The sequence below is a fragment of the Schistocerca nitens genome, chromosome 1, assembly GCF_023898315.1.
Source record: "Schistocerca nitens isolate TAMUIC-IGC-003100 chromosome 1, iqSchNite1.1, whole genome shotgun sequence".
In the NCBI taxonomy this organism is placed as follows: domain Eukaryota; kingdom Metazoa; phylum Arthropoda; class Insecta; order Orthoptera; family Acrididae; genus Schistocerca; species Schistocerca nitens.
The window spans coordinates 979,023,282-979,095,370 of NC_064614.1; positions in this window are offsets into that span (position 1 = coordinate 979,023,282).

Below are 72,089 nucleotides of genomic sequence, written 5' to 3' on the forward strand. Positions count from 1 at the left end.
GGTGAGCAAGATGTATGAAACAGGCGAAATACCCTCAGACTTCAAGAAGAATATAATAATTCCAATCCCAAAGAAAGCAGGTGTTGACAGATTTGAAAATTACCGAACCATCAGTTTAATAAGTCACAGCTGCAAAATACTAACACGAATTCTTTACAGACGAATGGAAAAACTAATAGAAGCCAACCTCGGGGAAGATCAGTTTGGATTCCGTAGAAACACTGGAACACGTGAGGCAATATTGACCTTACGACTTATCTTAGAAGAAAGATTAAGGAAAGGCAAACCTACGTTTCTAGCATTTGTGGACTTAGAGAAAGCTTGTGACAATGATGACTGGAATACTCTCTTTCAAATTCTAAAGGTGGCAGGGGTAAAATACAGGGAGCGAAAGGCTATTTACAATTTGTACAGAAACCAGATGGCAGTTACAAGAGTCGAGGGACATGAAAGGGAAGCAATGGTTGGGAAGGGAGTAAGACAGGGTTGTAGCCTCTCCCCGATGTTATTCAATCTCTATATTGAGCAAGCAGTAAAGGAAACAAAAGAAAAATTCGGAGTAGGTATTAAAATCCATGGAGAAGAAATAAAAACTTTGAGGTTCGCCGATGACATTGTAATTCTGTCAGAGACAGCAAAGGACTTGGAAGAGCAGTTGAACGGAATGGATGGTGTCTTGAAGGGAGGATATAAGATGAACATCAACAAAAGCAAAACGAGGATAATGGAATGTAGTCGAATTAAGTCGGGTGATGTTGAGGGTATTAGATTAGGAAATGAGACACTTAAAGTAGTAAATGAGTTTTGCTATTTGGGGAGCAAAATAACTTATGATGGTCGAAGTAGAGAGGATATAAAATGTAGACTGGCAATGGCAAGGAAAGCGTTTCTGAAGAAGAGAAATTTGTTAACATCGAGTATAGATTTAAGTGTCAGGAAGTCATTTCTGACAGTATTTGTATGGAGTGTAGCCATGTATGGAAGTGAAACATGGACGGTAAATAGTTTGGACGAGAAGAGAATAGAAGCTTTCGAAATGTGGTGCTACAGAAGAATGCTGAAGATTAGATGGGTAGATCACATAACTAATGAGGAGGTACTGAATATGATTGGGGAGAGGAGGAGTTTGTTGCACAACTTGACCAGAAGAAGGGATCGGTTGGTAGGACATGTTCTGAGGCATCAAGGGATCACCAATTTAGTATTGGAGGGCAGCGTGGAGGGTAAAAATCGTAGGGGGAGACCAAGAGATGAATACACTAAGCAGATTCAGAAGGATGTAGGTTGCAGTAGGTACTGGGAGATGAAGAAGCTTGCACAGGATAGAGTGGCATGGAGAGCTGCATCAAACCAGTCTCAGGACTGAAGACCACAACAACAACAACAATAATGGTCTGAAAAATTACTTGTAAGGCCATTAAAATTTTAAATATCTTGGTGCGATTATTACCTGGAATGCTAATGAAAGAGCATGAATAGGTAGTAGAGCATTAAAACTACCGCGTGCGCAGAAAACCACATGGCCAACCTACAAAAGACGATCATTACTCCTCCGTCGTTAAACCGGAAGGAACATATGCAAGTGAAACACGATTCAAAGTAAATACTCAAGAAACAACTGACAAATTGCAGAAAGTTGATAGAAGAATACTCCGAACAATTATCTGTAAAAAACATCAAGTTAGTGGGCAATGGAGACTTTTACCCAATTCGGTAGTATATAAAGAAAGTGAATCCATTATTGAGACAATGCGGAAAAGAAGGATTGCAAGTTTCTCAGAGTTTTTGATAAAATATGGTCTGTATGTATTTGTCTTTTGCACATATCTTCAGATCTCTGAGCAAAGTGGTGCAATGAGTGGCACTCTGGATTCGTATAGCGGAGGGAGACAGTTGAAATCGCCGTCCAGTCACACAGGTTTCCATGAATCTCGAAAGACAAAAGCCGACATCGTTTTGTTGAAAGGACAGATTTCCATTCGTGTTCCTTTACATTGTAATTCGGAATACCGCAGGCACTGCAATACCGTATTTATACGCCGACATCGGACAAGCGACCTTACCTTCAAGTAAATTGTCTTCCCTGTACGGGAATATACATAATGGATATACAAGCACAGGATATTGACACATGGTTGAAGACATGTGGAAGTTTGGGTGTGGGCGTGAATAATGCTCGGGTAGCCAGAAGGAAAGGCGACCACTCGCGATAAGCGGTACATGCAGGTTCGAGTCCCGGTTTGACACAAACTTTCACTGTCGTCATTCCATTATACAGCTGACGATAGTCCGTCTTCGCCACTGCGAACACATTTCATGTATTTCATGACGACTGTAGCAGCAACTGCGAATACATTTTAAGTATTTCACGACGGCTGAAGTCGCCGCGGTGCCTGTTCTTCGGACATGCATGCGTCTCCGAAGGAATTTCACATCATAATTCGAAATAATACAGGCATTGCAATACCGTACAACGTAAAATGTCGCATCGCTCGCAATAACGCAGCGAATTCCCTTTCGTTGTTTCATTGCGAATCAATAAAAATTTGTAAGAACAAAACAACAGCCAATAGATTATAGATGTACTAGATTTTCAAGTTTACTGCCTTGGGGTAATGCTCTTTGTTTCTACATAGTGATAAGAAGAAATAAGCACCTCCATTCCAGGGAGAAATATATCTTGTGAAACTATTGCTCAGTACAATCAAATCTGAACGTCTTATTATTTCCCCTCATAAATTCCGCTCTATTTCCCGTTTTATTGCCCTCCAAACTTTTCTTCTTCTTCTTCTTCTTGTTCCACTTCATCCTTCCCGTCTTCATCATCATCTTCTTCTTCTTCTTCTTCTTGTTCCACTTCATCCTTCCCGTCTTCATCATCATCTTCTTCTTCTTCTTCTTCTTGTTCCACTTTATCCTTCCCGCTTCCGCTTCCAATTTTGTTTTGTTTTTCCTTATTTTTATAGCCTGCCAAAGAACTGTGCCCCCAAGGAATGGCTGCCACATCATGCGCCTCAGTTGCCGTACCTTGTCATGCCACTGCATAAAACCTTAGTCAGTCTTCTTTTTTACGTCTTCATACTCACTGCGTCAAAGTGGTTGCTCCAGACTAATTTGTTTCAACTTAGTGTATTCGAAATTAACTCTGCACTCACGACGACGGTCGCTGTCAGAAGTTGCCCAATAACATCGGACAACAGCTTGATCCAGTGCATCGGACGCCCTTCCCCAATTTATGGCGGAATGGGTGCCACAACGCTTTCGCTCTTAGAGATGAATCCTGAATTGCTGCTTTTGCTATTAAACTGATGCCGAATACAAGTGAATGACGTCTGTCTTTTTAGAGAAGAATGTGGCGGCTGTCATACTATCTTTCATCAGTGACTACAACAACCACACAAATTTTGCGATCGAGCGAGGTGCCACAGTGGTTAGCACAATGAACACACTTTCGGCAGGGCGACGGTTCAAATCGCCGTGCGGCCATGCAGATCAGGTTTTCCGTGATTTCCCTAAAGCACTTGAGGCAAATGCAGGAATTGTTCGTTAAAAGGGCACGGCCTGTTTCCTTCCCCATATTTGTAATAGTCCGAGTTTGCGCTATGTCTCTTACGATTCCAATGTCGAGTGGACGTTAAACTGTAATCTTCCAAGTTTCACGAATATGTGAGAGTGAAGAGCGAAACGTTTTATTACACGTTTACATACTCGAAATGATTCGTGGTGACACTGAAAAATAACCCAATTTCACTGGAAGAGAAGCTAATCATACGACATTTTTTTTATTCCATTCTGCTAAATATCTAGCTCAAGAAACTGACTGCACTGTTGAATCCAATTCTAATGGAGCACTACTCAGCAGAGAATTATACACAAAGCCTGTTGAAGTATTATCATGAAAAGGATATAATTACGAACTGAGTTTGCTCGCAAATTGTCTGCATCCTTGCATTCATGTCTTCAGTCGCATACGGTTAAGACATATCATATATTATTATCTTATTTATGTAAAGTTATAGATTTGGAATGGCAATGGAATGTAAACAATTTTAGCACACAGACATCTGATTACATCTTAGAAATCATTTCACACTTGTGCTTTCCAATAAAGCAGTGATTTCCAATAAAGTCCCGATTTCAGACCACATACTCTAAGATGTACTCCTGTTGTGATATTTGTCATCCTCAGAATGCAGAAAACGTCTTACTTCTTTTACTGCCCGTATAAGGTGCTCTCAATCCATATTCTGCTTATGGGAACGTCGCTCTATTCGACCGAAGAAAACAAACTGTTCTGCATTCTGCAGACCGTCGTTCGATGTCTGTACGTTCGGCTGTTGGCATCCATTGAGACCGCACACGTATTTGCGTACAGATTTGAAAATAGATAACTAAATACATCGAAAACGACGCATTGTATGAGAAAAATGTTCGAGTTGAAAAATTAATATTGGTGAAGAGCACGTCTGTCTGCGGTACAATTGGTCACCTCCTAACCAGCCCTCCTATGTGGGGGGGGTGTCAACTTTGTATTTTCCTATGAGAACCCTCTGCTTTAATATGTATTCGGATTCTACGGCAAAAAAACACGTACGGTTTCCTCAGATCATTGTTTTCCATTCGTGGTGGATAGCGCGTCGAGAAGTATCAAGTGTGTCTGTTTTTGAAAAAAAAATTTTTTGTTTATTTATACATGCAATCACATGTTTATGACACAGTCATAGCCGGTTTCGGACATAGAGTGACCATCTTCAGATTCTAAAGGCGGCATACACTGAACACAGGTTCAACGCATGAACCTGTGTTCAATGTATGTCGCCTTTAGAATCTGAAGATGGTCATTGTATGGCCGAAACCGGTTATGACTGTGTCATAAACATGTGATTGCGTCTATAAATAAACAAAAAAAATGTTTACAAAAGAATCAATCCCGCACTCCATAGACAAAATGTCGTTTCTTCCAGTGTCTGTTTTTGCAAGTAACAACCGACGCATTTCAGTCTACATTTAATTTACGATGTAAATGCAAAGCTTTTATGTTCTAGTGGTTGATATTTATTTTCAAAATTTACCTTAATGTTTTACATTTGATTGTACAGTACAATATATTTAGGCTTTTCAATGTTTGGTTAGAAACTACGTTTAGCATGATCCAAGAACAACGATGTGAATGTAATAGCTTTATGTTCCCACTGAAATGCTTGATATCGGTGGTTCCCCTTGCCACTCACCATTGAGATACCTGATTTCGCTGAGTCCTCTTGCCTATCAACATTGGAGTGCTTCTTGCAGCGTCGCCGCAAATTAAAATTATTTCGATCTTCTGTGCAACAGACCCAACATCTATTACGCCAGCTGTGCCGCAACAAGATCCAGAGAGTTGTGGTGGCGAGATGTTCGTTCACAAAAGAAGACGAAGTAAATATTACACAGTTCGAATCGAGAACAGCTACCAATATAACGTAGAAGTAAATATCCTCGGAGTAGTGAAGCAACTTAAATCACTTAATAAAAGCAAGTCTTCTGGTCCAGACTGTATACCAATTAGGTTCCTTTCGGAGTATGCTGATGTATTAGCTCCATACTTACAATCATACACAACCGTTCGCACGACGAAATATCCGTACCCAAAGACTGAAAAGTTGCACAGATCACAGATATTCAAGAAAGGTAGTAGGAGTAATCCACTAAACTACAGGTCAATATCGTTAACGTCGATATGCAGCAGGATTTTGGAATATATATTGTCTTCGAACATTATGAATTACCTTGAAGAAAACGGTCTATTGACACACAGTCAACATGGTTTTAGAAAACATCGTTCGTGTGAAACACAAGTAGCTCTTTATCCACATCAAGTGTTGAGGGCTACTGACAAGGGATTTCAGATCGATTCCGTATTTCTGGATTTCAAAATGGCTCTGAGCATTATGCGACTTAGTGATTTCCCTAAATCGCTCCAGGCAAATGCCGGGATGGTTCCTTTGAAAGGGCACGGCCGACTTCCTTCCCCATCCTCCCCTACTCCGATGAGACCGATGACCTCGCTGTCTGGTCTCCTTCCCCAAAACCAACCAACCAACCATTATGCGACTTAACTTCTGAGGTCATCAGTCGCCTAGAACTTAAAACTAATTAAACCTAACTAACCTAAGGATATCACACACATCCATGCCCGAGGCAGGATTCGAACCTGCGACCGTAGCGGTCAGGCGGTTCCAGACTGACGCGCCTAGAACGGCACGGCCACACCGGCCGGCATTTCTGGATTTCCGGAAGGCTTTTGACACGGTACCACACAAGCGGCTCGTAGTGAAATTGCGTGCTTATGGAATATCGTCTCAGTTAAGTGACTGGATTTGTGATTTCCTGTCAGAGAGGTCACAGTTCGTAGTAACTGACGGAAAGTCATCGAGTAAAACAGAAGTGATTTTTGGCGTTCCCCAAGATAGAGTTATAGGCCCTTTGCTGTTCCTTACCTATATAAACGATTTGGGAGACAATCTGAGCAGCCATCTTCGGTTGTTTGCAGAGGACGCTGTCGTTTATCGACTAATAAAGTCATCAGAAGATCAAAATAAACTGCAAAACGATTCAGAAAAGATATCTGAATGGTGAAAAAAGTGGTAGTTGACCGTAAATAACGAAAAGTGTGAGGTCATCCACATGAGTGCCAAAAGGAACTCGTTGAACTTCGGTTACACGATAAATCAGTCTAATCTTAAAGGCGTAAATTAAACTAAATACCTAGAAATTACAATTACGAACAACTTAAATTGGAAGGAAACATAGAAAATGTTGTGGGGAAGGCTAAACAAAGACTGCGTTTTATTGGCAGGACACTGAGAAAAGGTAACAGATCTACTAAGGAGACTGTCTACATTATGCTTGTCCGTCCTCTTTTAGAATACTGCTGCGCGGTGTTGGATCCTTACCAGATACGACTGACAGAGTACATCGAAAAAGTTCAATGAAAGGCAGTACGTTTTGTATTATCGCGAAATATGGGAGAGAGTGTCACAGAAATGATACAGGATTTGGGCTGGACATCATGAAAAGAAAGGCATTTTTCGTTGTGACGGAATCTTCTCACGAAATTCCAATCACCAACTTTCTCCTCCGAATGCGAAAATGTTTTGTTGACACCGATCTACATAGGGAGGAACGATCACCACAATAAAATAAGGGAAATCAGAGCTCGTACGGAAAGATACAGGTGTTCATTCTTTCCGCGCGCTATACGAGATTGGAATAATAGAGAATTGTGAAGATGGTTCCATGAACCCCCTGCCAGACACTTAAATGTGATTTGCAGAGTATCCATGTAGATGTAGACGTAGATGTTCGTGGTTGCAAAAGCCCAGTCGCTGCAGTGGAGCGTGCCGCGTGCTGGCGCGCTGAACGATGGGGAGAGCGTGTGAGTGCTTACAGTACATGTTTTGTATCTCCATGGCCTCTGCACTATCACTTCTTCGACATTTTACCTTATTACAATGGTTGTGGTTAGTAATCCACCGGAAGTCGCGTGGCGGCTGTAGAGAGAGAGTTACTGCGGTCGGATGTAAACACACACCGAAATAAGTCACCCTGATGGCGGGGTTCGAGGGCGGCCACCGAAATCAAGCATTCCACTGGTTTGGATACTCACAACAATAAACCATGTAAGGAAGAGAATAACGTTACCATACAAGTACTTCATTTTCCGGAAATGTCAACGTCTAGCCATATAATTTGTTTCGTACAGTCACATTTGCAACACGCAAGTAATTTTCGAACGTTAACTGATAGAAGATAGAGGCTTACATCGTAAATGAAATGTAGAATCAAATGCTTCGGTTCTTAGCCCTAGAACGCTGTACCATCCTAAAGTTTACTTCTCCACATTTTGTTCAAAGGAAGTCGTAAGTTATAAATTTGCATTAGTTAGTTAGGATTGTTGCATTTCCAATGGTACTCAATGTGATCAAAAGTACCCGGACACCCCCCGCGCCCCCCCCCCACCAAAAAAAGAACAAAAAAAAAAAACGTTTTCCATTTAGATGCATTGTGCTGCCACATACTGCCAGGTACGCCATATCAGCGACCTCAGTAGTCATTAGACATTGTGAGAGAGCAGAATGGGACACTCCGCGGAACTCACAGACTTCGAACGTGGTCAGGTGGTTGGGGGTCACTTGTGTCACACGTCTGTACGCGAGATTTCCACACTCCTAAACATTCCTAGGTCAACTGTTTCCGATGTGATAGTGAAGTGGAAACGTGAAGGGACACGTACAGCACAAAAGCATACAAGCCAGCTGGTCTGTTGACTGACAGAGACCGCCGACTGTTGAAGAGTTTCAAAATGGTTCAAATGGCTCTAAACATTATGGGACTTAACATCTGTGGTCATCAGTCCCCTAGACTTAGAACTACTTAAACCTAACTAACCTAAGGACATCACACACATCCATGCCCGAAGCAGGATTCGTACCTGCGACCGTAGCAGCAGCGCGGTTCCGGACTGAAGCGCCTAGAACCGCTCGGTCACAGCGGCCGGCTGTTGAAGAGGGTCGTAATGTGTAATAGGCAGACAACTATCCAGACCATCACACAGGAATTCCAAACTGCAACAGGATCCACTGCAAGTACTATGACAGTTAGGCGGGAGGTGAGAAAACTTGGCTTTCATGGTCGAGCGGCTGCTCATACGCAGCACATCACGCCGGTAAATGCCAAACGACGCCTCTCTTGGTGTAAGGATCGTAAACATTCGACGATTGAACAGTGGAAAAACGTTGTATGGAGTGACGAATCACGGTACACAATGTGGTGATCCAACGGCAGAGTGTGGGTATGGCGAATGCTCGGTGAAAGTTATCTGCCAGCGTGCGTAGTGCCAACAGTAAAATTCGGAGGTGGTGGTGTTATGGTGTAGTCGTGTTTTTCAAGTAGGGGGCTTGCACCCCTCGTTGTTTTGCATGGCACTATCACAACAAGGGACTACATTGGTGTTTTAAGCACCTTCTTGCTTCTCACAGCTGAAGAGCAATTCGGGGATGGCGACTGCATCTTTCAACACGATCGAGCACCCGTTCGTAATGCACAGCCTGTGGCCGAGTTGTTATACGACAATAACATCCCTGTAATGGACTGGCCTGCACGGAGTCCTGACCTGAGTCTTATAGAACGCCTTGGGATGTTTTGAAACGCCGAATACGTGCCAGGCCTCACCGACTGAATCGATACCTCTCCTCAGTGCAGCATTACGTGAAGAATGGGCTGCCACTCCCCAAGAAACCTTCCAGCATCTGATTGAACGTATGCCTGCGAGAATGGAACCTGTCATCAAGGCTAAGGGTGGGCCAACACCATATTGAGTTCCAGTATTACCGATGCACGATGCCACGAACTTGTAAGTCATTTTCAGCCAGGTGTCCGGATACGTATGATCACATAGTGTATATTAGGTACTAAAATAAATAGAAATTGTCCTCTTTTACAGCGTAGTGTAACACAAAATTTTATGAGGCTTCAGTAATGTAGGGTTAATGGTAAAAAGAAGGAACGGTTGATATTTGTCGATTACAGCGGCATCTAGCATGAATGGAAGACAATGGCTTGACTAAACCCTGTGTACTTTTTGGTGTCGAATCCGAATGTGCAATAAAAATGAGGGATTCCCATTTGAAACTACAAAGTTAACGCAGGAAGGGTGATTAGGAAGTGGTCATTTGTAGCACAGACAGAAGTTCCCTTTACCCGCTGCTCTCGGTCGTCAAGTGAAGCCCGGCGGCCAGTGTGTTGCCCGCGGCGAGAGTTAATGCCTGAAATGTGACATTCTCATCACACTGAATACGTTGTGGGTGTCTGACTATTGTATTGCCTAACGATTTCCGAAATGGAGTGTCCCATGCTTCGAGATCTAACTACTATCCTGCGTTCAAACTCTGTTAATTCGCGTCGTGCCTCCATAATCACGTCGGAGTGCTTTCAATTTGAATCACCTGACTATAAATGAGAGTTCCGCCAATGCACTGCCCTTTTATACTGTGTGCACGCGATACTACCGCCATTTGTATGTAACACTAGGAGCTCGTAAAATACACTACTGGCCGTTAAAATTGCTACACCACGAAGATGACGTGCTACAGACGCGAAATTTAACCGACAGGAAGAAGATGCTGTGATATGCAAATGATTAGCTTTTCAGAGCATTCGCACAAGGTTGGCGCCAGTGGCGACTCCAACAACGTGCTGACATGAGGAAAGTTTCCAACCGATTTCTCATACACAAACAACAGTTGACCGGCGTTGCCTGGTGAAACGTTGTTGTGATGCCTCGTGTAAGGAGAAATGCGTACCATTATGTTTCCGACTTTGGTAAAGGTCGGATTGTAGCCTATCGTGATTTCGGTTTATCGTATCGCGACACTGCTGCTCGCGTTGGTCGAGATCCAATGACTGTTAGCAGAATATGATAACGGTGGGTTCGAGAGGGTAATACGGAACGCCGTGCTGGATCCCAACGGCCTCGTATCACTACCAGTCGAGATGACAGGTATCTTATCCGCATGGCTGTAACGGATCGTGCAGCCACGTCTCGAGATCTGAGTCAAGAGATGGGGACGTTTGCAAGACAACAACCATCTGCACGAACAGTTCGACGACGTTTGCAGCAGCATGGACTATCAGCTCGGAGACCACGACTGCGGTTACCCTTGACGCTGCATCACAGACAGGAGCGCCTGCGATGGTGTACTCAACGACGAACCTGGGTGCACGAATGGCAAAACGTCCACATCTTTTCGGATAAATCCATGTTCTGTTTACAGCATCATGATGGTCGCATCCGTGTTTGGCGACATCGCGGTGAACGCACATTGGAAGCATGTATTCGTCATCGGCATACTGGCGTATCACCCGGCATGATGGTATGGGGTGCTATTGATTACACGTCTCGGTCACCTCTTGTATGCATTGACGGCACATTCAACAGTGGACGTTAGATTTCAGATGTGTTACGACCCGTGGCTCTACCCTTCATTCCATCCCTGCGAAACCGTACATTTCAGCAGGATAATGCACGACCGTATGTTGCAGGTCCTGTACGGGCCTTTCTGGATACAGAAAATGTTCTACTGCTGCCCTGGCCAGCACATTTTCCAGATCTCTCACCAACTGAAAATGTCTGGTCAATGGTGGCCGAGCAACTGGCTCGTCACGATACGCCAGTCACTACTCTTTGGTATCGTGTTGAAGCTGCATGGGCAGCTGTACCTGTACACTCCATCCAAGCTCTGTTTGACTCAATGCCCAGGAGTATCAAGGCCGTTATTACGGCCAGAGGCGGTTGATCTGGGTACTGATTTCTCAGGATCTATGCACCCACACTGCGTGAAAATGTAATCACATATCAGTTCTAGTATAGTATATTTGTCCGATGAATACCCATTTATCATCTGCATTTCTTCTTGGTGTAGCAATTTTAATGGGCAGTAGTGTACGTTCTGCCGGTCACGTTGTCTTAATTATGAGCGGCAGTAGACGAGCAGCCGAGCTGGCAGAGGAGGCGGCGCGTCCTTGGCGCGCGTCCCGCCCCGCGGCTCCGAATGTCGGCCAGTGTTTTCACCCCGGGCCCGGCTGAGCCCAGCGTCCACGGCCAGCCGGCAGCCAGCAGCGTGGCGTGGCGCCGCGTGCCAGTGACCCGCTTGCGCCGGACAGTTCCGGCCGCTCTACGCCTAGTGCAGCCTCCGCTACCCAGCTGGAGCCCTCCGCTCATTACAGAACGGAAGCGGCACAATCTTCCTGTCACCTGCCCGTACCCAGCTGCTTATTTCAGGGACCGCGCTGCCAGGCCAGTCCTGACGCGGTAGCTGTTTGTGAGTACGTCCCCACCACCTGCCGCGGCGGCGTTGTTGCTACGAGACATTTATTCTGGAAGTCTTTTTTTTACAGGGTGTTTATAAATGAATAACGGGGTTTTAACGCTTTATAATATTTATTACATTAAACTTACAGTTACAAATGATAAGTCAAATGAAAGAGCAACTAAAACAGTTGTCCAGAATGAGATTTTCACTCTGCAGCGGAGTGTGCGCTGATATGAAACTTCCTAAAAGATTAAAACTGTGTGCCGGACCGAGACACGAACTGGGGACCTTTGCCTTTCGCGGGCAAGTGCTCTACCAACGGAGCTACGCAAGCACGACTCACGCCCCGTCCTCACAGCTTTACTTCTGTCAGTAGCTCGTCTCCTACCTTCCAAATTTTACAGAAGCTCCCCTGCGAACCTTGCAGAACTAGCACTCCTGAAAGAAAGGATATTGCGGAGACGTGGCTTAGCCACAGCCTGGTGGATGTTTCTAGAATGAGATGAAGGTCCCGAGTTCGTGTCTCCATCCGGCACACAGTTTTAATCTGCCAGGAAGTTTCATATCAGCGCACACTTCGCTGCAGAGTGAAAAACTCATTCTCGAAGCATCCCCCAGGCTGTGTCTGAGTCATTCTCCGCAATATCCTTTCTTTCAGAACTGCTAGTTCTGCAAGGTTCGCAGGAGAGCTTCTGTAAAGTTTGGAAGGTAGGAGACGAGGTACTGGCAGAAGTAAAGCTGTGAGGACGGGGCGTGAGTCGTGCTTGGGTAGCTCAGTTGGTAGAGCACTTGCCCACGAAAGGCAAAGCTCCCGAGTTCAAGTCTCGGTCCTACACACAGTTTTAATCGGCCAGGAAGTTTTAAAACAGTTGTGTTTGGCAGCATTGCGCATGCGCAGCGCAACAATGTTCCCGCCGCAATCCGTTAGACAGCGATGGTGAACCTACCAGCAGTGGTGAACCAACTGTAACTGGCACTTCTTACCTTGATACACTAAAGCAATGGCTGTTCCCTCAGCTGGACGAAGATGAGCCAGAGAATTTCATTTTCCAGCAAGATGGTGCGCCACCTCACTGGCATGGCGAAGTACGCGATTGGTTGAACTTCACTGTACCCAAGCGCTGGATAGGCTGCAAGGGACCCAATGACAGGACTTGCTTTGCATGGCCTCCACGTTCACCCGATCTAACGCCATGCGATTTTTTTCTTTGCGGCTTCATGAAGGATCGTTTGTACATGCCTCCGCTACCAGCAGACCTCCCTGAATTAAGAAACCGGACTGAAGCAGCTGTTGCTACAGTCAGTGAAGACACATTTATCAACATTTGGGAAGAACTCGGCTATAGACTTGATGTGTGCCATGTGACAAATGATGCTCACATTGAACATCTATAATGTTCTTGGTGAAACAGTTTGAGTTGCTCTTTCATTTGATATATCATTTATAACTGTAAGTTTAATATAATAAATATTGTAAAGCGTTAAAACCCCGATATTCATTTATAAACACCCTGTACTACACTGACGGATGTGAAGCGCGGTCAACACCTTGACCGAACGTTAACAATCTGACACTTTGCTTTTTCAGTGCCAGCTGGATACACTAATTAAAATTTCGTACTTATTTTCAGTTCAGGAGAAAACCATTGCTGCAGATGAAGAGTGGTGTCAGTAAACGATAGTAGGTTATCAGTAACGGTTCTAGCCGAGATAACGATTTCGAGGCCAGCGGTGTCAGGTTATACCTGAGGCAATTGGGCGAGTTATATTCAAAGTCAACCAGGAGAGCCCACGACCTACTCACGCACCTGAGCACTATGGGACTAAACAGCTATGGTCATCAGTCCCCTACCTGAGACAATTGTGCGTGGTACATTGAACGTCATGACGTAGCCCCATACCCCATCCATACATCTGGGGCAACAAAATTGGCGGGAATCCTCTCCACACTCTCTATCGCCATCGGCCAATGGGAACATATTAAATTGGTGGGAAACAAAAAAAAATAGTTCAAATGGCTCTGAGCACTGTGGGATTTAACTGCTGAGGTCATCAGTCCCCTAGAATTTAGAACTACTTAAACCTAACTAACCTAAGGACATCACACACATCCATGCCCGAGGCAGGATTCGAACCGGCGACCGTAGCGGTCGCGCAGTTCCAGACTGTAGCGCCTAGAACCGTTCGGCCACTCACGCCGGCTTGGTGGGAAACACCTTCCCATATTTTATAACTGCGTTGGCTATTCAATAAGTAATCCAACACTTGTTTTCTGAAAGCAGGTTGGTTTTATTTAGGCTTCCAATACGCCATATTGTTCCACATTTTTTTGGCTACAAAACCCTATTTTTCAACATAGTCTCCGTGCAGTGCGATGGCCTCACCGGTCCTCACTGGGACGGCCTGTACGCCCGCATGGTACCACTTCACTGGTCGACGTCGGAGGCAATGTCTTGCTGCATCAATAACCTCCCCATCACCCTCGCACTGCTTGCCTCGAATTAGAGCTTTCATGGATGGAAATCGGAAGGTGTGAGATTCCAGCTGCAGGGTGGATGAGGAAGAACAGTCCAATGACATTTTGTCTGCGCGTTCCAATACTGTAGGAGTCACAGGTATGTATGGCTGGCCGGCACGCGGGAGATCGAACAACTTTGCGCGACCTTGTTGCGATGTCGGCAGACGTCTCACCCAACGACTCACTGTGCTTCTGTTCACTGCCAGGTCTCCGTAGACATTCCGCAAGCGCCTGTGAATGTATGTGACGCACTGGTTTCCCGCCAAAAGAAACTCAATGACAGCTCTCTGCTTGCAACACACTTCCGTTGCAGACGCCGTTTCGAAAGCTGCGTGTAGTACCGCTACCTATAGGAACTTCATGAAACTATATTAGCTGAAGCGAGAATATTCCACGACGTCCTGCAACAAATTCCACATTTTCTCAACCGAAATTGGCCGAGAAAAAAAAATGTGTTGCTTTACGTATTGTACGCCCCTCGTAGAACAGAGTTGCGAGCCTCTTCATTCCAGGTCTGTACACTGTAGAGTGAGGATCTGGTTTGTTGTAAACTAATTATTATTAACAATAAATTTCACTATAGTTCAGTTATACTCTGTAGTGAAAGGGTCAAGAAATAATACTAGTGATATAACAAACTGACAACTTTTTGCAACAATTTTTTGTGGTTTATTCGTGATAACTTTTGGGTGTGTCTAACGCTGTTGGAACTTTTCAGATGTACACTCCTGGAAATGGAAAAAAGAACACATTGACACCGGTGTGTCAGACCCACCATACTTGCTCCGGACACTGCGAGAGGGCTGTACAAGCAATGATCACACGCACGGCACAGCGGACACACCAGGACCCGCGGTGTTGGCCGTCGAATGGCGCTAGCTGCGCAGCATTTGTGCACCGCCGCCGTCAGTGTCAGCCAGTTTGCCGTGGCATACGGAGCTCCATCGCGGTCTTTAACACTGGTAGCATGCCGCGACAGCGTGGACGTGAACCGTATGTACAGTTGACGGACTTTGAGCGAGGGCGTATAGTGGGCATGCGGGAGGCCGGGTGGACGTACCGCCGAATTGCTCAACACGTGGGGCGTGAGGTCTCCACAGTACATCGATGTTGTCGCCAGTGGTCGGCGGAAGGTGCACGTGCCCGTCGACCTGGGACCGGACCGCAGCGACGCACGGATGCACGCCAAGACCGTAGGATCCTACGCAGTGCCGTAGGGGACCGCACCGCCACTTCCCAGCAAATTAGGGACACTGTTGCTCCTGGGGTATCGGCGAGGACCATTCGCAACCGTCTCCATGAAGCTGGGCTACGGTCCCGCACACCGTTAGGCCGTCTTCCGCTCACTCCCCAACATCGTGCAGCCCGCCTCCAGTGGTGTCGCGACAGGCGTGAATGGAGGGACGAATGGAGACGTGTCGTCTTCAGCGATGAGAGTCGCTTCTGCCTTGGTGCCAATGATGGTCGTATGCGTGTTTGGCGCCGTGCAGGTGAGCGCCACAATCAGGACTGCATACGACCGAGGCACACAGGGCCAACACCCGGCATCATGGTGTGGGGAGCGATCTCCTGGCCGTACACCACTGGTGATCGTCGAGGGGACACTGAATAGTGCACGGTACATCCAAACCGTCATCGAACCCATCGTTCTACCATTCCTAGACCGGCAAGGTAACTTGCTGTTCCAACAGGACAATGCACGTCCGCATGTATCCCGTGCCACCCAACGTGCTCTAGAAGGTGTAAGTCAACTACCCTGGCCAGCAAGATCTCCGGATCTGTCCCCCATTGAGCATGTTTGGGACTGGATGAAGCGTCGTCTCACGCGGTCTGCACGTCCAGCACGAACGCTGGTCCAACTGAGGCGCCAGGTGGAAATGGCATGGCAAGCCGTTCCACAGGACTACATCCAGCATCTCTACGATCGTCTCCATGGGAGAATAGCAGCCTGCATTGCTGCGAAAGGTGGATATACACTGTACTAGTGCCGACATTGTGCATGCTCTGTTGCCTGTGTCTATGTGCCTGTGGTTCTGTCAGTGTGATCATGTGATGTATCTGACCCCAGGAATGTGTCAATAAAGTTTCCCCTTCCTGGGACAATGAATTCACGGTGTTCTTATTTCAATTTCCAGGAGTGTATATTGAAACACATCATGCTCAGAGAATATGCAGTGCAGCTTTTTCAGACTTTCAGAAAGGTCGATTCATTCGCAGAAACGCATGTAAGCAGCATACCGGCAGATCGCACAGACAGTGAAGTGTAGTGAAACGACTGCAGGACGAGTGGTGACAAGATGGGCTCTGGACAGCAGTGCCACAAGAAGCGTACGCAGTAAACTGTCAGTACTGAATGGCTGGCCAAGCAGCTGATGGGCAGGTAAACATCACAGAATACCTTACTGAGCTTATCTTTCTCGCCATGAAAACATCTAATTTCGTTGTTCATAAGAACTTTGGCACATTTCAGCAGAGATTTGTCCACGGTTTGGTTCTTACGAATTCCAAGAATTATTTGTATGTATTTTTTTAGGGACAAAGTTTTCAGTAATATACTGCTTATAAATGTGTCAAAGTTCTCACGAACAACTAAGTTATCCGTTTTCACAGCGATAAAGATGAGCTCAGTAAGGCAGTCTATGAAGTTTATAGCTATGTTTATTACTAGTTTGCTCAGCCACTCAATTAGACAATTTAATGACAGAGTTGACCATATTATTTGGGAAAGCAGTTGCCCAATTATATTAAGGCATTACTATAAGATCAAGAAATTACAAAGTCGACTGAAAACCCATTTTCAGGAGTAGTCATGATAAGAGTCATTTCTTTCTCTTTGCTGAATGCATGCTCAATTTAACATCTATTGTTTAAATTCTCGGCAGGTAGAGTTCTTAAACAAAGCGGCCGGCCGGTGTGGCCAAGCGGTTAAAGGCGCTACAGTCTGGAACCGCGTGGCCGCTACGGTCGCAGGTTCGAATCCTGCCTCGGGCATGGATGTGTGTGATGTCCTTAGGTTAGTTAGGTTTAATTAGTTCTAAGTTCTAGGGGACTGATGACCTTAGAAGTTAAGTCCCATAGTGCTCAGAGCCAATCTTAAACAAAGCAAATCTGCAACTCCATTTACACTACAAAACGCTTCCTAATATTGTAGCTGACTTTAAAATGAAACTTGATAACGTGGTTAACAATAAGACAGATGAACATAAGTTGGCTTGTAAAGGCAGTGACCGTGTAGAGAATGCGGTTCAAACTACGACGTCAAATAGAGATCTTTGTGCGACTGATTCAATTAATAAAAAAATGGCTCTGAGCACTATGGGACTTAACTGCTGAGGTCACCAGTCCCCTAGAACGTAGAACTACTTAAACCTAACTAACCTAAGGACATCACACACATCCATGCCCGAGGCAGACTGTAGCGCCTAGAACCGCCCGCCCGGCCGGTTGATTCAATTAATAAAAAGAACTTGAAGATAACGAAGCTTTGATAGTCAGGGCAGCCAAAGGTAGCACGGTTGTTGTCATCTATAAGAAGGAATATGTTACTAAGACAGAAAAGTTTTCTGCAAAGAACAGCATCACGCATATTGATAATGATCTGACTAATGCTTACGGTAAGGACCTCAGCATGTCTCCTCTTGAGTGCAGCAATAGTGTCAGTCCCGGGAATTTATATATAGAATAAAAGTAACGAAACCAAGAGCTCCAACACTTCGCCCACAAATTGACACCCGTAGACAGGATCTTTCAATCTGCCTGACTGTGAATGGAGTAGGGAATCCGGGTGAATCATTGCGAATCTTTTTCTGCAAATAATGCGCAAAGTCTTTCTGTACCGAACAAAGTTTCCTATCTCGAATAGGAAAGAATTAGTTTAACATTTGCAAGGACAGGTATTTACATCAATCTGTTGTCTAGCTTTTCTCGATATAAAGAATTTGCACACTAACATTCGTGTTGATGAGACGATCTTTTAACAGTCAATTTAGAACAGATGAGATTAGACAATTAACTTCGCTTCTTAAACTGGTAACTTCTTGTAATTACTTTTCTTTCAATAATTGCTCATACAAGCAAGCTGACTTCTAGCTATGCACTGGCTGACATTTCGTGAACAGTTTATAATGTAAATACCTTCTGCAAGCTTCTGAACTCCGCAACAAATTGTATTCTCTAGTCGTTATGTCAACGATATTTCCATTGTATTTGATGGCATTTTGGATGACGTATCATTAGTGAAAGGTGAATTTAACGCTTTGCATTCTAATGTTTTTCACTTACGAACTCAAAATTCAGCTCGCCAATAATTAAATTAATTTTGACATCTTTCGCAAGCCAACTATCGGCGACTCAGTAATACACTCGTCGTCGTGCCGGCCATATTAACACAAATTGAGGTTCTTCAGAGTCATGATAGATATCGCCTGTACGAACTTCCTGTAACTCCACCCACTGTCGATCGCGTATTAGCTAATTCACAGTTCGTTGCGAGTATTAATGGATACAACCCGAACAGTGCCGATAAGTTTTACAAACAAACAGTGGGAGAAAGGTAGTAGTTTTTAACAAAAGCTAATTTTGTAACTCCAAAAGTAAAGTTTGTTGTCTTAGCGTTCCTGGATAGCATTTCGTCTCATCTCGCTAAACTGTTTAAGAACTATAGTTTTAAGGTAGCTTAAACCGCCCATGACAAGATCCATTATCGCCTTATACAGTACATAATAAGCAGCCATGTATAGACAAATTCTCTCAGTATGCCGTTTACAAATAAAGATGCTATCAACGTCATACATCTTACATCGGATAGACCGGCCATACCGTATGTTCAGAGCAAGATTTCAGGAGTCCAATTAAAAAAAATTTCTAGTTCGCCGATCATTTAAGATCTAGCACACACATAAAACCCGTATTAGAATCGCTCCAAAATTTGCAGCGTGTACCCAAAAGAAAAAAACTGACTTTACTGGAGGAATTGAACATTGAGAAACATTCTCGTGTAGCTAAAGAGGTAAGTCATAATGACCAACTGATTCCAAGGAACCAGACGTTTTATGATTCAATGATGATAATTTTTCAAAGAGTATAGCTCAGCACTGGCGTAACACTTCAGGACGTTAACTTATTTCTGTGCCTTATATTTTACATTTGACTTATGAAAAAATTATATAGTTTATGTCTATTTTGCATGGAAGCCGTAATGCCTATGTATTTCTTACGTAAATCTCGTCTTTAGTCTTGATGTCAACAGATGATGACATGTGTTAGATATTTTACTCCTTCTTTAACTATTTTCACAGATATTTCACTTATGTCATCTATTTTTCATTTGAATTGACTCTACATACACCACTACATGTTTTCCTTTATTCTTATTTATTGTAATCTCAAAAATGTAAACGCTGTCCACTGTGTCGGCAGCCTCCTGCCTGCCAGTCTGATCAAAATGTGAGAAGCCTCCCTAACAAAACAGACCAATTGCTTATCAACATTAATGAGAAAGACTGTATAAATAATGCCCAGATAGTGTGCTTCACTGAGCACCATGTTACTAGCAACTGCATCATGCCCTTTTTACTAAGTTACAACTTAGCAACCCAATACTGTAGAGTAAATAAAGAAATGGGGGGAGTGGCAATATATGTTAAGGAAAATTTTGATTACAAAGTAATTGACATTACAAAATACTGTATGGACCAACATTTTGAAGCATGTGCTACTGAAATAAAAACTAGTCTCAATTCATTAATAGTCCGGGCTGTTTACAGGGCACCATCAGGAAATATAAAAATGTTTTAGTCTCATGGACCACGTATTGTCAGTTTTATTTTCAAAAACAAAGAATATTGTAGCCTTAGGTGATTTTAATGTAGACTGTCTGACAATAGAAGTAACTTCCAAAAATGTGATGTCCACTTATAATCTGAATTCAGTAATCAATTTTCCCACTAGAATCACACCAGATTCCCAAACTATGATAGACAATGTATTTTTAAATGTAAGTAGATACCAGAACATTAATGTAAACCAGGTTATAAATGGTCTCACAGACCATGATGGTCAATTAATCACTCTTTACAGTGTTAACCCTCTTGTTACACTATCTCCCCAGTGCAAATGTATAAGAATAATGAACAAAGAGGCAAAGAATCCTTCAACTATAAGTAGAAGCTAATGGACTGGTCCTTTATTTACAATCTTGATAATGCTAATGACAAATTTAACTATTTTATAAATGATTTTTCTGCCCTTTTCGAAGAATCTTTTCCAAAGAAATGGGTCAAAAATATTAATCCAAACTTCGTAAGTAAGCTTTGGATCACAGAAGGTATTAAACAGTCATGCAGATCTAAGAGAGAAATTTATGCTAAAATCAGAACAACTAATGATACACAAAAATGGAATCATTATAGATTGTACTGCAAAATTTTAAAGAAAGTAATACAGAAGTCAAAAGCCCTTTTCTATAAGGAGAAAATAGATAAATGTAGTAATAATATGAAAACAATGTGGAACATTATAAAAAGTGAGACAAAGACAAAAACAAGCGACACAGATGACCTAAAAATCAGGCATGAGGGTAACTTAATAGAAAATCAAAAAAGTGTGGCTGAAATTTTTAACAAACATTTCCTGTCAGTAACCCAACAAATTGGCTGTAGGCCCTCTGTTGAGGAAGCTATGACTTTGTGTCAGGATGCATACTCCAACATAATACCAGAAATGTACATTAATCCTATCACTGTAGAGGAAATTCAGACAGTCATCTGGTCTTTAAAGTGCAAGAACTCTGCAGGAGTAGATAATGTATCCAATAATTTATTGAAATTTTCATGTATATGGATTAGTGATATTCTGTGCCATATTTTTGATGCTTCATTTCAACAAGGAATTTTTCCTGAAAGACTCAAGTATGCCATTGTGAAGCCCCTACACAAGAAGGGTGATAGAGCTGAGCTCACTAACTACCGCCCTATTTCACTGTTAACAGCCTTCTCTAAAATTCTAGAAAAATTAATGCACAATAAAATTACTGAACACCTCATAATGAACAGACTTATCAACAAGAACCAGTTTGGCTTTCAAAGGGGCTGCTCAACTGAGGATGCAGTGTATGCACTTACAAATGAAGTACTTGAATGTCTGAATCAAAAAATTATAGGAATTAGTGTATGCTGAGACTTATCAAAGGCATTTGATTGTGTAGGTCGCCACATTCTCATGCAGAAAGCCAAACTACTTGGAATAAGGACTGTCGCAGGTAACTGGCTGCAATCTTATCTTCAGTAAAGAAAACAGAAAGTAATTTTAAACAGCTCAGAGGAGTCAAGGGATACCTCCGCTCAGTCTGAATGGACTTCTATTAGTTGTGGTGTGCCTCAAGGCTCAATTCTGGGCCACTGTTGTTTTTGATGTTTATAAATGATTTACCATTGTGTCCAAGCCTGCCTTGCAAATTTACTCTTTTTGCTGAGATACCACCATCTTCATGAGTGGAAAATCAGATGTTAATTTCAAGGAGTCAGTTAACAACATACTCTCTGAAGTGATTAACTGGTTCAGTGTTAATGGTCTCTCTCTAGACTCAAGTAAGACAAATTTTATCCAGTTCCATACAAAAACAAAAAAGTGAGAGAAATAAATGTAACATGTGGAAATCAACGAATAGAAAGAATGGATGTGTCTAAATTTCTTGGAGTAAACATTGATAGCAAAATGAACTGGTCCTTCCATATACAACAGACCCTAAAAATATTGAGCTCAGCTATGTATGCTATCAGAATGATGTCTTCCATTGGAGATTTAACCACTATGAAGTCCACATACTATGGGTATTTTCACTCCGTTATGTGTTACAGAATTATCTTCTGGGGAAATTTAGCTTTGGCAAAGAAAATTTTTGTGGCCCAGAAAAGGGCTATTAGAATTATGTGCAGAGTACCCCTAGGACATCATGCTGTAATCTTTTCAAAAAGCTGCAAATAATGACCACTGTATCCCAGTACATATATTCGCTGATGTGTTTTGTAATCAAGAACCCTGCACAATTTCCATCAAATAAGAACTATCACAAATATAATACAAGAGGGAAAGAAAATCCTCATCGTGAATTTAAGAACCTGACAGTTGTTCAGAGAGGTGTCAAATGGTCAGGAACAAAAATTTTTAACCATCTCCCTGACGATAAAATGTTTAAGAGAAAATAAATCTCTTTTTAAAGCAAAACTGAAGGAATATTTGTTAAATATGTCTGTTTATACATTAGAAGAGTTTTATGATGCAAAAAAGGGAAATAGCATTTAGATAGAATTATCCATCTTGTTAACAAAGAAATGTGCTTGCAATTTTTCTCCAAATTAAAATATGAAATTTTGTATTAAAACTCAAAGAAATCTGCTGTTATATGTACAATATCTGTTTTCCTCTAAACTTTGTATTAACTATATGCAGTTATGTAGAACATTTTTTATATATTTAATGAAGACTGTTTTGTATCTTTTTGTATGTTTGTTGTTTTGTATGTTTGACTCGTTCCACATCTCATGTGACGTGCTCACAATACGAGATCTACGGAACATGAAATAAATAAATAAATAAATACAGCGCGCATATGTGGTCATGTATTCACGGCCACCACAATTTGTTTTCAGGTTTTTCTGTTTCAACATTATAAGTGTGGCGCTGTCTTAGCGTAGCTGCATGCCTTCGCCGATAGTCAGAATCGTCTCTGTCGTGCGGCTCCACAACGAATTTGGTTTTTCGTTGCTAGTCTATGCAACGTTTTTAAAATCTCTAGTTTTTCATTTTAGATGCATACCAAATTTTGTGTATTTATGACTAAGTTACCCGCAGTCCCTAAACGCAAGTCAACCTTCACTATTGTTTTCGTACATTATTCAACAAAATTTACCTCCTTCTCACGCTAGATAGGGCCATCCATTGTAGAATGCCTCAAAAATGCGAGGCACTTCGATAAAGCTTCTGATGTCATTAGAGCCTAGCCTGTTTTCCTTACTGAATATGTTGATGAGTAAGTTATGTTAATGAGTAAGTTAGGACGACGTTGTGATTCCTGGACCTTGAGTAAAGTATAGGCAGCCAAGGGAAAAAGCAAAGAGAAGCTATGGACACTGGTCGGCAACAGCAGGCGAATGGACATCAGTAAGCGACTGTGTTGGTCCTTCCTGGGAACGCAGCTGGCAGCAGCCATACCATATGGGAACGAGACGGAAGGTAAACTTTCGCTCGCACTTCTAGTGGTGTGAGTAAGCCGCCCCAGTGCAACACGATCTGATGAGACGGCGGTGAAAACAGGCAGCCAGTCCACCCACGCACCTGGGGGTGAGCTGCTGCCGCAACCACAAAAGTCGTCCGTCAAGAAAATAACCAGGTGTCACCCCTAAGATGCAAACACTTGTCACCACAGAAAGCTATAACATGTACTGTGGGTTGCATTAGCACACCACAACAGCAGAGGAGGGGCATCGTATTGGATGAAGGCAATGCTGAATCAAACACTACCGATGTTCCTCTATTTTCTGGCAGTGAGATCGGCTAGTCCGCCATGTGTAGCATTATGGTGCTGTGAACGCTTCTACACGTTTTTTCCTCAGGAGAGTTCGCATCTGCTACGGCACACTCGCAAGCAGTGTATAAAGCATTCCTGAATCAAACACCGCTCTTCGGTAGCAACATAACATACTCTAGCGCTACTCCCAGACTACGGTTTTCTTTGCTCTGTCTACTGGATAAGTGCATCTCAGAACGTAAATTCCGGTATATGGTGCGCTACACCATGCAGATCTGATGCATAAAAAAACACTTGCTCTCTTCTCAAAAATCTAGGAACACAGGCGACGTGAAGAGATATTGAGAACAGAAGGCCTGTACCTTGTCTTCTCTTGGATGCAAGCCATCAGTCCTCAACATCTTTATGTTAACCTTGCCTTAATCACTCTTCCTCTGAAGGGGGCCCGATTGATGATACGACGTTCCACCGAGTTCACCCAACCACGCACGCTACCGCCATACACCTACGATCAAGTCAACTCACCTCGAATTGAAATTTTTTTCATATTGTGTTCCTTCCAATATCCATGTGCCAGTGCCCGCACGCTCGTACCTCATATGGCGAACTGAAAAGTATCACACTCCTCAAGACAAATTAGGTTTCGTTGTGTAATGCTGTATTACTGCCCTCAAAGGACAGAGCAGACATTACACGATTTTGGTATTTTTTCTTGTGAGCTGTGGATATGTACTTGCAAAACTACAAATTTATATCATACTAACGTCAGCTGGACCTTCTCCAAAACACATTCACTTTAATTTAAATTTCATTTTTGTGTGACGTGTGACTTGATCCACATAACTGCACTTGTTTACTTTTAAATGATGATTTGCTTTTGATGGAAACACTTTTAAGCTAGTACACATAAATTTACCTCATATATTTCATGAAATGCCATGAGTAATTCTTGTAATGTATTTACCCTAGTGAGTATTTCATGATTCTCTTTAATAATGAACGTGACCTTCAGTCACAATTTTAACGAGGTGCAGCCTCACATGCGGTCTGCCATGTTGTCTCTGCTTCTGTATTTTTATCATTGACTTACCTCATTTGTCATATCTTACTGTGTTTATGATATATGCATGTATTCAGTCCGAAGTGAGAGCGAGTATGGTTGGTTGCATGCAAGATAGTGCTCACACTTATATGTACCAGGTATCAATGGATTTTGCGTTTCATGGTTAATTATTAAAAAACAGAATGAGTGGATAAGTCAAGGGAACCACTAATGGAAATGTGGCAAAGGAATAAATTTTAAAACTATCCCGACGACTCGACGAACCCACATTGCAAAATTTATTTAAATTGAAATGAATGACTTTTGCAAGCCGAGTACACTCCTGGAACCAGTTGTTTATTTTTGGACATTGTAAAACGTGAGGAGACAACTTTCAATAAAAGCCTTGAGCGAAAAGTACCAGCGAAAGATATTACTGAGTTTGTTTGGTTCCCACAAGTGTGTATGGAAGATTTCTATGTATAGTTTGCCAAGAAAACCATGTTCCCATATCCTATCCCGTCCAACCCAACCTATGGAAAAATTTGATTGTGTCACATTACAATCCTTAGTGTAACACCAATCGCACAAATTTTTGAAGACGGTCTAGTGATAATGAAAAGCCTTAAGCAATTCCCAGCTTGGCTCTTTTCTTTTTTTACATGCAGATCACATCTGACACCAATTAAGATCATATGTAGCCAGATGAAATCATTATTTTTTATTCAGATGACGAAGATTATGGCAGTGATTGTGCAGATCAACCCGTCTTTCTTAATCTCATTTCTGTCTTGTAGTTGGGAATTGGTGCATATTCACTTGCAAATCGAAACCGTGAAACCCACCAGTACCAGAGAGTGAGGACTCTTGAGGCAACTTAAAAGCAAGACCTCGACTGAGGGCGGAAGCACTCATGGTCGCTTAAAAGGAAGGTGCCACATTGGCGGACAGAGCAGTCGACTCCTGAGAAATTTTAAAAGCGAAGAACTGCACGGGGACCCAGCGAATATGCTAAAACGGTAGCCTGTGGCATTTCGCCTCCCGCACAATGAAAGCTACGACTTGGGTGTTCTGAAAAAGGAAGACACGAGACTGTGACATGGTTCGCTTCCCCGTGATTCTTGGAACGGTGTGATCAGGGGAAAGACGACTGGAGGGCGTTTTTTGGTCAGCCCATAATCGAAAAAATTAACAGCGTAAAAATATTGCACGATTAGTTAGCGTCAAGCAAAGTGGGTGCTCATTGGCAGGCGATGTGTTTTTAAGGGAGACTCTGAGCAAAGCAAGCACAGGAGACGTGTGCTCTTATAATTCTGGTGGCAGATTTTATGTAACAGCTATTCTCTCCAGCGGCAGACTTCAGCTTAGCAACACATGGCTCTTGGATGGCAGACATAGAGGTAGAGACACGGAGTTCATTTGCAGAGTAGGCTGCGGCAGGACATCCATTTGCAACATTCAGTCTGCACGTCCACAGCCAAATAATGGTGAGAATATCTAGCATCTATAGGTTAGGGTGGAACGGAGCTAAATATCCCAAGGCCAAAGGAAGCACCACGAATGAGTTATGCAAACTGGCCAAAAACTCCATTTATCGTTGGAAAATGCGAAAATGTAAACGTTGGCAGCTGATGGATGAATGTGTGACTCTGCGGCGCAAATTCACCAAGCACCTGGCACGGGTGGTAAATAGAGGATATGTCGATACCAGGGCATAAAGTCTTTGCGGATTTCGTTCCGTGCAGTCAGTTGGACAGTAATTATGCCTCGCAGACAGGCGCGTGGATAATGTACGCAGCTGTCAGCATTTGAGAGAGGACATTTAGTTGATCTCAAATAAGCTGGTTGGAGTAATTGGCGAATAGCTCGACATTTTACTAGACAATGTTGATAGAAATGGTTGAACCATCGCTGAACATAGTATCAAGAAGGAAGCGGTCGACCTAGAGACAGGACAGAACGTGAGGACCGAGCAATCGTCTGAGAGGCACTCAAAGTCCCGGATTCATCATTCTCAAAGATATACGTGCAACTGGTGCCTCAGTGACCACAAGGACCACTGATATGCCGCTCACAGAAAGGGAGCTGAGCTCACGCCACCCCTTGCGCCGACTACCATTGACATCTGTCACCAACAAGCCCGTTTGCAGTGGCGTCGGGCACATTTGGCCTGAATCATATTGACAGGAGTAGGATTGTCTTCAATGATGAGTCCCGCTTCGAACTGAGCCCTGATGGCCAGCAAATACGTGTCTAGAGGCGCCCCGGACAGCAGGGGGATGCCAGCGTGAAACCTGATTTTCACCCACCATGCAGCCCGACAACAGAAGTGGGGAGCCATTTCATTTCCTATCAGAACCCCTTTGGTTGTCATTCGTGGCACCTTTACAGCGCAGCGATACGTCGACAATATTCTACGCCCCATTTTGTTACTCTTCACGGCAAGCCATTCTGGGCTTACATTTCAGCAAGATGATGCCCGCTCGCAAATGGCAAGAGTTTTTTCAGCTTGGTTTCGTGCTTGACAAACAATACCTTGGCCAACAAGGTCGCCAGATCTCTCTCCAATTCAGAACGTTTGTAGCAATATGGGCAAGGCCTTCCAACCAGCTTGAGATTTTGACGATCTGACACGCCAGTTGGACAGAATTTGACACAATATCCGTTCTCAGAGCATCCAAGCCGAATAACTGCATGTACAAGTGCCAGACGCGGATCAGCGCTCTACTGACTTGCTCAGTTTGTGAAGCTCTTTCTCTTGAATAAATAATCCAGTTTTTCTGAAATGGTAATTATTCGTTTCTTTGCACATGTACATCACACCTACCGATTTCCATCTCATTCCGATAATTCCTTCGTGGTTTGTCTTCTTTTTTATAACGTAGTTTCGTGTCTCACTTTGTCTATTTTTTTCTGCGTACAACATTATAAATTTCCTATTAAATCTGTGCACACTAAGAGTTGTACTAAATATAAGAATTTAAGTGGGCAAAACTTTTTAAGTGTAATTAGTAAATCCCTATCATTAAGTTAATTAACAGTAAATTATAAGATACTGGTACTTGGAATTCAGTGCTAGAGCCACCCTTTTGCATTAATCGCGTTCGTCAGACTTTTATTTATCGCCGGCCGTTGTGGGCGAGTGGTTCTAGGCGCTTGAGTCCGGAACCGTGCTGCTGCTACGGCTCTGAGCACTATGAGATTTAACATCTGAGGTCATCAGTCCCCTAGAACTTAGAACTACTGAAACCTAACTAACCTAGGGACATCACACACATCCATGCCCGAGGCAGGATTCGAACCTGCGACTGTAGCGGTCGGCAGCTGAAACGAATACTGATGCTTGTATTCTGAACAGACGTAGCCTAACGGAAAGCCAGGACACTAACACTACTAACATCATTCCTTAAGTTGAGTACCCATACGGTAAATAGTATTCCATCTATACTCATTCAAATAGGCTAAGTTTAACTATAACCGCCCTGTACTTACATACGGTAGGTTGATGTGGAACCATGCAAAGATAGATACGTAGCCATATATGGGAACCACTGAGGATTCTCTAACTAACGAATTATTTCAGAATAATCTATCTGTCAGAGAAACAATACAAAGCAGAAGGAAACATCCATGTACCATTTGAGCAGAATTGATATCATAAACACGCTCCTTTACTACCACATTCCGTTAAGAATTTGCAATATCAACACCGAATAATTTTATTTTTTACCTACAGTTTATTGTTCTGAGTCTAGAGTGGTAATGAAATTATCACATTATTAGGTTCTAGAGAACTTTAGGAAATCTTATACAGATAATATGGATCTAAAAATTTGGTTAAAAGTCGCATTTACTTGTGGAACTCATTTGTAATGGAAAAATATGACTCTTCTGTTTTGTTCAGAGAACACTTAAAAAATTGGCTCATTATGGAAAAAATTTCTTTGTGCACAGGTGCAATCGGGTTTGAATCATGGGCTACCCAAGCACAGTCGCGATGCATTCTATTTCCGTGAGGCCCATCGTGGGAAAAAAAGACACAACAGAATAATTTTTTCATGCTAACGCCTCAAGATAATACTGCCACAGCTGTCAGCGATTCATTAAGCTCTCACATAAATAGGCACGATATAATGGCAGAGTTGCACTCAAATGACCTGTTATTTGCATAATGGGGCACCCATTTTGCTTCAAGTTCGCGTTTGGTTACATAAATTATATGAAATCAGTGTCACAATATTCAATATATCAATATCTCAGAAGATTTTTCGCCTTTCACTGTGTGATGCGCTGATAATCACTGACCTGTCGAACAGATTATAATGTTGACGAATATACAGTCCATCCGAAACGTTCCAAGGCTGATTTTATTCCTGGAGTATTAGCGATGTCAGCGCAGTACCTACGGTGGCAGCTGGAACTAACAACTTTAAACAACAGATGTGCATTCGTCCTGTCAGTTGTGAGCAGGCAGTGTTAAGCAGCGGACGTGCAGTCATAATGTGTCAACGTCGTTATGTCACAAGTCGCAATGGAGCAACATCTCTAAATCCAGTGTTCAACACTCTCCAGAATATTTTGAGGAAGAGAAAAATGTGTGCTAAGTCTGTCCCGCACACCTCGATTCCCGAACAAAAACACCAACGTACGTCCGCCTGACTCGACAGAATGATAAACACGAAAAACAGTATTCTCGAAAAAAATCATCAAGGATGACGGGATATGGGGCTCTCAATACGAACCTACCACGAAACGACGAACTGCAGAAATCCACTTGAAGGGTCAACGCTTTAGCGACATAACCGACATTCAGGCCAATGTGATACACGAGTTGAATAACATCCTAAATAAAGACTTTTCTGACAGTGTCACAGGCCTAAAGCATTAAAACTACCATCTTAACTTTTCTCTGTGTTTTATTAATGTAGTCTCGAAACTTTTTGGACTGACAGTATATGTTTGCCTTGCAGAGGATTGACTACTTTGTTTCGACAGAACATTTGAAGTACAAGCTCTGTCGCTAGAAGTATCGCTGGTTAAATAGATCACAGGGAGACAGCCACAATGAACTACTGTAGACTTTCTATCTGGTAAAAACTGTTTGCCGGATTGAGGCTCTAACGCAGATGTCTACTTCAAGCCTGCATAACTGTAATCAACCGAGTTATCCTGGGATGCCTTATTCCGCAAGTAACTCTCGTCTACTATTCTAAATTTCTGAAGAGATGCTTGCAGCAACATAACTGAACCGGCTGTCTGCTATAAAGTGTATGGTACTATGAGAAGGCCAATCACCAACTAAAGAATCGTTTTCCAGCGAAAATTTTCACACGGACTGATCTGTGAAGGCACACTTCGTCACCAATGGAGGAAGGCCATCGCATTCGAATTACGATAAAGAGGAATAATCGCTCTGCTCATAATCATGCAACTAGTTTTTTGCCGTTATTCTGATTGGCTTGACACGGTCTGCCACGAATTCCTCAAAAATGTTCAGATGTGTGTGAAATCTTATGGGACTTAACTGCTATGATCATCAGTCCCTAAGCTTACACACTGCTTAACCTAAATTATCCTAAGGACAAACACACACACCCATGCCCGAAGGCGGGATCAGCCGCACAGTCCATGACTGCAGCGCCTAAGACCGCTCAGATAATCCCGTGCGGCACGAATTCCTCTCTTACACCAACTTTTTCATCTCAGAGTAGCATTTCTTTACACCCAATGTCCTCGACTCTTGCTAGTTATAATCGAATACCTGTTTGGTACCAAAGAAGTAATTCGATGTCTTAACACATGACATATCATCCTGTCCCTTCTTCCAGTTATTGTTTTTCACACACACTGGCGAGAAAAAATCATAACACCGAGAAGGAGCTGTGCGAGATAAACGAAAGTTGGTAGGCATGTTTCTATATCTGAAAGATGATGATCATTCATATTTCGTCTGATTTGCTTCAAATACATGCTGTAACGGTCGGGATCGTTAGATATCTTTGAGACTGAAGTAATAAGTTCATGTTAGTCAAGAATGTCTTTAGGGCGACAAAGACGCTGTTATCAGCACCTCAGTGAGGCTGAGCGAGGTCGTGTACTAGGGCTATGAGAAGCTGGATTTTTCTTCTGCGACATTGCAGAAAGACTTGGCAGGAGTGTGGCCACAGTACGAGGTGCATTCAAGTTCTAAGGCCTCCGATTTTTTTTCTAATTAACTATTCACCCGAAATTGATGAAACTGGCGTTACTTCTCGACATAATCGCCCTGCAGACGTACACATTTTTCACAATGCTGACGCTCTGATTCCATGGCAGCGGCGAAGGCTTCTTTAGGAGTCTGTTTTGTCCACTGGAAAATCGCTGAGGCAATAACAGCACGGCTGGTGAATGTGCGGCCACGGAGAGTGTCTTTCATTGTTGGAAAAAGCCAAAAGTCACTAGGAGCCAGGTCAGGTGAGTAGGGAGCATGAGGAATCACTTCGAAGTTGTTATCACGAAGAAACTGTTGCGTAACGTTAGCTCGATGTGCGGGTGCGTTGCCTTGGTGAAACAGCACACGCGCAGCCCTTCCCAGACGTTTTTGTTGCAGTGCAGGAAGGAATTTGTTCTTCAAAACATTTTCGTAGGATGCACCTGCTACCGTAGTGCCCTTTGGAACGCAATGGGTACGGATTACGCCCTCGCTGTCCCAGAACATGGACGCCATCATTTTTTCAGCACTAACGGTTACCCGAAATTTTTTTGGTGGCGGTGAATCTGTGTGCTTCCATTGAGCTGACTGGTGCTTTGTTTCTGGATTGAAAAATGGCATCCTCGTCTCATCCATTGTCACAACCGACGAAAAGAAAGTCCCATTCATGCTGTCGTTGCGCGTCAACATTGCTTGGCAACATGCCATACGGGCAGCCATGTGGTCGTCCGTCAGCATTCGTGGCACCCACCTGGATGACACTTTTCGCATTTTCAGGTCGTCATGCAGGATTGTGTGCACAGAACCCACAGAAATGCCAACTCTGGAGGCGATCTGTTCAACAGTCATTCGGCGATCCCACAAAACAATTCTCTCCACTTTCTCGATCATGTCGTCAGACCGGCTTGTGCGAGCCTGAGGTTGTTTCGGTTTGTTGTCACATGATGTTCTGCCTTCATTAAACAGTCGCACCCACGAACGCACTTTCGACACATCCATAACTCCATCACCACATGTCTCCTTCAACTGCCGATGCATTTCAATTGGTTTCACACCACGCAAATCCAGAAAACGAATGATTGCACGCTGTTCAAGTAAGGAAATGGTCGCCATTTTAAGTATTTAAAACAGTTCTCATTCTCGCCGCTGGCGGTAAAATTCCATCTGCCATACGGTGCTGCCATCTCTTGGACGTATTGACAATGAACGCGGCCTCATTTTAAAACAATGCGCATGTTTCTATCTCTTTCCAGTCTGGAGGAAAAAAATCGGAGGCCTTAGAACTTGAATGCACCTCATACATGATTGCTGGCATCGGTGGTTACGAGAATGTATGATCGCAGTAAACAGGGCTCTTTTTTCCTTTTTTTTTGCATTTTTTGTTCGTTGTTGATCGTTGTGTTCGGTCGTTGCGCACGTCACATGACAATCGTTCAAGTTCGTTTTGTTGATCCTTCCACTCATTTGTTTTATTACAGGGGCCAACCAGTTCTCTGACCAAACACACTGAGTTACCGTGCCGGCGCTGGACGGCCACGTGGCCCTAACTTGACAGAAGACCATCACGTGTGGCATATGGCTCTGGGGCACCGTACTGCATCTGCAGCAGCAATTTGAGCAGCAGTTGGCATCCCAAGGGCACAATGAACTGTTCGGTTATTTCGCGGACAGCTTCGAGCCATAACCCCAATAGCGTGCATCCCACTGACCCCAAACCACCACCAGTTGTGATATCAGTGGTGTCAAGCGAGAGCTCAATGGAAGGCAAGATGGGGATCTGTTGTGTTGTCTGATGAAAGCTAGTTTTGCCTCGGTGCCTGCGTTGCCGTGTGTTTGTTAGGAGGTCAGCTGAGGACCTGCAATCAACGTTTGCGTGCTTGGCATACTGGATGTACTCCTGGAGTTAAGGTCTGGGATGCGATTTTGTATGACAGCAGGAGCACTTTCGTGGTCTTACCACACACCCTGCCTGCAAATCTGTATGTCAGCTTGGTGATTCGACCTGTTGTTCTGCCATTCATGAACAGCATTCCAGGGGGTATTTTCCAACAGGATGTCGCTCGCCCACATACCGTTGTTGTAACCCAACAAGCACTACAGAATGTCAGCATGTTGCCTTGCACTGCTCGATCACCAGATCAATCTCCAGTCGAGCACGTATGGGACATCATCGCACTACAACTCCAGCATCATCCACAAACAGTAGTAAGCGTCCCTGTATTGACCGACCAAGTGCAACAGTCATGGATATCCATCCCACAAACTGACCTTACAACTCAACGGATGCACCCTGCATGCTTGCATTCAACGTTCTGGCTGTTACATTTGTTATCAATGTAGCACCATTTCACATTTTGCCATGACTTATCCCTCGTTGATATTATTAACTTCTGACTTTGCAATGTTAATCGCTTAAACATGTTACGTAGACAAATGTATTCCCGAAATTCCATTACCGTGCATTGATTATTTTTTAGTGTAGTTAGTCTATTACTTCCCTGGTTGATTCCTGCTTGAACCTTGTTATTTATTACCATTCCACTTGAACACTTTGCTTCTCATCTTCGCCCGTTTTCCAACAGTTCGTGACTCACTTCTATATTAATGCTATGCGCCAGATGTAAATTACCGTAAAGTTCTTCCCCATATTAAGGTCTAAGTTTGACACAATTAGATTTCTGTAAACCTGTACTAGACCTCTACGTATATTCCCCTTGCTTCGCCCGCCGTGCACTATTTTCGCTCCTAGGTAGAATTCCTTCACTTAGTCTACGATGTGGTCCCCCATTTTGCTGCTTAGTTTATATTGGCTCTTGTTTCTGCCACTCCTTACTGCTTTCGTATTTCTTTGGTTTACTCTCAAACCATATTCTGTGCTCCGGAAATTGTTCATTCCATGCAACAGGTCGAGTGATTCTTCTTCACTTTCACTCAGGATAACAGCGTGATCACCGAATATACAGGGTGCCCATAACTGTTTACCCTGATTTCAAAATAAAATATTAATCATTTCGGCGAATTGCGCGTTGAATATGTAAGATGATAACGTTTGCTTTTAGTTACAGGTCTAGTAGGGGACCTATGAAGTTTATATACAAGTCTGCCTTAATCAACACTCGCCATAAGGAGCGCTGGGTGAGCTATTTCGTAAGGCTTCCACCCAGCGGAAAGCTCAATGTATTGTGTGGCTTGCAGAAACCAAATCACCAACTACTGTGCAGCGAAAGTTTGTGTCCCTTTATGGAAAGAAAGTACCTGATGTCAAACTTTACAGGACATGGATGGAAACTTTTGTTAGCAGCGGTTTTGTTTCAGAAACGGACAAGCATTGGCGGATCGATTCGGAGGAGACTGTGCTGTCACTGCAAACCGCATTCATGAGGTCGGTACAAAAATCGATTAGACAAGCTTCGCAGGAGCTTCAAGGGCCAAAGAGCACAGTACACAAAGTTATTCGCAAACATCTTAAACTGTATGCGTACAAGGCCCAAATTGTTCGGGTAGTACAGCCAGATGATCGCCCAAAACGTGAACAATGTGTAATGGACATGCTGAACCGTTTGCATGAGGACAATGATTTCTTGAAGCGTATGTGTTTTTCCGACGAGGCTACATTTCATGTTTGTGGCTGAGTTAACCAGCGTAAAGTCCGGATCAGAAAATCCTTATGTCGTATGAGAAAACATCCGGGACAGTCCAAAGGTTAATGTGTGGTATGGGTTAACGTGTGATCTTGTGATTGGCGATTTTTCTTCCTTGAAAGCAATGTAAGTGGATATTGCTGTAACTGACTTCTTGGACTGTGAGGTGGCTAGTAAATATACAGTTAATTAGAGCACTCTGAATAAGTAATATTTCATTAATTGCAACAAAATTTATGTTTGCTCTCCAGGTCGGCTGTAGCTATGAAACTGTACACATGGACCTGTGGCTCAGAATACACTAAATGAGCCACAATTACTGTTTGGCGAATTGATACAAGTTCAGAACGGCTGAACTGTGGTTTCAGTAAGTCACTACAAATTCGAGTTCATAGCCACTTGATATCGTTGGCGTGTAGGTATAGCTCACAGCAGATGAAGTCTCTTCACTTCCCAACGGCTGACACGAGCTGTGTTACAGCGAGTAGGCAGCAAAACGATGTTACTCCGAGAGGAACTCCCTGAAGTGGGCAGGATCCGACCTTGAACAGAACTGCTCCACTGCCCTCTGGTGACGCTGTTTCAGGGTAGAGGCGCGGTTATGGCGCTTCAGAACCACGGAAGGCATGGCTTCTCCCTCGCACCTCTTTGGCACCTCGTGATACCGCTTTGCTGTGTAGTATCTCTGCAGTATTCGATACTTCTTGAGCCGCCCTTAATACTCGACGTCACTCTAATACTCTCTCTAGAGGGGGTGGCTGAACTGCCTTACTCTTGGCAAAAGATATTGGAGGTGCTACAAAATCATGTTTGCCGCCCGGAGTGGCCGTGCAGTTTGAGGTGCCATGTCACGGATTGCGCGGCCCCTCCCGGCGAAGGTTCGAGTCCTCCCTCGAGCATGTGTGTGTGTGTTGTTCTTAGCATTAGTTAGTTGAAGTTGTGTGTAAGTCTAGGGACCGCTGACCTCAGCAGTTTGGTCCCTTAGGAATTCACACATACTTGAATATTTTTTGAAAATCATGCTCATTTACATCGACAATGTTCTGTGACTCAGCAGTTGACAATACTGTACTGAGGTTAGGGTTTCGATGCTGTAGTATGGCAGCTCAAATACAGGAATCAGACACGTTCTGAGTAATCGCATCTCTCATCATAATGTACTGTAACTTACCTCTCAAGGACACTGAAAGTGACTTTGTCTAGTAAGGCCACAAAGTTCTGTCACAATTTTTTGTAGATCTCTCCTGGCTGTTAATCTAATCCGCAAAACTTTTAAAAAGCAGCCACAACAACCACTTGTGATTTAAAATTATTTGACCGTTTGTTAACTAACTCGTCCTAGTCATCCTCATAAGGTTCTCTCAGGTTATTACCAACCAGAATACATCTGCGCCTAAGGTGAAGCGAAAATAGTACTCTGGTCACCCGTTATGCCGTAGGCATTGAAATGCGCCGTCAACTGCGCAACAGAATCAGTCCAGTCTACGCTTTGCCCCAGAAACTCTCTGAATTTAGGCGCTTGAACTGTTTCTTGAGTTGTTTCCTATTGATCAGTTCGGGGTGGCGGTCGTGGTGCTCCCACAATTTCTTGCAGTGCTTGTAATAATTGTTCAATCCTTTATTCATGCAGTTGCATGCGTCCAGAAGGGACATCATGAAGGCTTAACATAACAATACAAAACAGAAAAATAACACTGTTGTAAGAAAAGGTTAGTTACACAATACCCCACAGTGAGCTAATCACGAGCTGCATCCTCGGCGTCACTTCATTTGTTGTGTCCGACTTCTTGGACACTGAGGTGGCTGGTAAATATACAATTGACTATAACACTCTGAATGAGTAATGCTTTATTCATTGCAACAAAACTGATCTATGCTCGCCAGGCTCGGCTGTGACTATGAAACCGTGTACGTAGACTTGCGGTTCAGAACACACTAAATGAGTCACGATTACTGAGTGACGAATTGATAGAAGTTGAAAACGTCCGTACTTTGGCTTCACTATAGTCACTATAAAACGCAATTTCGCAGACACTTGACAAAATGCTGGTAGCACTGGCGCATAGGCGCAGTTCACAGGAGACGGATGTCTCTACACTACCCGACAGTTGACAAAGGGTGTGTCACTGAAAGTAGACACCACAGCAGCTTCACCAGGAATTTTCAGGAAGTAGGCAGTGTCCGACCAGCCAGAACTGCCGTACTGGCCTTTTTTTCTTTATTGTTATTTCAGCTCCCGACAACGGGGGCGGGCAGGCAGCGGACAAGAACCACTCTTCAGCTTAAGATTAAAATAACTATATTTAAAATTGCTTTAAACAGATAACAATAACGAGGATTTGTAAAACGCAGATAGATGGGAAATACTGATGGTTCTTAAAACTCATTTGACAATTTTATTACAGTTAAAATGCTGTCACTCTTGAACTTGAATGATGCTCTGAGCACTATGGGACTTAACGAACTTGAATGATGCCATCGTGTAATGTTGATGCTAGATGACACACAAAAAAATGTCATGATAAAGGTGCAATGATGAATATGACTATGGCGCCCAGTAGAACTGCAAGTAGCGACTATTAGTCAGCAAGGTGTATGAAGGGGGAAGGAGAAAAGTAGAAGACAGTGGGAGGTGGAGCGTTGAGGTTACGGTTGCAAAGAGTGGTATATCTCGGGACGGATTTCGTCTTTGAGGAGTGTGAGTTGATTAAATGCCTGGCGTGAGAGGATGGATAAGGCATGGAGGTGCACGGAAGGTGGAATATGGACATAGTGGCGTAGTAGGGTACCAGCATCAGTGATTAGTGGGTGGCAAATTGGTTGCTGGTACTGCGTTTTGCGATTAATGCATCGGATCCATAGATGTTACAGGAAGAGCAGAAGGTGTGGGAAATGGATGAGCTGGTACAGGATGCGAGTTGCGGAATTTAGGCGGATGCGGAAGGCGAGACGGTGTGCATATCTTTCCAGGATTTGAAGGGACTTACAGAATTTAGGCGACGCAGAGATCCAGGCAAAGTTAGCGTATGTCAGGATGGGGCGGCTGAGAGATTTACAGGCGACGATAATCGTAGAATGACGTAGACCCCAGGTGCGGCCTGTTAGTAGTTTTAGTCGGTTTCAGGCTTTATGTTGGATGGTAAGGAGATACGAGAGTTGACGCTGAATACTTCACTGTTTAATCAGTGTGGTGGGCTGGTTGTAGATGGAGAAATCTGGACGGCGGAAACGCCGAGTGGTGCGGCCATAGATGGTTTCTTGGCTTTTCTGCAGATTTACTTGAAGTGCCCATGTATTACACCACTCAACTAGGAGAGACAGGTGGTGTTGGAGGGAGGCAAGGGAAAGCTGAGGGGTATGATGAGTGGGTAGGTAGGCGATATCGTTAGCATATTGCAGGAGGTACGATGGGGTGGTGGTTTGGGAATGTCTGCGGTGTACAGGATGTAAAGGAGGAGTGAGAGGACAGAACCTGGAGGCACACCTGCAGCAGGATAAAAGATGCGGGAGCAGGCGTGGTAGATTGTGACGTTATACAGGACGGTATTGATGAAAGGATCCCATAAGGCAGACGTAGTTAACTGGGAGTCCGTGAGGGCCTCAGGCGAAGCTATTTAAGGGCAGAGGCGCGGCCGTGGCACCTGGCAACTGCGGGAGGGACGGATTCTTCCTAACGTCTCATTGGCGCCTCGTGATACCACTTCACTGTGCTGTACCTCTGCAGTGGTTGATGCATCTTGCACTGCTCTCGATACTCGAGGACACCACAGACATGTTTATCTAAACATTTGGCGAATTATGCCGTTTCCCACGTACAGGATATGCAAGATACTATAATCTTTCAGCAACATGGCGCTTGCCCCCATTGGGCCCTAGAATTCCACCATTTTTTAATGATAATTTCCCCAACAGGTGGACTGGCAGAGATGGACCAGTTCCATGGCCCCCAAGATCATCTGATATTACTTCCTCCGTTTTCTTTCTTTTGGGGGTACGAAAGATATTACAACAGTTCCTGATACTGTGACATTGCTACAACGCATTAGATATGCTACAAAAATAATACCATACATGTTGCAGAATGTGTGACAAGATAATGAATACCGACTGCGCGTGTTGAAGTGCATTACCTGCATTAAATGTTTATGAAAGGTTCATATCTTCGTATCTTGGTTCTTGTATACAGGGTGGTCCATTGATCGTGACCGGGCCAAATATCTCACGAAATAAGCGTCAAACGAAAAAACTACAAAGAACTAAACTTGTCTAGCTTGAAGGGGGAAACCAGATGGCGCTACGGTTGGCCCGCTAGATGGAGCTGCCATAGGTCAAACGGATATCAACTGCGTTTTTTTAAATAGGAACCCCAATTTTTTATTACATATTCGTGTAGTACGTAAAGAAATATGAATGTTTTAGTTTGACCACTTTTTTCATTTTGTGATAGATGGCGCTGTAATAGTCACAAACATATGGCTCACAATTTTAGATGAACAGTTTGTAACAGGTAGGTTTTTAAATTAAAATACAGAACGTAGGTTCGTTTGAACATTTTATTTCGGTTGTTCCAATGGGATACATGTACCTTTGTGAACTTATCATTTCTGAGAACGCATGCTGTTACAGCGTGATTACCTGTAAATACCACATTAATGCAATAAATGCTCAAAATGATGTCCGTCAACCTCAATGCATTTGGCAATACGTGTAACGACATTCCTCTCAACAGTGAGTAGTTCACCTTCCGTAATGATCGCACATGCATTGACAATGCGCTGACGCATGTTGTAAGGCGTTGTCGGTGGATCACTATAGCAAATATCCTTCAACTTTCCCCATAGAAAGAAATCCGGGGACGTCAGATCCGGTGAATTTGCGGGCCATGGTATGGTGCTTCGACGACCAATCCCCCTGACATGAAATATGCTATTCAATATCGTTTCAACGCACGCGAGCTATGTGCCGGACATCCATCATGTGTGTATCGCCATTCTGTCACGCAGTGAAACATCTTGTAGTAACACAGGTTGAACATTACGTAGGAAATCAGCATACATTGCACCATTTAGATTTCCATCGACAAAATGAGCGCCAATTATCCTTCCTCCGATAATGCTGCACCATACATTAACCCGCCAAGGTCGCTGATGTTCCACTTGTCGAAGCCATCGTGGATTTTCCGTTGTCCAATAGAGCATATTATGCCGGTTTACGCTACCGCTGTGGTGAATGACGCTTCGTCGCTAAATAGAACGCGTGAAAAAAATCTGTCATCGTCCCGTAATTTCTCTTGTGCCCAGTGGCAGAACTGTACACGACGTTCAAAGTCGTCGCCATGCAATTCCTGGTGCATAGAAATATGGTACGGGTGCAATCGATGTTGATGTAGCATACTCAACACCGACGTTTTTGAGATTCCCGATTCTCGCGCAATTTGTCTGCTACTGATGTGCGGATTAGCCGCGACAGCAACTAAAACACCTACTTGGGCATCATCATTTGTTGCAGGTCGTGGTTGACGTTTCACATGTGGCTGAACACTCATGTTGGGAATTTTGATCACAATAGCCATACGTCAACACGATAACGACCTTTTCCGCAATTGATAAACGGTCCATTTTAACACGGGTAGTGTATCACGAAGCAAATACCGTCCGCACTGGCGGAATGTTACGTGATAACACGTAGCCCACTTATACGTTTGTGACTATTACAGCGCCATCTATCGCAAAGCGAAAAAGTGGTCCAACTAAAACATTCATATTTCTTTACGTACTACACGAATACGTAATAAAAAATCGGGGTTCCTATTTAAAAAACGCAGTTGATATCCGTTTTACCTACGGCAGCACCATCCAGCGGGCCAACCTTAGCGCCATGTGGTTTCCCCCTTCAAGTAAGACGAGTTTTGGTCTTTGTAGTTTTTTCGTTTGATGCTTATTTCGTGAGATATTTGGCTCGGTCACTATCAATGGACCCCCCCCCCCCCCCCTGTATATTCTACATTTCGCATCTTACCCTCTAGCTTAGGGGAAGTCGGGGCGGAACGGGATACTTAATGTTTAACAATGTGTATAAAATAAGGGAACACAAGGAAACACTTCTTAAAAGTTACAAAAAAAACACCTTGTAGTGTAACCTAATGTACCTTATTTTAAAATAACTTAAAACAATACATTTTCCATTTTTTACAATTTTTCAAAGAAAGTCTTGCATATTTCCCGTTCCGCTCCATCCACGGGTCAGAATGGGATAAGGCTATTTTTTGTTAAATTATTGCATAAACGTTGAATTACGGATATCGTATTCTCTCTTCTCCATCATCTTCTTCCTTTTATTTTTCTTAAGGTGTCTGATGTCCCCCGTTTTTTTTTTTTTTTTTTTTTTTTTGGGGGGGGGGGGTCTGGACAGTTTGATATTTTTGCCTTAAGCTGCATTGCACCTGACGTCTCTGTCCTGACATTGTTCATATTTGTGCACCCTCTTCCTTTCTGTAGCCCTACTTTACGTGCGACAGCATTCTGTAGTTCCTTCTTATTATGAGAATCTGTTAATACAACGGGTTTTCCTTTTCGTCTTGTAGTCCGCCGAGTATTTTGACAGATTACTGGGATTGGAATGACAGCCTCGAGCGATATCTGGAAAGCTGAGTTGTTCGGCGAACATAGCTGGTTGGAAGAGTTTGTAACAACAACAACTCTACTATTGTACATAGAAGTACTTCCTTTCATCTGATTTTACCATAAACCTGAGTCATTGATATTCTGATTTCATTTCTTTTTGTTTCATGCCATTATGTCAAGAAAACGGTAAATAAGTTTCAATGTGAATAATAATGTTTATGTCAAATGTCAAATAATATTGTAATAGAATTGATGTGTAACAAATGTTGAAACTGTTGTAAGATGTTTAAAATTGTAACTGTGCGTCTGGTCCATACGTAGGCAATGTGTTAGGATATGTAGAATGCAAAACCTCGGGTGAATACCCGGTCTGTCAGGGAGCGGTAAAAGGTGGATGGCAGGCGAGCGCGGGAAAATGCGCTCGGGCACTGCACGGCACAACGGGCTCTGCAGTAGTAGTTGGCGTTTGGCACTGGTTTGAGCAAGACCTCATGGAGCGAGGAGGCTCTCCCGGAAGACATAGCTTCACTGAGCCTCGGGTATGCCGTTCCAACGCCCACACAGCATGGCAAAATCCCATAGGCACTAAATGGAAAAGTATTGCGACGCTAAGAAGAATTAAAATGCCGATACGTCAAGAGCCATAGCTGTGGTTGTATGTACTCTGTGTCTCGCCGTCCTGCCGCTCGCCAACCGCCGCATCGATACTAGCGGGTTGAAACTTTCAGTACTGTATTCGTATGGATCAGAGAGAGAACTGTGTTTGTTTGGTGCAATAATAACCTAAAATTTACCAGAACTTTTCCATCCTTTAGTTATCCTCACAACAAACCTAGACAGGGTCCTCTGCAAACGTTGTGCAATCCGAGTGTCCCGAAAAGAAAATTAAAAATTGTGTTAATAATAATTATTTGCAAAACTATCTATATTAGAATGGTGTTTAAAGAAATGTTTTGTTAATGAACCAGTAAATGAATAGCGAACGTCTAACGAAGTCGAATGATAACTTTAGTATTGAAATAGTAATGTTTATTATTTCGAGACAGATTTAAAGGCATTTAAATGAGCAGTAAATAAGATGAAAAGAGTAGTAGCTTATATACCGGAAATTTTGAATGAATAATAAATTCAGTAATCATTTTTTTTTTTTAAATACAGCGATCATAACAGTTTCAGGGTGTCGCCCCCCCCCCCCCCCCCTCACCGCCGCGCATTCATTCTGAAATGTTCTAAACTGATTTGACCACCAAAAGTTAAAGTCAATATAAAAGTCAAAATTTATCAGTATTTTATCTTTATAAAAATTGGCATTTTGTGTTTGGCATGAAAGTACAATTTCTAGGGTAACCTATGCCCGATTTTAATCAGATTAATAGACAGTATAAAGTTTTGTAGTAAACATTATAGTGTAGTGTTATGTATTCATGATTTTCCAGCCGGCCGCGGTGGTCTAGCGGTTCTAGGCGCGCAGTCCGGTACCGCGCGACTGCTACGGTCGCAGGTTCGAATCCTGCCTCGGGCATGGATGTGTGTGATGTCCTTAGGTTAGTTAGGTTTAAGTAGTTCTAAGTTCTAGGGGACTGCTGACCACAGATGTTAAGTCCGATAGTGCTCAGAACCCTTTTTGAACCATGATTTTCCATATCAGTAAAGAACGTGAAACTATCAGTTCAATAGATTTTGTGGTTCTAAAATTCTACTATATTATGCAGTGTTACAACTTGTTGTTTTGCATAAATATATACCAACTTGTACAGGGAGGAAACTCATTTAGTGCCTAATTAGGCTGGCGACCGTATTATTTTCAAACTGGAAGCATCTTCTGAGTTGTTTTTGGTCCATCCTGACGTGTAATTGCATTTCGAACTTACTTGACGGGTCATTGTTATTACAGAATGGAGGTAAGTCTGATTTGCCACCATTCAGGTACACGCGGTCGATATCTATGCGAAAATCCTTTCTCATAAGGTGAATGCCGCTCACTTACCATTGCACACGCTTTAACGAGTACTTTGTCACGGAGGTTACAAATTAAACTGTAAAATTGCTACTTTGTTGAATCCCATTGCTCGAGCACCACATGTATATTCTGGCTTGCTAATAGACAGTGTAGGATGCATCCTAATATATCCTTTAACCTAGTCTTGTCCACCTAGACAAGTTTGTTTGTCAAATCTGTGTTGTAAGCCATTTCTTTCAGCTAGTTGATAGGCTAGTGATCTGAGATCTTTCACTGTTAGACCGAAAAATCTGCTTTCCATTGACTTAAGATATGTTACCCGCTCATGTTCTTGTTCTGCAGTGAACACCTTTTTAAATTTCCCATCTGATTTGTCAATTATGTAGTCATGATTATTCGTAGCTTTAGGCACATATCTTTCCAATGTTGATTTCGGTACGTTGAACTGCTTAGATGCTTTTAAAACTCCCATTTGGGAAGATGAAACGGCTGAAACTGCCATTTCCATCGCTTTTACGTCCCATTGCTGTCTATCAGTCTTTTTCATGTACGTTAGCACCATCTGGAACAGCAAGGGGGAAAGAAAAAAGAATACAGTTTGCTTTCTACTTGCATCAAAATATGACGGGGCAGAACGGGACACTATCCCATTCTGCCCGTCCCGTTCCGCCCCAAGAACACTTTTGAGTTTAAAAACTTTTATGGAGTGTAATAACTGACGTATTTAAACGCATTAAATAACTAAAGTATAACAAATGCCATGCACTTTAAGGGAATGTGTCATTTTAGTGTACACAATTAACAGCTTACCTGGCGTTGAAATTCACCAACCGTTAGAACAACGCAAGCGGTAACGTGACGGACAACAATTCACTTACATCTCGCACTTGAAACTAAATAAAAACGGCTGCCCTAACTTCCATTCGGAGAAATAGTTACATGCCCATACAACAGGTTGCAGCACTGTGTAGTCTAGAAAAGAGCAATTTCCCATTGTGCCCCGCTATCCCGTTCTGCCCCGAGTTCCCCTACATCAGGGCCGGCCAGAAATCCTGCACGCGTGCTGTGCTCCTGCACATGTGCAACTTCCGGGTCACAGCGTGCACGCCGCAGCCGTCAGCGTTCATGTAGTGCATGTTTCTACGCACAGATGTCGCTCCTCTGTTACACAAAGTGCGTTATCGACACCTCGTATGTATATCACAACCTGGGCTGTAACTGTAAGATTTGTTGCTTCATCGAGCGCAACAGAGAAAGCAACAAAGTATTTAGCCTTATTTATTAGCTGCCTGTGCAGATCGCTGGCCATAGCACTGATACGTCTTGTCACTGTTTGTTTGGGTAGACTGATTTCTTGAAACCTGATAACGTTCGAGGGACACACAAGTTCTGCAGCATCAATCAGACACTCTTTCACAAACTCCCCTTCGGAAAAGGGTTTCCCAGATTGTGCAATTCTTAATGCGATTTTAAAACTTGCTCGCAGTGAAGATTTAGTGTGGTTGTCATTCTGGAAAATTGAAAACAGTACATTTTACAGCGTACAGTAAAACAGACATAAATGTAACACAAGAAACTAAGAGTTCAAGAAGTATCAGTTACTCTGACGTACAGTAAAATCGAGCTGATGTGTCTCATCCATTTTCTGAAGGACATTTAATTTTGCTTGCCGTTCTTCACTGTTGCGTACACTACACTCGTCTTTGTGATATGTACTGTAGTGTCTTTCAGTTGAAAACTTATGCTGGACGCCTATTATTCGGCGGCACAGCAAACACTGTGAGTTTTCACCAACAGCTACAAAAAAGAATTGCAGTTCCCAGTCATTTTTAAACGACTGAGAACACAGAACTCCCGTCCTTTACTTTTTCACAGTACTTGCCATTTCTCAGTACTTCTCTGTTAAGCTTACGGTCACCAGGAGTAAACGAGACTGGATATGTTGCGCTCTTGCTTGTACCACAGGGAAGCGGAGCCGCCGCCGTTCATTTAGGACACATGTCTAATAACAGATGTCGCTGTCGCTCGCTGTCGCACGTGCAGCGTTTGGCCGGCCCTGCCCTACGTGTATTTTCTTGACAATTTCGAAGACCTTGCACCATTTTACGCTGTCGCAGGCTTTTTCTGGGTCGATGAATCCTATGAAAACTATCTGATTTTTCTGAAGCCCTGTCTCCACTATCGAGCGAAAAGTCAGAATTTCTTATTGCCCTTATCTTCCCTAGAGTCAAACTGTCTGCCATGTAACAAATACTCGATCATCGTTATAAAGCTGCCAACGAAGGAAAGTTAGAATCAAGCGCCTCAGCGTTAGCGAAGTAAGATGGAGCGTTTTGTCGTGTGTCGGAGTAATGTGTTTGCTTAATCAGTTCAACCATCATTGCATTCTCCTGAGGAGTTACAGAAAAATTACAGGTAATCTTTATCTAACTCTGCCTCACCATTGTTTTCACTAAGCTTGTCACCTTACTCGGCAGTGCTTTTTCTGACCGGATCTAGCTTGATACCAGTCATACACGTCGCCCAACGAAGTCTTCTCATCTAGAAAGAATCGGAATAAATTTCTGACTACAGGATGAGCGAGTTTCTCTGTGACAATGAAGTACGCCTTACTGTCCTGAAGGTACAGTTTTCTACGGACAGCGTACAGGTGTGTAATGAAAGGACAGAGCAATACCTCACAGCAGCGGCCAGGTGCGGTGACAGGTAGATACCACAGTAACAACGTGAAAGCTGGTCCCAGCTTCCTCCAGGCGTTCCAGCAGGAATGAGGTGCGAGAGAGGAACAAAGCGGTCAACATCACACGGTGACGCGGCTCTTTCTGTTCTGCTATACGGTCGTCGGCTGTATTTTCTACATTGCAGCCATCTCCTATGAACTAGATCACGTCTATATTGAGAACACTTGCTCTAAGTGCAACACACGAGGCCACCCATTGTAATAGTAGATGCTATACACGCTGCAACTGAAAGATGAGTTGTATCTCCCAAATAACTTAAAACTGCGTTGCTTTCCAGAGTCGAATTAGCTCTGTCTTTTACGGCCAGCGCTGAACTGACTTGCTGCGTTGTACTCTTGTACGCTTCCTGTGCAAAGTTTGTCGCAATCGATAAAAGTGTCTTCTCTTCATTTCACTTTTTACCATATTGCTATAGGGTGCAGGCTCGTAATGCACAATGTCTTTCCAATCGAAGAATATCATAATCAGTACTTCGATGCTAGGGAAGCACATGCAAACTTCCTTTCAACGAGGAAACTCTTTCGCAGTCCACTACAAGACCTGCATCTGCTTTTCCACGGCTAAGCCTAGACCCATGATTTTTCACCTGTAGAGATGTTTACCACAATTTGGATTTTCAATACAAGACTGATGACTATTTGATTATATTTCTCTTCATCTGTCAACAACAGAGAGACAAACTGATTCGTTGACCACAAGAAGGACACATAACAAAATTTTCAAAGATAAGCTGAGGTAGATATTTTGTTCTCTAAAACTAGCTCCATGTATTACGTGGATAAGGACGCGTGTGTTAATATCGCGTGGCACAAATTCTGAGGATGAGGTGGAACGATTAGTAGAGGGAAAGACGTACTTCAGAAGTATGTTCGTGTTTAAACTGAATGCATTGCTATCTCTCTGTCTATGGTCGGTCATTGTTCTGTTGTGTTTCACCTACGTTTTCATGTGCTACACCACTATTAGCTGGTAATTGTCTTCGGTGTTTTAAATCTTTGTGTGGTGCCATTTCAGAATCAGACGTTGCACACGAATAACAAAAAATGGTTCAAATGGCTCTGAGCACTATGGGACATAACATCTGAGGTCATCAGTCCCCTAGAACTTAGAACTACTTAAACCTAACTAACCTAAGGAGATCACGCACGAGGCAGGATTCGAACCTGCGACCGTAGCGGTCGCGCGGTTCTAGACTAGCGCCTAGAACCGCTCGGCCACTCCGGCCGGTACGAATAACAAGGACGTTAAAACGGGAACATTTAAAGGAAACTGGAAAAATGCAATACGTTGAGGTGAGGAATTTTGGACCTGAAGTGGTCAACTTGCCGCAGCTAAAATAGCAGACCTAGAAAGTGAATGTGGGAAAAAATTTATAGAAGTGTTTTCAGAAGAAGAAACGCAATAGTTTGCAAGAAGGCTGTATGAACAGAAAAACGACAAGGTTCGTAAACCACAGGTATAAGTTTGCTCATCAGAAGAAACATAAATCTGACACACTAAATCATACATAAAAACGCAGCGTAGTAGCTGAATTTACGGTTCATAAACGGAGAGTGAATATATTTATAGCTAATGCAAGAAGTTATAGAACTTAGCAAAACAAATCCTGATGTTATGCGTATTTTATGCGATAGCATGCAACAACTACCTCATTTGTATTCCCTCGTTCAACAAATGTCTGAACCCAGAAAGCTGTGATAATTCGTGTTTAATTTTCATAACTTGAATAATGATAACGCAATATTTTATACTTATCCAGAAGCTGCGGCAGACAAAGAATAAAGTGAAGCATGGTCTTCCGTTTTGAATTTTATAAACAAATGTAGCCGTCATATTGTATGGTTTAGCAATGATGGCAGCCTCTTAAGTACAACCGTACAACGGTCCACATTCGGATCTCTTGGTGTGAACAGCCCACGATGATGTTATCAACAGTAGAAAAGTTGTGGTTACAGGAAGATGAACTTTTTTGGTTGGATGAGTGAGGCGTTACCAACACAAAATCAAATAGCGGTGATTTGGGAGGAGGTCTAAAAATGCACCATAAAGCAGGAATGTGGATGTGCAGCAATGGATAGAATAGTGAAGGCGTTGTCATAGTCAAGATAGACACAAAGGCAGCACACGCCACAGTAGTACAAATTTATATACCTCTAGCTCCACAGATGATGAACCGATTGCAAAAGTGGTTGATGAGGTAAAGCAAATTATTCATATCGTTAAAGAAGACAAAAATTTAATCGTGATGGGGAACTGGGATGCGATAATAGGAAAAACAAGAGCCAAAAAGTAGTAGTAGATTAAAATTATCCATTATGAATGTCGTAGAACACTTGACTGTCCCTTAATTGAATATAAATACAAATGAACAGTCACTTATAAAAAAAATTTAAAAATTTTCTTTCGAGTCTTTTCAGTTACATGTTTATTTCTGTAACGTGATAATGGATACTGGCTTGCTGCAGTATAAGCTACAGTGTTGTTAATTTAGATCTGGAAACATCCGTTTTCATTGCCTATTGGCCACAGAGTCAATCGCTAGAAGAACATGGACAGGGCAAAGGAATTAAAAGGAAAGTGGCCTGAGAGTAGTTTGCACGAACCACATCATCGCTAACGTGAAGTTTAAAAATCTGAAAGGAATTTGTATACTTGTAAAAGACCTGGAAAAAGTTGAAGGCAGAAGATGATCAAGTAGGCTAATAAGATGACGCTTAGCAGAAATCCCTGGATAATAACCCAAATACTGAATTAGGTTGACAAAAGGAGAAATTATAAAATTGTAGGTAATGAAACAGGCGAAAAAGAACACAGATCTAAAAAAAAGAGATTGACAGAAGTTGCAGAAATGCAGTGCAGTAACGCCAATAAGTGAGCTAAAAAGCTGTAGAATCAATAATTAGTATCGGAAACGTAGATGACACGTACAGGAAAATTAATGAGACATTTGTGAAAAACAGAAGCACCTGTATGAACGTTAAGAGCCCAGACGACAAGCCAGTGTTAAACAAAGAGGGTAAGGTTAGAAGGTGGAAGGGATATATAGAAGAGCTATGAAAACGAAAAGAACTGAATCTAATATTACGGAGAGGGAAGAACAGGTACATGATGATATGATGGGACATATGGCACTTTGAGAAGAATTTGACAGTGCATGGAAATGTTGAAACAAGGCCACTAGAGACCATATTCTGTTAGAATTATTGGAGCAGCGGTCACGAAACTATTCCACCTTGTGAGTAAAACATATGAGACAGGCGAAATACCTTCATAAATTAAGAAAAGTGTAGTAGTTTAAATTACAAAAAAGGCACGTAAGGCAGATGCTGACAGGCGTGAATATTACCGAACTTCCTGAGTAACAAATCGTAGCTCCAAAATACAGACAGGAATTATTTACGGTAAAATGGACGAACTGACCGACCTCAAGCAAGATCAGTGAGGGTTCCAGAGAAACATAGGTTCAATCGAGACAATACTTTGCGAGATGTCTTCAAAGATAGACTGAAGAAAATCAAGACCATATTTACAACATTTGCAAATTTAATGACGGCTTTTGGCATTGGTGGCAAGATATTTGGTATTTTAATCGATTTCTTGAATACCGTATTTCGTGGGTAAATACTTTGTTATAAAATAGTGTAGAATACCGAGTGGTTCATGTACAATTTACTATGTTCTTCCATATACTCTAACATGTGTTTGGAGTTGAAATAAGGTAATGCTCGTTTCACAGCAATTCCTGTAAACGTGACATCATTTTGACGTTGCGCAATATCGACGACCGCGTAAACGGCTATCGACTTTGTGACAAGCAATTTAAGTTGTCCTCTTAGGTTTCTGCCTAACCACGTACTCGGAGATCGCCAGATATTAGGAAATAAAAAGCCAAATATTTGTGAGAAGAAAAAATACAAATTTTATTGCAGCTCGTTTCAGCCGTAGCATTTAAAACTGTACACTTAGGTTCCAGCCTCACCACACACTCGGAAATCGCCACATATTCGGAAATAAAGAGCAAAATATTAGTGAAAAGGCAGAATATGAAATTTGCGGCTACTCGTTCCAGTCGTAGCAATAAAATCTGCACTCTTAGGTTCTTGCCTAACCACATCCTCGGAAAACGCCACACATTCGTAAATAAACAGCGAAATATTTATGACAAGGAAGAATAAATGCTAACATAAAAAAATGCATGTAATGGTATCCCAACCAACGACTTTCGACTCCAGAAACATTGTTGTTGTTCATTACGGTAGCAATTAATCATACGATATTTAGCTCTGATCTTGGCTATCATCTACTGTCTTGAAGGCTTGTATCGTTGATGCGTTATTAAGCGAATTTAATGATAATGATGATGTGTTTGTGGTAAATTTTCAGAGCTCCGTTACATTGAAACGGCGTACAGCAACTTATAAAACATGTCTGTTCCATTCTTAATTTGTAAATTATTGACGATGATAACTCATTCCTAAGAGATCCCCGTATGTGAAGGCATTAACCGTCGATAAATCATTAAGTGACATTTCATTATAGCAGTAATTATAATAGATTATTGCAAGAATGACGTGTTTTTGTAAATCTCTGGTACGCGCACATAAAATGATGTGAGAAGCCCGTATCGAATGCTCATGAAAGTCGATAGCCAATCATGCGATCGTCGATATTGCGCATGACGTGAAAATTATGTCACGTTTGTGGGATTTGTTGTGAAGCGAGCGTTATCCTCGAAATAATTAGTTATTTACACACAATCTCTTTGAATTTATTTACGCTCTTTGCTATTATTAAATTGTAGCATTAATTTAAGGATTCTATTTAGTAAGCCATGTGCTCATGTACTTTACAAATTGTATGGTAGTGAGGATTCAGCCATGTTCATTTGCCTCCAGCCAGCGTATTTGTTCACTGAGTGTTGCTTGCACAATCTACATTCATTTATTCAGCTCAAGATTGCTGGTAACGTTTTCGTGCGATTCTTTCAAGTTGCGGACGGTAAATCTGCATCGTGATCTTTGGAGCAGTAAGTGATATCCCACGATAGATTCAGTTTTAGTCACTATTTTCAGTCTTTGTATGGAAAAGTATTTAGATCACAACTGGCAGCCAGACAAGCTCATAGCACATGTTTGATGTACCTGATGGAGCTTTTATGCATTTCGTAAGTCAAGCGATAGTTTCATTGATGGGAAACTGGTTTATTAAGGTGTATTTAAATACTCATTTCAGGCCATTGCTTCACTGTTACGAAAAGTAAGCGATTCCTGTGATAACTTGTCCTTAAAGTAAACTCAGATAGCGTCAAAATAAAACTTTCATGCCTCAGGATTCACAGTTTATAAGTGGGTATTTTTATAAGAGTAATTTTGTGTAGACATTCGTACGTGTGCTCAGACTTTAACAACCAGGACACTTACACCATGACCGGTAAGCATAAATTGGTGATAAATGGCGTCGCATTGTGTTCAACGATGATTTGTGGTTCAGCAGTACCCCAGACGTCTATCGCCGGCGACTAATGCGGCGATCTGAAGAGAGGTCTCATTCTTGCTATGTTTTGGAGAGGCACAGTGGTGTTACTGCTGACGTCATGGTGTGGGGACCCATCGAGTCTGACTTACAGTCGCAGTTGGTAGTGTCTGAGGAAACTTGGTGGGAAAACGGTATGCCACGAACATGCTGAGTCCAGTGTAATTCTCAGCAATAGTGTCATGGTGCCATTTTTGAACAGGACAAAGCCTGACCACTGAACGCCAGTGGCCACCGGGATCCCTAAATCTGTGCCCAATAAAAAATGCATTGGAACCGCTCAGACGTAAACACCGTCCCAGTGCAGTATCAAGGCTATCGAAGACCAGTTACAACAGCTATGGTTCATGTTGTCTAATTCCATTGGGAACCGTGTGCACCGCGACTGTATTATTGTCAATACGTTTTGGATAAATGGCAGCATCGGTCATAAAGACGGGAATCCTTTATTTTGCAGATCGATTTCGGTCACTGTGTGACCATCTCCAGTGCAAACTATTCGAACCTTGTAGGCCATAGCATAATACCACAACACTTTCTATGAGTGGCAACATGTACTGTGATGATTACTTCCAACAGATATCTCCACTTTTACTGCACACAATAATTTTGAAATTACAGGAGAACCTGTCTTGTGACCTTAGCAGTTACCGATGTGTTGGAGGTTATCATCACAGCACATGTTACACCTCGCAGAAAGTGTTGAGTTAATATGATGTGGGCCTACATGGTTCGAACAGTTTGCTCTGAAGATGGTCACACAGAGACCGAAATCGATCTGTAAAATAAAGGATTCCATTGTTTACGACCGATGGAGCCATTTATCAAACGGCGTGCATCCAGATCTGAGGGGGTGAAACGTCATACTTAATAGCAGGCTCACTCTGCCAAATTCTTTGTAAATTTGCTGAATTTTGCGATCACCGTAATAACTTGACACACTCTCTCAACCCAGTGAACTTTCATTTACATTCCTCCTCTCTTCCCGGATAGTTCACTTTTTATTTATTGTGGTTTTAGAGTTTGGTTCTACAACCATGTAATAATTTTCGCAATTTATAATAACTTCTGGTCTTCGATATGTGTAATATCTTTGTACCTCTTAACTCTATCCTCTTTGACCACAATACCTGTGTTCGGATATAAACAAGTTGGATGCTTTGAGTTCATGTTTTGTCCGTTGTTACAAATAGAATTAGTGTGTGAATATAGAAATTTTGGCTTCTAACGACTGCCATGGAGCCAGGTAAGGAATTACCATTTAGACACTTGATCTGTATGCGAGTATATTAGTGTATTCAACTCTTGGCGGTTTGTCAAAAACTTTCACATACCCCTTTTAGTCAGTATTTAATTCGCGTTCTATGCTAAACAATGAACTTCGTCATGAAGACGAAATTGAATGTAATCACCTGAAGTTGGACGTAAGCCTAAAATCGGTCGTGTTTTCCGAACTTCAGATATATTCAGTATGGACGACATTAATTTTGCTGATGACAATGTATTTCTGTCAGAGACGCTAAAACGCTTGGAATAGCAGCTGAAGGGAATGGCTGAAAATCAGCAAAATTACGACAAGAGTAATGACATGTAGTCGAATGAAATCAGTTGATGCGGAGGGAACTTGATTATGAGATGATAACTGAAATTAGTAGACGAGTTTTCCCATTTGGGTATCAAAATAACTGACGACGGCGGTAGTAGAGAGGATACGAAACGCAAACTGGCAGCAGAGTGAAAAGTTTCTGAAAGACAGGTTTCCTAATTTTGAATAAAGATTGTAATGTTAGGAAGTCTTTAATGAACGTATTTTCTGAAGTGTAACGTAATTCGGAAGGGGAGCGTCGTCGGTAAATACTTCGTACAGAGAGTAGGAACTTTTGCAATGTTGTGTTACAGAAGAATGCTGAAGCACGTTTTTTTTTTTTTTTTTCCTACGAAAATTTCAACAAGCATGTTAGTGGGTAACAGATCGAGAATACGATTCAAAACAGTCGTGCCTGTATGTTCTAGGGACGTACAAGAAAGCGGACTGCTGATAGCGACTGTTCTTGGGGTCTAACAGTATCCTGCCATGACAGACTACTTGACAGAGAGATAAAACAGAGTCTGTGAATTGTTATGGAACGTTGTATGACGGTTTCCATAATGAACTTTAAAGAGAATCGACAGCATTTCGGGAAAAAATACTTTCTCCAGAACATTGTTCCTGTTCACACATAGGCTGGTGCAGCGTAAAAGTGCAGGAAGTGGTCCTCGAAATGAAGTAGTTGCCCACCCACCAAATTTCCTGGATTTATAACCCTGTTACGATAATGTGATTATTAACCCCAAAAAAGAGGGTAAAGAAATATTTTCGTTGAATTAAGAGTTTTCCTCGCTCTAAACAATTATTGTGAATAGCTGATAACGTATTATTTTCACCAAGGGAGCTTCATCGGTCCAAATGGTCTGAGCTTAATAGAGGTTATATCGAACAATTAATCTTCGGTTCTGATAATGATGCTATTTACTACATTGAAAATGCTGCATTCTGAGGCGACAAATGACATTTTCTAGGAACCAACGATGGTTCTCTTAGCGTTGAGTTTGTCGATCCGTTAGCATGACGCTTGCTTAAAGTTTGCCTCGCTTTTAAGGGGTGATGTAACGGAAAAGTAAACATTTATTTAAAACATCATTACAGCCATATTTATTAATGTACAAATTTAAAATGTTGCATGTGTAAAGCAAATGAGCTTTGTTTTAATGAAAAAAGTAATAAAATATGCACGAATAACATTTTTAATTTTTTATTGTCTTTTTATACAAAGCCATAACTGAAATTCTAATCATACAATTAATCTGAAAATTTTGTTGTAGTCTCCTGAGAAGCTTAAAAGACTAGTGAATTACAGTTATTAATTTATGATACAAATTGTATTATTATCAGTGTTATTAATTTTGCACATTCCACATTCAAAATTAACTTTTTTACTACATACAATCATCTAAAAATCAGAATGTCATTACAGGACCTCGTATTTTTTTAGTTTCAGGGAGACAGTAACACGTTGCGACCAGTTCGTGAAAATTTCATGGCATTAGTGCATGTATCTTTTGAGAAGAGGCTTCTAATAATGTAAAAAAAGTAAAATAGAGAAAATGACGTTCAAAGATTCTCTTCTCATACTTCTACATGTAAAAAGCTTACCTCAATTTTAAAATCATTTAGGTTTCTCTTCTGTCCTCTTCGAATCTGTCTGGCCTGTATTTGCAGGCAAGACACTGATCTGTTAGCTTTCTTGACCCTGCTCTCGTCGATGGCGTGAAATGTTTTTGTTGTAAACACACCAGGATCTGTACCAGCTCTCTTCAGCACTTCAATTCAGACATTATTTCCGTTGTTGTAACATAAAACTGCGTCATAGACACTTATTTTGAGTACTTCAAGTGCTCAGAATGTCCTTTTTGAGCATCTAATCCAAATTAAATTATTGAGGGTTTCAATTGTGTTTTGTGTCTTTCCGTGAAGACACTTCCTCAATAAATCAGAGTTTGCAAGAAACCTGAATGTGGGCTTAATTGCAATCATAACAGGTTCTGGTAATTAGTGTTTATGTGAATACGTCTCATTTCTGCTGTTGAACTTACACCAATCGTCTTTCGGACACAGATTGTGCATTGGTGTTTGGTCAGTGGCTAGTTCGTGAAAAAAAATTGCCCACACAGCACGCGTCATTGCCTCTAAATTATGCGTGTTTTTCCTGATAACTCTCCCATAAGATAACTGAATTTCTTTAAGAGTAAGCGTGCCCTTCCCTCCTAGTGGTTTTCCATCCTCAGGTACTTCACCTTTCTTCTCTTTCAGCAAGCGACGAAGCCTACCACCAAGCCTCTTTCGGATGTGGCCAACACATTTCAACTTTTCAATTGCTGTATTGTACAGATTTTTATCTGATACAGCTTTGAACGAAGAGGTGTCCCCATCACCAAGGTATCTAGTATGCCTAACACCATACTGGTCTTCAGATCTGGAGAACATCGTCAAAACTGCAGCAGCCTCCATGTTTCCACTTGAGCCACTATAATTTTTAGAGCATGCTACTGCATGCTTTTCTTGCCACAGTTTGTCACTGTCTTCGTTGTTGGACATTTACCTTGTCGCACACTGGTGGCAGTATTTAGACATGATTTCTATATCTAAAACTTTACCTGAGTCAGTACCAATAATAGATGTAATTCCACACAGAGATGTGTGATCCCTTTTCATCCAGGCTCATCTACAGACACACACAGGTCAGTAACATTTGTAGGAGATGTCATGAATATCTACCCCAGGATCTATTTCTTTTTGGTTTATTTCCAGCAATTCCTCCACTGCTTTCTTCATAGATACTTTGGCAGTATCGCATACAACATCAGACATTTATTTATTTTTTTCAAACCTTGCACAAAGTGGAGGCATGTTCAGAAAATCACACAATAAATTACCTCCTTCCCTGCCCTGCCCAAGGCATCTCAGAGGATATGCTAACCTAAAATTGCTGTCATAAGTACCAGTGTCAGTTTTTTTGGAGGAGGAAAATGAAAAATTCCTAGCCACACGAATTACAACAATCACGCATTCCGTATTTTTACATCTAACACATGAACATTGAAACTTTATAGCCTGGCAGAGAAGCTCTAAATCAATAAGTCGGGATCCTGTGGAATCCATATCAACATCATTCGCGCACCTGTACAATTCTCCTGTCCCAAGTTTCGATACTGTAGCTGAGAGCTTATGTTCTTCATTTACAGTTGTTTCCTCTTTTTTGTTGGTAAACCGATTTCCGTGAAACCTCCGTTTCCTAAACAGAGTTTTTCACCACCCATTATGCTTAAATCTTGACTTCCAGGTAAAGGTTTTCGAATTCAACCTTCCACCTACTAATATGTGTTAGTATTGTCAAAAGGTAAATAAACCACGTGCAAGAAAGTTTTCAGGCAAAGATAAAGATGTCAGCCAGAGATATCGAAAGAAAATAGCTTTTATACTGACAAAAGTTCCGCTGAAACAAGCAGTTTCCCAAATGTCGGAAAAGGTGGGAGTGGCCGCCAGGGCAGAGTTAATCAGTTTAACAATTTAAAGGAATTTCTAAAGCTGCTATCACAATAACATTCACACACAATGTAGATTAAACTGTGTTGATCAAGAAAATAATATTTTTGAAAAATCGATTTTTTGGACCAAAATACATTACATCCCCTCTTAAGAAGTCATTACATCGCTCCACAGTTACTGATTTCCTGTCAGTTTGGACACACTCCAAGAATCGTAATTATAATAAGTAGTTCCACCGATGTGTAATTTTAGCTGCCATTGACGACAAATACTGTAGACGACAGGCATCCTCTTGGTGCAATACGAGTATCCTCCGAAACATTATAACGCCGTAGTTTCATTTGGGACAGTGCTTCGCTGTAAAACGATGCGGCTGGTACGATGAGTTAAGGACTCTCTCACAAAATGCTGCACGGAGGGCTCATGAGAGCCTAAGCAACAACTTACTTCAATAAGTATAATAAAAATTTATACACTGGGGAAACGACAGGCCGTGAATATAGCTGCAGTAAACAAGAGGTTGCCATTTTGAATCTCAGTTACGAACTGTTGTACTTTGTTCTCCCTCCTTACGAATTTTTAACGTTTCCGTTTCAGATTTTCTTTCATTCCAGATTTTGTACCTCTATAAATTCATTTTATATCTGCCACTATGATTATTGTTATTATTATTATTCTTTACATCTTTTTCCGTTTGGGTCATCTAAGGACCACTCACCAGTTTCAATGCTTCCTCCTTTGTGCTTCTTTCTTCTTCCTCCAGTATTATGTTATCTTCTCACTGTGCATCCGTTTTCTCTCCTCAGATCATTTTGACCATGTCTTCTTTTCCCTCCTGCCTTGGAATCCTTCCATCTTTAACACTTCCTTCTTAAAAATCTCTTTCAATTCCATCATTTTCGCTTATCTTGTTTCTTTCCTAATGATTCCCAACTTCTGGAATCCAGGCTATTGTTGACTTCTTGTCCCATAGATATTTAAAAATCTGTTAGGTTAACTGTTGTCGTTCGTTCTGTATAAATGTACAAAGAATAGCAGTCACTTCTCCTGTAGCGTTTCAGCTATGTTTTCTATGTTGCGATATACTTCTTCATTGCTTCATAATTTCGGTACCTCTGTATTTCTTAACGGACCTAGTATTTTTCGAGTTATTCGTCTTTCTAGAATTTAAAGTTTGTGTAATTTGTAATTCAGTGCTGGTACATTCATTTGCAAAAAGGCATTTTGGTTTTACTACTGTGTTGTAGTGTTGTACTTCCAAATTTTTATACAGAGATCTTTTGTTGTAGATGTTCTTGGTTGTATCATATGCTCTCTCCGTTATACGTACTCTTTCTTCTACAGCAAATTTTTCTAAGCCATTTTCTTGCTTCTTTTTTTGTCCGGTATCTGTTACTAAGATTTCCTAAAAAATTTTTATTTGTCGTAAATTTTGTTTCTTCTACAGATATTCTTAAATCTTTTTCGTTGGCTATTTCTTCTAATAGAGTGATTTGTATTTCTGTATTTGTTAGGGTTTCAGAATCATCTGCAAGTGCTATGCAGTGAATTTCAATACCTTTGTTCTCAGTCGCTAGTCTTATTGGCGATAGCTTTAGTTCTTTTGCTTTTTGTTTCTATTCTCTTACCATTTTCTCTAGTACGCAGTTGAAAAGGAATCGAAACAGGCCGTCACCTTTCCTTACAACTGTTTTTATTTTGAATGCCTTAGATTTTTCACTTCCAAACTTTCTTTTTGATTTGGTGTCATGAATAAGGTTTGCTTGTTTAGATTTAATGCCAAATTCTCGGATCACTTTATCTACTGTTTCCCTATCAACCACATCAAATTCCTTTTTAAAATCTATAAATTTTACAACTATTTCTATAGAGTTTGTAAGTCTCTGGCCGATTGTGGACTTTAGGTTGAAAATCTGTTATGAGCTAGATCTGCCCTTCCTAAATCCACTCTGATATTCTTCCAAATGTCTCAAGTTGTGCTTCTACCTCGTTTAGTAATACTGTTGAAAATATTTTACAACGCACTGGCAACCTCTGTAGTTATTTACATCATGCTTATCACCTTTCTTGTCCAAAGGATGGATAAAAGCCACTTTGTAGCCTTCTGGAATATTTTCAGTTTCCTATATTTCTTCAAACGTGGTCTCAAGGTTTGCTATAATTTTTGCTTGAGATTCAGCCGTAATACAGTCTTCTCTATTGGCTTTGTTGCTTTTCAGAATATTTTTGCTTTTTTAATTTCTTCAGCTGTAGGTGATGGATCTAATGTTGTGTTTTCATGATTACCTGGAAATTCTAGCTTGCAGTTCGGTTCTTCACAGTTAAAGAGTTATTCCAAGTACTTTCTTAGTATTTCAGAATTCTGAGTATTGGTTAGGCCCGTTTTATCATTTTCATCTCCGAAGCAAATACTTAAAACCTGGTACTGCTTTAGATGATTTTTAAACATATGATTGAAATTCTGGGTGCTATTTTTAACAAAATTGTTTTGTATGTCAAGAAGTGATTTCTTAAAAGTTCGTTTATCTCTCTCTATTATTCTTGTTGTTTGGTTCCTTTGCATTTTAAATTAACCAAGGTGCTCAGTCTTCGCAGAACATTTTCATTTTCTTCCACTGATTTGTTCTTCCTGCAACTACATTTTCACAGGTTTGATTCCACTAGACTGTCATCTTCATTTTTGTTGATCCAAACACATTCTTCACTGTCCTATTGATTTCCTTGGATAATTATTCCTATTTAATTAATTTAATTAATTTAATTTCTTCTTGAAAATGTATTATTTCCTCTATTGTGAAGAAGAGCCTGTCTGTGTTATATTTAAACATTTTTGCTGTTTCTTTTGGTTTTTGTTAGGGAGAAGTTTCAGTTTAATTTTAGTCAGATAATGATCTGTTTCTTGTTAATTTTATATTCATGATTTCTCTAATACTGTTTGAGAAATAGACATGTGATCTAAGTGGAACTCTGCTGGCATTATATTTGAAGACATCCATGTTTTTGCTTTCCGTGACAGTTTTTTGAAGGCAGTTGACATCAACTTCAACTGAAATGTTTTATAAAGATTAATGAGTCTTGTGCCATTTTTGTTCGTTCTTTTATGAGCTGGATATCGGCTACTATTTTTCGTTTATTCCCTTCTATTTGTGCGTAAAATCCCCCAGTAGTATCATAACATTTGACTTTGGAATTTTTTATGTTTCATCTTCCAAAAGTTCCCTGAATGCTTCTACGATATTCGGATTTTCTTATTGTCATCATTTATTGGGGCATGGCAATTAACAAAGGTATATTGTTTATTTTTGCATTTCACTGTGAGAAGGGAGAGTCTTCCTGAACTGAATTTGAATTCTGTAACTTTATATACTAATTTTTTATGAATATAGAAGGTGGAACCAATAACTGGCAGGCCTTTCATGGTTTTTATTGCTGGTTTACGTTTAAAGATTCTGTGGTTTTTGTAACACTGCAACATTTTCGTCCAAAAATCTCGTTTCTTGCCTTGCTAAAATTTATCTAAGAGAATTGAAAGTTCTTTCTGTTTACCAACCTTCAGTAACGACTTTACGTTCAAGATGCTTGCGAAGAATTTACTTTTGAACTTGAGGATGCTCCGACTCATACTGCAGATGTTGAGACTCCCCAGAACCCTAGGTCCCTATGCACTGCGTTAAGCAAAGGTGGATTCCTCTTTCGAGTTACCACTCGGGGTAGTGCATGCTTTTAGCGGACTTTCCATTTCGCAATTGAAATTGTACAATGCAATGGTTGGAAATAAATTCATATGTACGATCGGATTATACTACGAAGTATTTTTATGGTTATTATTATTATTGTTATTACTATTATCAATATTAGGGGCTGCATTTACAGTAGAACGAGTCCTATGTAAGAGAGGGCCTGATGACGTTAATCAGACCATATAAATAAAGAAAAAACAAGTTTGGCGCTAGGTTATGCGGGGACGTGTTGCTGTCGTTGATGTCTTCTCCCCGAAGACTGATTTGACATAGCTCTAGGTGCCAGACTGCCTCTTCACCTTTGGTTAACAGCTGCAACCTACCTAAATCTGAACCTGCTTATTATCATCAAGCTTTGGTCTCCCTCTAAAGTTTTTACCCCCTCTCCCCCCCCTCCCCTCCACTCCCTTCCATTACAAAATCACTTGTCCCAACAACCAACTCCTCATTTTAGTCACGATAAGCCATAAATTTTTTTCACAGTTCGATTCAGTACCTACTCATTATTTATTCAATGCACACATCTAATCTTCAGCATTTCTCTTCAGCACAACATTTCAAAAGTTGCTGTTCTCATCTTGCCTGCGATGTTTATCGTCCAGATTTCGTTTTCTTACAACGCAGCACTCCGTGTTTCCTAAGATCGAAATTTATATTCTATATTAAGACACTGTTGTTTTCAGAAAGGCATTTCTTGCTCTCCCCATTCTACATTTTATATCCTCCCTACTTCGGACAGCGTCTGTTCATTTTGCTACCTAAACAGCTAAACTCATCAGCTACTTTTACTACATCATTTCCTTATGTAATTCCCTCAGTAATGCCTGACGTCGTTACCCTCGCTTTATTTTGGTTGATGTTCATGTTATAACTTCTTTTCAAGAGATTATCCTTTCCACAGAAGTATTCTCCCAAATCCTTTGCAGCCCCTGACAGAATTTCAATGTCATTGAGATACCTCAAACTTTTCATTTCTTCTCCTTAAACTGTAATTCCCTTTCCAAATTTATTCTTTGTTTCCTTTACTTCCTGCACTTCGTACAAATAAAATGGCATCTGGGAGAGGCTATCGACATAAAATCAAATACAGGAACGCCGGAGTGAGAAAACAGTAATGTGGGTAACCTACTATGAACAACATTATGAAAGCTTTATATTCGGCAAGAAAAATACAAAGCCAACACCTACTAAACTACCACTAGTTTACATGCCAGGTAGCTTCACAGAGGAGACAGACATTGAAAGAACGTATGAAGAAATAAAATGAAGTATTTAGGTAGTTAAGGGAGAGGAATATTTGCCTGTTATGGGGCACTGGGATTCGATAGTAGGAAAAGATGATACAGAAAAGTAGTACCAGAACACGGACTGGGGTGACGTAACCTGTCGTTAATGTACACCACAGCAGGGAATATCCTGGTCAGGGCGACACAGCTCGCAACGAAAGTACCGACACTGAAGTGATTATCGGAACAGACATCCGGGAATGGCAGCGCCGCGGGATTTGCTCCTCACACGTCGAGAACGCTGGAGGTGAGGCTGCTTGGTGCCGTATGCAGGACTCGTCTAGGACAGCACGCGCCAAGTGTTCAGGATACGTCCTATCGCATCTTTGTATCGGGAGCGCGTTTTTATTCCCATTTACACCACCCGTGTGTAGCATTAGCTAACGAAGGCAGCACAGTAACCTTGAAACTGTTACAGTCGGAACCTCTCAAGAAGTAGCCCACTGTCCTTGCTACATTTTTCTATCCCTGCCTATGAAGCAGTGAAAAATAAGAGAAAACCTTTCTATACTTATAAAGTATGCGCACTGATGGATATTGATGACATAGTACTTGACGTAGAGAAGTATTGATCTAGGAGTTGACATTTAATGACGCCAATTGCACAGCTTGTGTCAGGAGATGGAGGAGAGAAAGGGGCAGGAACTGCAGGCTTTCCTGCCACATTTCGGGACATCTGTTAGCCCATAGCTAAAATGAGGGCAGTTCGTGAGGTGAACTTCGTGAAATAAATTTTTCCAATTGGTCACGAAGGTGTTTCACACCGTCGTGGGCTAGCAATTTCAGTGCTGCAGCGTAATTTCCCGTTAAAGATATCCGGAATATCTTAGCTGCACACTACACTTAGAATTTTAGGATATTGTGCCTTGTTAAATATTAGAACTGTCGTTGTATCTGCTATCGTCTTACTGTACCCGCTTTTAGTCTATAAAGCTGTGATCTCTGCTACTGATGAGTTAGATCACAGGGTAACGTATTGTAGCATAACAGTTCCTGACTGCGTTCGTCGGGTCGTCCAGTCCGCCAGCTGTTGAACTGTACGTTTCTGGTGCGTGGGATGCGAGGAACAAAAGGGCGGAAGATTAGTATTTATCGTCGATAACGCGGCCGTTAGAGACGGAGCACAACCTCGGATTAACAAAGGATGGCTAAGGAAAGCGTCCGTGCACTTTCAAAGGAATATTTGCGATTTGGGGAAATCGCTGTAAACTGAAATCAGTATGGCCGGACGTGGATTTGAACCGACGTTCTCCCGAATGCTATTCCATTGTGCTGACTACTTCTCTACGTCGCTCGGGTGGACTTTTGCTCGGTCTGGGATATTCTTTCCGCAATCCTTGCAATGGGGCTGTGGTCAAGGTCTCTGTAGCTGGCTTGAAGGTTCATAACTTTTCCAGGATGGCAGATATGTTCCAGTACCCGTTGTAAAGTAACTTCTAAACGTTTCGGTACGAAGCAGCACTTTGAGGAATAGGATAGGATAATTAGTGGAAGTAGGAAGCGGGCAACTGAAACGCCAGATTTGTGTTCGTGAGGTTATTGATTAAATTTCGTGGTGTAGTTCAGAAGCACAGAAATCGAGGTGCCAGCCGGTAGCCTCATTAGGGTACACAAGTCGTGCGAGCTTCAGTGGTATTTCCGTAGTGGTATTTCTGAAGTCGGGATCGAGATCGTTCGTAATCAACCAAACCATTTATTGCAGTATGGGAATCCCGTCAGGGACTAGAATTCTGAACGAGACTTCTCATGTTCGGTGGCGTATCCGGTAGCTAGCCGCAGATAGTGTACGGTGAATGAAGCGGACTTGGCGAGATTTAATTGAAGCCAACAAAATTCGTTTGTGTCCATGAAAATTTGATAGCAGTGTTTTTGTAACTTTTCCACACTAATTGTAAATTATTATCCTGTTTTATCTTTGTGGGAATTATCAGCGGAGATTGTTAGGAGCCAGTTAGAAGCGATGTATGAACTACTGGCGATGTAAATTTTCTAGTTTAGTGGTTGGATCTCGGAATCTCCCTGAAAGTAGTTACATAACCACAGGGCAGTTAATTATTGTCTTTATAATTGTGAGAAGTTTAACCGTGTCTCGCGGGCCGTAGCAAGCCCAACGACCATATTGGAACTGATTTCAAAGTGTAACAATGCAGAGGATTAACCCGTGTCCGGAAACAATCTACTGAGCAGAACGTCTCGTACTTAGTCTCACGCATCGAACATTGCTAAGTGCGCGTGGATTCTAGTCGCGTCCACCAATTGGACTTAGCACGACGCCAGGAAAGGTACGACGACTTATGATAGCAACTGTTCAATATCGCTCTCTAAACTATTTCGGATGTACCTAATAAAACTTCACATCAACTATTCTTCAGCTGTATGCGTGTGGTGCTCAGAATTAAGTACAGCTGCTTTCAGATATAGATGTTTCCAAAGCTTTTCAACGAAATTCGTCTAATGTGCTTCAACAGACCCTCTTATTTTCTTCGCTGATGTTTTATATGCTCCTACATTACCTTCGTTTCGTATACGGAAAGATAGGAATGTATCTTAATTGAAATAGTCGTAAAATATTTCTTATACTTACAGCATTTTCCATTTCAGACATTTATCAGATTTCTGAGTAACTTTGCAATACTTTCATTTTGATATCCATCCTCTAGCTTCGGTGATTTAGTTCTCCACTGTATTCCGTTTCTTTTGTCGTCCTCGACGTCACTGTTGGTGTGTTTCTGAAACCTTCGCTTATACGAGACCAGAGTAAAGAACGTTCTGAAATTGCATGTGAACTCTGCCGTGGTTACTATCCTTTCTTCACAGTAACATCACAAGACATATCCTCTAGCCAGATGAACTGATCGCTTCCTTCTGCGTGTCCTTTATTATATTCATACATGCACATCCCAACTTTTAAGTGTAGTTTTCAATTAGCCATCGTGGAAATTGAGGACCAACATATACTGTTGGTGTCACACGTGAATGTGGACTATGATAATTCGTAAAGGGCTGTCAACATGCTATCGTGGAACCGTTCAGCTACCAAGTAAACCGTGGGACAATAAATCTTTTGTCTACAACATTTCAATATACTATGGTGCATCTGGGGCTCCGCTGCGGACCGTAAGTGTCCGCATATATGGAAAACTAAGCTATTGCTAATTGACAGAGGGTAGCTACCTCCAGAGAGGCGCAGTTTCTGAATAATAATGTGCATGAACTAAACACGTCTGAGAAGAAAAAGATTCTGTTACTATTCCTGAGAACGATTGTGTTCTAAAGGAAAGGGTAGCTTTGTGTTTTTTCTAATTTTCCCTTACTTTCTCTATAATGTTATAGAGAGTTTTTAATGGCGTTGTAGGATCCCCTGAGGAGACAGAACAACCTAATCAGTATAAACTATCGTGTTGAGCTACTTGGTGAGGCGTGTACCTACCGAAGAATCTAGTGAACCTTATTCATTACGCATTTTGCCGCGCGAGATTAGCCGAGCGGTCTCACGCGCTGCAGTCATGGACTGTGCGGCTGGTCCCGGCGGAGGTTCGAGTCCTCCCTCGGGCATGGATGTGTGTGTTTGTCCTTAGGATACTTTAGGTTAAGTAGCGTGTAAGCTTGGGGACTGATGACCTTAGCAGTTAAGTCCCATAAGATTTCACACACATTTTTGAACATTACGCATTTTATAAGACGCGAAAGCGCTATTTCAGTACTGTAACGATGTTTTGAGATTGATTTGCAGATCACCCCAACTAGCTTCTGTCACTAATTTGGCAACGTCTGACTCCACATACAATATAAACCTTGCAATTTTGATGAAGGACCTGACGACCCATTCTGGCATAAATACTTTCCATCTGCAACAGATATGCAAGCAGTTATGGGGAATTATGTAGATTACATGGCAACAAATCACGAATTAGTGGACGCCATATCGTTGCAGTCACTTGTCTGTATCCAACTCGTTTACTGTTTTAGAGTGATTTAAACGGTGGAATATAATAGACATTGCCCGAGGTGGACTCAGTTCAACCAACTTTCACAACTGCAACTCAGTTGTATTTAGCACGAACAATCATTTCCTACTGTTATAAATCCTCCTTGTAAACACAAAAACCTATCCTGCAGCTTATCGTAGAAGATAGACTGAAGAAGGTCAAACCTACGTTTATAGCTTTTGTAGACTTAGAAAAAGCTGGTTGAGTAAAATATACCCTTTCAGACTTTGAAGCTATCTAGTATAAAATGTAAGGAACGGAAGATTATCGATAAATTATGTAGAAACTGGATTATAGTTATGAGTCGAAGAACATGAAAGGGAAGAAGTTGTTGAGAAGGTAATAACACAGAATTTCTGCCTGTCCGCTATTTTATTTAATCTGTACATTAGGAATTACGCATACCAAGTACTGGTTTGGAAAGAGAATTAAAGTCCAGGAAGAAGAAATAAAAAGTTTTCTGTAATTCCGCCAGAGACGGCAAAGGACTTGGAAGATCACTTGAACGGCATGTATAGTGTCTTGAAAAGAGGCTATAAACTGAATATCTTAACACTACGTAATCGGATTAGATCAGGCGTTGCTGGCGAAATTAGATTAGGAAACGGGATACTAAAAGTAGACGGGTTTTGCTATTTGGGTAGCAAAATACTGCCGATGGCCGAAGTAGAAAGAATAAAAAAAGCCGATTGGTAATAAAAGAAGAGCATTTATGAAAAATAGATATTTGTCAACATCGAACGTAAAGTGTTCGTATGTCGTTTCTGAAGTCATTTGTCTGAGCCGTTCCCTTGTATGGAAGTGAAACTTGCACGACAAAAAGTTCAAAAAAGAAGTTAATAGAATCTTTCGAAATGTGGTGGTAACAAAAGATTGCTGAAGTTTACATGCGTAGATTGAATAACTAATGAATAGGTTCTGAGTCAAGCAGAAGATAAAAGGAATTTATCGTTCAGCTTGACTAAAAGAAGGGATCGGTTGATTGGGTATATGCTGAAGCGTCAACGAATCGTCGGTTTTCGAGTGGAGATGGGTGACGCGTAAAAATTATAGAAGTAGACCAACGTAAGTTCAGTAAGGTGAAGAGACTCGCATAGAACCGTCTGTCCAGGAAAATAAGAAAAAAATGGGGGAAAATTTATAAAGTTTTGGAACTTGGGGAAAACTCTCTTAGGAGATGAAGAAGTAAAAAGCAGAAAAGTTCCCTCCCCTATCGGGCGAGCTTCCCCCACCCCCACTCCTTAACGTAATTTATTTTCCATTTTCCAAATTTTACGAAAAACGGTTCATTTAACGAAGTTATCTATATGGCAGAAAATATTTCTGGAGAAATTCAACTCAGAGAAGCTCAAATACATATTTAAGCAACATAATTAGTTCATCAGCGCTAAATTTGTAGGGTAAAAAAGTGAAATTTCTTTTAAAACTGACTTTTACACTCCTGGAAATGGAAAAAAGAACGCATTGACACCGGTGTGTCAGACCCACCATACTTGCTCCGGACACTGCGAGAGGGCTGTACAAGCAATGATCACACGCACGGCACAGCGGACACACCAGGAACCGCGGTGTTGGCCGTCGAATGGCGCTAGCTGCGCAGCATTTGTGCACCGCCGCCGTCAGTGTCAGCCAGTTTGCCGTGGCATACGGAGCTCCATCGCAGTCTTTAACACTGGTAGCATGCCGCGACAGCGTGGACGTGAACCGTATGTGCAGTTGACGGACTTTGAGCGAGGGCGTATAGTGGGCATGCGGGAGGCCGGGTGGACGTACCGCCGAATTGCTCAACACGTGGGGCGTGAGGTCTCCACAGTACATCGATGTTGTCGCCAGTGGTCGGCGGAAGGTGCACGTGCCCGTCGACCTGGGACCGGACCGCAGCGACGCACAGATGCACGCCAAGACCGTAGGATCCTACGCAGTGCCGGTAGGGGACCGCACCACCACTTCCCAGCACATTAGGGACACTGTTGCTCCTGGGGTATCGGCGAGGACCATTCGCAACCGTCTCCATGAAGCTGGGCTACGGTCCCGCACACCGTTAGGCCGTCTTCCGCTCACGCCCCAACATCGTGCAGCCCGCCTCCAGTGGTGTCGCAACAGGCGTGAATGGAGGGACGAATGGAGACGTGTCGTCTTCAGCGATGAGAGTCGCTTCTGCCTTGGTGCCAATGATGGTCGTATGCGTGTTTGGCGCCGTGCAGGTGAGCGCCACAATCAGGACTGCATACGACCGAGGCACACAGGGCCAACACCCGGCATCATGGTGTGGGGAGCGATCTCCTACACTGGCCGTACACCACTGGTGATCGTCGAGGGGACACTGAATAGTGCACGGTACATCCAAACCGTCATCGAACCCATCGTTCTACCATTCCTAGACCGGCAAGGGAACTTGCTGTTCCAACAGGACAATGCACGTCCGCATGTATCCCGTGCCACCGAACGTGCTCTAGAAGGTGTAAGTCAACTACCCTGGCCAGCAAGATCTCCGGATCTGTCCCCCATTGAGCATGTTTGGGACTGGATGAAGCGTCGTCTCACGCGGTCTGCACGTCCAGCACGAACGCTGGTCCAACTGAGGCGCCAGGTGGAAATGGCATGGCAAGCCGTTCCACAGGACTACATCCAGCATCTCTACGATCGTCTCCATGGGAGAATAGCAGCCTGCATTGCTGCGAAAGGTGGATATACACTGTACTAGTGCCGACATTGTGCATGCTCTGTTGCCTGTGTCTATGTGCCTGTGGTTCTGTCAGTGTGATCATGTGATGTATCTGACCCCAGGAATGTGTCAATAAAGTTTCCCCTTCCTGGGACAATGAATTCACGGTGTTCTTATTTCAATTTCCAGGAGTGTATTTATACGGAACAATTTTGCTTTATAGTCTTTTAGTTTAGATTTATCCAACTTAGATTAATGGAATGAAAAACTTTTTCATGAAAATTAAGTATCACTGTAAAACGTATTAACTGTTAGTTTTGTTGTAATATATTTACCATCATATGTACAACATGCAGACAATGAAATTACCACAGTATCTAGCAAACAAATAAATTCCTGTAAATAATTTTTTTTACATAAAACCATCATAAAAATCTTCTGTCAGATCACTGCGAGGCACATTAATGCAGCTTTGTCCATGACAGTTTTTGCACATTGTTGGGCAATTTGGGTCAGTCTTCACACATCCGTACGTTCTTCCGCAGCCTTGAGTGCAGCCACATGAAATAAGTAGCAGTATTTTCTCTGGATTAGTGGTCGTTTCATGTGAGTCGGGGAGAGGGATGAGTTTGATTCCCTCCAGCCTCAGTTTTTAGGGTCCAAGTTGTTCTCCAGCCATAGCTGGACTTGCAGGTAAACTCGGTAAGAGTGGAGGCGTCCTGCATCAGTAGTGGGTGGCAATCGAGAGAGTATGACAGCACTGTTTTCCTGACCCACAAGTACATTAAAACAATTAAATCGAATGTCATTTAAGTTATCATCACAACTCTCTACTGTTTTTGTGTCGAGAGTGGTACAAATTTTTCTCCTTCTTTTGCAATGTTATCAGGAGAGTAAGCAGGATTGTTGAATATCTGTGGAATATTATGAAGTTGGGGATACTGGTTGAATAGTAGGAAAGCTTGCAGCTTTCCTTTCCCAAACAAGGCTTAAGTGCTGTCGCAGCCACTTACTGCATGAAGAAACAGAATTGAGCTCTTGCATACATGAACGATTGAAGAGTTACGTGTATATTTAGTACTGTAACACCTTGTTCTGATGTTACCTTTACCTTCCTTCATCAGGATTATGTCTGTGTCGTCTGGAGCAAGAGTGATAAGTAACACAAGAAAATCTACATCTTGACCCACTATAATCACTTGCTGGTAAAATTTTGAGACATTTATTACTATTGCAACAATTTCAACATTCCATTGTCATCTGCAATCCTGGTTTCAATACCAAAACTGTCTAGTTTTTCACTAGTTCTGTAATAAACATTTCCTTATTGATGTGGTTACTAAGAAAGGCAGATTGTCGTTCAACGCATAAGGTCTCGTCATTAAAAAAATTTCTCGTGAGGTCCGCTTCGTTGTTCGCCTTTGGCGTTCAACAGTTTTTATGTTCGGAGAGCTTTCTGAATACCCGCCAAATACAATAGCAACATCATCATTATAATGTCTCTGAATATAGGCTACTAAGGTTTTATCAACGTCGCCAAAAGTTCCATTCTCGGGACACACGACGTGGTGGATAAGAAACCTTCCATCTATAACAAAGAACTTCGATTTGTTATTGTCAATATTCCTTTCAGGTACTTGATTGAAAAGATTGCACAGCGACGACTTTTTTTGTTTTCCTTATCAATCCACTGCTGTCAAACAGAGACATTGGTGCACTTGGTAATTCGTTCGTGAAGCAATCCTTTAAATCATCAGGTGAATGAAACGTACACAGTATTCTCTGAAATAAGTGAGTTGCATCTACTTCAGTTATAGTTTTTTCAAGCCTAACAATTGACATGCACTTTGTCCTAACCATGCTGGATCGCTTAAGCTTCAGAGAACCAAATTTTGGCGAGACACAACTATTGTTCGAAGAGCTTCTTCACCAGCAGAGACAGCTTTGTAGCAGTTTACTTCCCGAGAAGCTACTAAACCAGATCCCATCGTCAATTTCTATCCTCCCACTCCTTAGTTCAACATGTTGATCACTCGAAATAGAATGTAAATTGCAGAACTATTCCACCGCTTCACGTATATGATGGGCTATTGGTATACCGCAAATCCATCGGTTCAACACACTATCGGTGAAACCTCTTCCGTGTGAAACACTTCCAACACTCTTCAGCTTCTTCATAAGCGTTTATTCTATCGTCATGTAGGTCCATACTCCACACCAATACTTATCAGAGCGTCGAACCGTGAAGAAGCTGTCCTTGGTGCATTTATTGAACTCCGAGCGTTTCCTGGTTTCTTTCAGTTTTTCTATGTCCTGAAGATACAAATTACACACCTTAGCATAAGGAAAGTTGCACAGAATATTGGGAGCATAGCTCTCACACATTCTATATGGAGCACCCAGTTCCCCATACGCTCTGCTTGGATGAAATGCAATACCAAGATGATAAGCTGAATGTATTGTATTCATAACTGGGAAGTTTTCCCTCTTTGCTTAATATCATCTATTGTGTTGACAAATTTATTTTTCAGCTTTTCAATTACTTGAACTTTTTCCAAATCGCCGAAAGATGCACCGTTTCCACTCCTATCAGAAATACATTCTTTAATATACTGCTTCTCCTCCTCCATCAGTGCCATTTCTTCCAGTATTATGATGGGAAGAGCACACATGACTGCAGAGTAAGCTTGAATTGCCCTCGTGTATGCACGACCAGAAAGTATATGGGGAACAGAAGTTGCAGCATATACAGTCTCCAAAAGTGAGAGAGTCAACTGACTCTCATTAAAAATCCTATTGCTCCTAGAAAAGACATCATCAAGGGAAAGCCCCCTAATCGAATAACTACATTAGTGAATAGCTCATTCCCTCCACTGCAACAATGTCTTTAGCTTTCATGTAGAGTGGTTGATCAACTGTCATGATACATATTTGCTGTGTGGTCTTCTTACTCTCCATGATGACATAAATTAAAGCAATTAAAATAGTGCTTTAATCTGCGGGCGGGTTGTTGATGAAAGGAAGCGCTAATACATTTGATTGCTTATAAGGGTCTCCAGTTGTGATTTCCTCCATAAAACCTTGCCATGCAGGAATGGAAAGCAGTAAAAAGTTTCTCATATTTCAAGTAAAATCGTGATTGGTAGACACTGTTGCTGTAGTGAATGATTGTTCAAATGGTTCAAATGGCTCTGAGCACTATGGGACTTAACATCTATGGTCATCAGTCCCCTAGAACTTAGAACTACTTAAACCTAACTAACCTAAGGACATCACACACATCCATGTCCGAGGCAGGATTAGAACCTGCGACCGTAGCAATGATTGTTCTTAGTAGACATTTTGCAGAACAATTTCTTCAATTCCAACTCCATTCTGCGTTCGGAATTTTATGGGCACTTGCTGTTTCAGTAGAGTTCGGCAGAACAGAGTGTTTCGTTACTTTATGATGTTCTGTCGCTCTCCCTAGAGTCACACATGCCTTATTCCATCCATAGCATGGAAGGTACCTTTTCCCGTCATTGTTACAATACTGAAGTAAGCATTATCGGAAACGAACTGTGAGAACGATTCATTTGAAATATTTGGTTTCCAGAACTGAAAACTGAACGACAGAAGCCTCAAATAAAGCCACAGTGCTTTATGAAGAGCAGAAACCCATATTCGAGACAATTTCAACAATGTTCTTTGATCCCACT